Here is a 72,089-nt window from a genome sequence, read left to right as displayed (position 1 = left end):
GGAAGAACCACCTGGCCTTCTTCCCTGGCCTCCTAGAGCCTCGCATGGATGCCCCGGGGATGGTGCAAGCCCGAAAGCATTTTGGTGAGCCTGGACACCCCCTGGCTCACCCTGTGCTGGATTAATAACTGCTCCGGAGACGCGCCTGTTCACACGAGCGCACTGTTCCGTTAGCAGTTTGCACTTGGTGGGAAAAGATGGCTAGGCAGGCGGCTCCGTCCTTGCCAAAATCCCGAATGTGTGACACCGCAAGAAAGATACCGTCAGGAGCAGTTGCTAATTTATTTTAAGTGCCCCCTGAGTTTTTAATTTATCTGGAAAAATAAATAGATAAATCCGAGGCGCTTCCTGCCAACCCAGCCCAGCACCAGCGCTGCCAGTGGCGATGGAGGTTTGCGGGTGACAGGGACCGGAGCCAGCAAGAGGTGTCGGATCGCTCAGCCAACAACGATCAAACGCAGGGCGAGCGTCGACTATTCCTGGTTGCATGAGAATAGGATCTATCACATTTGTATAGGGCTGACCTTTCCTTTTCCTAAATTGGCTGCCGGCACACATGCTAATTTTTTTTTCCCCCTCTTCAGATAGTCTGCAATTCCAAACAGTACCGCAGGCTCCTCCAAGCCCGGATTCAGTGGCAAGTCTGGAATGCAATCAGCCTAGTTTAGAAATTCATTATCCAAAGTGAGGAGCCCGGCGAATATTATAGTTTCATAAATATGCAGATTTTGTTTATTTAAACATTTTTTTATTACACTTTGTGTTTTCCTAAATTGGGTCATCATTTTAATATAATTGGAATCTGATGTGTGTCCTGTTTTCCTTAAAAGCCATCTGGTTCGTTTTCAACGTTCAGAAACCAAATTATTTGCAGTAATATTGGGCCTTGCTCATTGCTCCTTTTGAACCAACTCATGGTTTCGGGGTGTTGGACCAAGGAAGCCCAAGGCCATTTTGAAAGGGACAGCCTCTCCTAAAGGGCTTCCAAGCTGGACCGCTGAGAACCGTGTCATGAAACTGTGGCAGACCCAAGCGAGCAGCATTCACCTGAAGAATAGCAGGGTCCACAGGGCACCATCTTGGATGGAGGGCAAATGACTAACAGTTACCTGTGTGGTTAAGAACGTAAAATGTAGCTTCTAAATTCTGTTCTCACCAGATCACCAGCTCCCTGAGGGCAGGAGTCTTATGCTCTCCACACATCAACTGCTCCACCTTTCCAAGGGCTGAGCACCCACTAGGTGCTGAAGCTGTATTTGTTGATTGTGGGGGATTCCAGAACCTCAAATTGCAATAAACTAGTGTGGTGTATTAGTTATCCACTGCTGCATAACAAATTACTCTAAAATTTAGTGACTGCAACAGACTGCAGAGTTCCTGTGGGACCAGGAATCCAGACATGGCTTAGCTGGGTCTCCCACACACGGTCTCTACAAAAGCAGTCAAGGTGGGGCACCTGGGTGGCTCAGTTGGTGAAGCATCTGCCTTCGGCTCAGGTCATGCTCCCAAGGTTCTGGGATCGAGTCCTGCATTGGGCTCCCTGCTCAGGGAGTCTACTTCTCCCTCTGCCCCTCCCCCTGCTCATGCTCTCTCTCTCTCAAATAAATAAATAAAATCTTAAAACAACAACAAAGGAACAAAGAACAAAAGTCGTCAAGGCATCTGCCAGCTCTGCAGTCATCTCTAGGGTCAACCTGGGCAGGATCTGCTTCTAAGCTCCTGAGTCCTCCCGGACTATTACACTGAGGGTCACCCTCAGTTCCTTGCTCTGTGGGCCTTCCCACACACAATATGGCGGCCAGCTTCATCAGAGCAAGCAAGTGGAGACCAAGGGACAGTGCATGCAAGATGGAAGGCACAGTCATCCGCAACCTAATCTCATCCCATCCCCTTTGCTGTCCTTACTGGTAAGAAGAGAGTCCAGCCCACACTCCAGGCAGGGATCACACAAGAACATGAGTCCCTGAGAGTCTGGCCGGAAGCTGCCAGTCTACCATATGTTGTGCATATGGTAGTGCTTTAGGTCAGGTTTAAAGAACGAATCCAACAACATAGCTGAGCCTCGATTCAAGACAAGAAATTAAAATGAAATGACCAACTACTCAGTCTAAAGAACAGCTGTACCCCCTACTAAAAGCTCACTGGGAGCATTCCCTTATTCATTTATTTAGTTATATACTGAAGAATAAGATCAACATTTCTTCTGAAGTCCACCAGTAAGAAAATCTTTAAAAGTTTCACATATAATCCGTGTATCATTTCTTTGACCAACAAATATTTATTAAACTGATCCTAAAGCAGAGCAGAATTCCGAGTCAGTTAAATGCCATTGGTTCTGGTCCAGGGGACCCCGCTCTGCATGCCCACCAGTCACCTGTCTGTAGACATGTGTGGCTGTGATAAATGAGGATAACAACACACTTCTTTTAAGGGGCAATTGTCAGAATGGTGTGAGCTGAGGGTGTTTTTCAAACCGGAGGTCACAACCCATTTGTGAATCTGAAATCAGTTTAGTGCAAGGCTCAGCAAACTTCTCCCTGGGAAGGGCCAGGCGGTATTTTGTTTAGGCTTCGTGGGGATAAAGGTCTCTGTCACAACTCTACTTTTGTAGTGCAGAAGCCACCATAGGTAATGTGTAAATAAATGAGGGTGGCTGTGTTCCAATAAAATCTTATTAACAAAAACAGGTGGCAGGTTGGATTTGGCCCAAGGGCCACAGTTTGCCAACACCTGGCTCCGTGGATTACAACTAGCATGAAAAAAAAAATTAAGGGGCGCCTGGGTGGCTCAGTTCTTAAACATCTGCCTTCGGCTCGGGTCATGATCCCAGGGTCCTGGGATCGAGTCCCACATCCAGCTCCCTGCTCAGCAAGAAGCCTGCTTCTCCCTCTCCCACTCCCACTCCTGGTGTTCCTGCTCTCGTTATCTCTGTCTCTGTCAAATAAATAAATAAAATCTTAAAAAAAAAAAAAAAAGAACAAGAAACCACTAAGTTGATGCATGCAGCGTCCTTTGTACAGCCCCTGGCCCATAATACAGGCCAAATAAATGTGAGCTGCATAAAATTCCATGTCACCAAGGAGGGCACCATCTGAAAGAAGCCAATAATCATGAGGACACTGGCCCTCCAAGAGGCTAACTTAAGCCTGTCCAGGGAAACTGGTGGGAGGCTGTTCACATCTAGCACAGTTACAGAGAGCCCCCTAGAAGGATGGGGTTTTCCTGACTGAGAAAGAGATGAACTCCAAACTAGCCTTGGAAGTTTGGGAGGATATGGATTTTCTTTTAAAGATTAATTTATTTATTTTAGAGAGAGAGAGAGCAGCAGGGAGGGGCAGAAGGAGAGGGAGACAGAGAATCTCAAGTGGGCTCCACACCCGACGTGGGGCTCAATCTCATGACCCTGAGATCATGACCCTGGGATCGTGACCAGAGCGGAAACCTAGAGTCAGACACTCAACCGACTGAGCCACCCATGCGCCCCGGGAGGATATGGATTTTCAGCCCTAAAAGTGTTGTCATAATTAGCTGGCTGTCATCAGTTTGATTCTTTCTGAGAATTGTGCTTATTAAAGCATTCAGTCATTCATCAACAAACACCTGTGGAGCACTTATCAAGTGGAAGCACTGTTCTCGTACTAGTGATATGGTAGCAACTGTAACAAAATCCCTACCCCAGGGAGTTTATATTCTAGGGAGAGAGGCAGAAAATAAATGAACAAGTTCATATATAGTATCAAGTATTGATATTAGTTGTCAAATAGGGTAAGAATAGAGAGCTGGAGGCCTGGAGGGGGAACATTTGAGAAAGACGTGACAAAGCCGGGAAGTGAAGCTGTGAATTCCTCGGGGGAGGGTTCCAGGCAGGGAACAGCCAGTGCAAAGACTCTGACCTGTAACAGCAGGGCTCCTCCACCTAGTTGTGTGCAAAAACTCAAACAAGGTGAGAAGGGCCTCTGACTTCCAGAAGCAGGCAGCCTACCTCTGCATATGCCCCTGGGGTGCAAGTCAAGGATTTGTGCTCCTTGTCAGGTGTGCTGATCAGCAGTCTCCAGGAAGGGAAGAAATCTGGTCAGAGCAAGAATCCTGCTTTTCATCTGCGTCTACTCTGGCAACTGTAATTGTAAATGATCACATAAATAAACCCGGAAACACTGGTGGTGGATTTCAGACCAACACATTCCTGCGCACGGAAGCCCGGTTGAGGCTATCCCAGAAGTAGCTCTCATTGGAGCCCTGTGAACATTGCAAAATTATGTGATTTTCTTTTTCTTTGTGTTTTAGCAATGCTTTATGGAAGTTTTTTTCCCTCAAAATAAAATAAGTGTGTGTCTTTCTAAGCAGCACTTATACCCTACGTGTTGGTCACATTTTCTCCCTCGTTCATGTCATTAGTATTTGAATATGATTTGCCTTGAATGATGTATTTTGAAAATTTCAGGGAGAAATTAAATTCAATTTGGAATCTCTCCTTCCTGTTAGACTACCTTCCGCCAGCACCATGCTCAAACGTGTACACACACCCATGCACAAACGTTACACAGACACGCACCGAGGTCCCTGTTCACACACGTAAGCACTCCCACAGGTGGGCCTGATCACAAAGCCTTTGTCTGCTGCCATCTTGGTGCAGGTGAGAGTCAAATAATTTTAATGTCCAAAAGGAAGCAAAGTATTTGTCAATGAGCCAGCCGTGACCCAGGTTCTACCATGTGCCATGTAAGCCCTCCCTTTTTCAGGAAGTTCAAATCTAGCAAGGAAGTCCAGACTCAGAGGACCTATTGGGCAGAATATTCCCTGAGCTTCAGCAGTTGACACATCTCTTGGGAGGTGTGTTAGCATGTGGGACACTTGGACAACAGCACGGTTTACCAGGGTGTCAACGTTTTCATCTCCTGTTTATTGAGCATCTACTATACTAATAAGAAGTGCAAGGTCTTGGGCACTTGCTATTCATTATCTCATTTAACCTTGCCATTGCCCTGGCGTGGGGTACTCTGATCCCATCCTGCAGATGGGAGGACGAGGACCTGAGGGTAAATTGTTTGACCACTCATCATCTCAGGCTTATTAAGTGTACATACATGTAGGAGCTGATTTTGAATTCCAACTCCTAAACTTTTTCACTATATGACCTTGGCAAGTGGCTTACCTTCGTTTATTCATCTGTAAAATTAGTATAACAAAAGTACCTCCCTGTGGCAGAGACTATTGGTTACCTATCTAGTATCCACCCTACTCTTCATCCTTACTAAATCAACCCTGGGACTACCAAAGACAGCAATGTGCCCACCTCTCTTGCAGACAGGGATGGCCAAAGAGATTTAGGTGGACATCATCAGATGGGGCTCCCGGGGAAAATTTTTAAAGGGAGCCAACCAGTCTATGAGATTCAGCCTCTTGCCTTTGTCTGAGTTTTTCTTCTGCTGCCTGGAATGTGGGCATGATAGCTGGGGATACAGCAGCCATCTTGCAACCATGAGAAAACCTTGAAGATGGAGGTAAGAGCTAAGGATGGCAGAACAGAAAGTTGGAAAGATTTTGGTCACTATTGCTGGAAATTGGAAAGATTCAATGTAGAGTCACCATAGCAGCTTTGTGGATCCCATGTAACATGAAAGAAAAATAACATCTGAAAGTTTTCAGACACTGTTATTTTAGGTTATTAACACAGCTGAACACAGTTCCTAGCTGGTATAATAACTTATAGATTTCTTGAGAGAATGTAAAATAACGTGCTGCTTTGTTTTCTTTTTAGTACCTGGACAACAAACTCCATAAATTTGAGATATAATTATTGTTGTTACTCAATGCTTATATGTGCATAAAGTCTGTATTTAAAAAGCCTCGGGGCGCCTGGGTGGCTCAGTTGGTTAAGCGACTGCCTTCGGCTCAGGTCATGATCCTGGAGTCCCAGGATCGAGTCCCGCATCGGGCTCCTTGCTCAGCAGGGAGTCTGCTTCTCCCTCTGACCCTCCCCCCTCTCATGCTCTCTCTCTCTCTATCTCATTCTCTCTCAAATAAATAAATAAAATCTTTAAAAATATAAAAAAATAAATAAAAAGCCTCAAGAAACCTCAAGAAAAAACCTCAAGTAATCATCTGCTCCACTTACTTGCATCCCCATTTCACAAAAGAAGCAGGTAAGGTGCAGAGAAGCGGAAGGACCTGTCCCAGGACCCACGCTGGAGAGCTTGCTGGTTGGAGGATGGGTGTGGAGACCAGTTTCTTGTCCTCAGGTCAGTGCCTTTCTCATCACACAGTTCCACCTCTATTTCTCCCCAAACCAATAAAGAAAAAGAAGAAACATGACCATTTGGGGCACTTTTAGCTCAACAGTGGTGAATGGCTTATTATGTTGTGAGCCATGACCTTCACCATGGCCATCAATCATAGCCTTTTCCTTTTTCAGTGTTTCAAGGAACCACAGATGGAACTACAGAAGAGCTCATGGAAAGGGAGTCCAGGATGCTGGCTGCTGTACAGTTATAGCTGGAGGTTATAGGGGCATCAGAGCTTGGCCTCGGGTAAAGAGCTAATGGTTGGGCTTCACAGCTTGTCATTGACATTGGCATGTGGTTGAAGTTGAAAGGCTCAAGGGAAGGTGGAGGGTGATTGCCCAGACATAGCCAAGAGGCTGGCTGATGGAAGGGCAAGGGGAGAGGAAGGATAGGGGAAGAGCACTGGGAACATGTGGGCTTATCAAAAGGAGACAATTAACTTGTCTGAAGTGAAATCCAAAAGCAGAAACTCACAACACCATTTATATCAGTAAACTCCAAGCTTATCATTTAATTCAAACTTTTACACAAAAAAATATTCACCTGTGAACTCCTAGTTTGTGCATGGCACATAACATTTACAAAGTGTTTTATAAGATCTCACTGAGGCAGGATAACAATATTGCTTCCATCTTGCAAATGACACGCAAGTGGCTGTCAGAGACCCTAAATGACTTGCTCCAGGTATCCCAGCTAGTAAGGGAGCCAGAGGGGATGTAATCCTGAGTCTCTTAACTCACTGCTTAGCGTGGCCAGTACCCAGGATTTCCCCAGACAGTGGCTTGACACATGCCAACATCAAATAAGGACAGATGTTCCCAGACAGTGCCACAGCTCTGGCACGGGACAAGGGACAGAATGGCATGGATATATAAGGTCATCTGGGGGAAAGAAATGGAGGGGAGGCAAGGTTTGAGTTCAGAGTTATAGGCTTACTGTTTGGACTAAAATGTCCTGTGGACAACTCTATGAAAATGGAAGAGAGGCCAAAATGTTCCTACATTGGCAGTAAAGTTATGAGGATAAGGCCTTCTCCTTTCTGCCCAGTTAGAGCTGGCCCAACTCAGCCCACCCCTGCCTGATCATCCCAGTACATAATGCTCCCATTCCCTGAAGTATAACTGCATGATGATACAGCATTTCATAACTGTGGGCTTTCTCTTCTTGTGCAAATGAATACTGGATCTGTTGCCGTTCCATAAAGGAAGTACATAAACTTGAGTCTGCCATACTGGAATTCCAACTCTGTCTCCCAACTTTGTGACCGAGATCTTTCACAATGTTCAGTCCGTAAAATGGAGATTTTAAAAGTTTGCCTATGGATTGTTTTGGTCATTAAATTAGAAAAGAGAAAGTCGCTAACACTGCACCTGATATGGAGCCAGCATTTGGAAGTTCCATTTTTTGGACCTCTCTCACTGGATGCTTATGAGAATAGGATATCAATTGCAACTAAAGGGACTTGTTATTGAAGAATACACTTAGAGATATTTATTGCCAATTCTCAAGATCTGACAAGTTATTTGTAATTTAATTCATTCATTTATTCATTCTTCAAAACAAACATGTTTTCCTTTAAAGATGTTAATCAAGTGTCTAAAAATGCTTATAGCATTTGGTTTGGTAATATCACTCCTTGGACTCTAGCCCACTGAACATTTCTAAGTACAAAAATACCTGAATAAAGTCCCTGAAGTGTTATTTATGGTGGTTGAAAACTGTAAACAATGAAAATGGCAAAAGTTTAAGCATATTATGATAACTTTGCACGATGAAATATTAGACTGTTATAAATTTCATGGAGTGTTTATAATGACATGGACAAACATGAAATTTATACATGTGTGTATGTACATATATACATATATATAAATAATCACAAAACATAGAGAAAAAATTTAAGCACTTAAATATAAAATAATTAAGAATTAGTTAAAACAATTATGGTACGGACATAAGATAAAATACTGCACACGGTATACAAGACTATTTAACACTCCAGGGGCGCTGGGGTGGCTCAGTCAGTTGAGCATTGACTCTTGATTTCAGCTCAGGTCGTGACCTGGGGGTCCTGGGACTGAGCTCAGGTCGTGACCTGGGGGTCCATGCTCAGCAGAAAGTTTGCTTGAGATTCTCTCTCTCCCTCCCCCTCTGTCCCTCCCTCCTACCCCCACTCACTCTCTCTCTCTAAAATAAATAAAATCTTTTTAAAAGAGAATATGTAATACACCATAAGACTGTTTAGGCTACATGAAGGAGAAGTAGTGGGTTACAAGGCAGGACATACGATAGGGTCCAAATACTTTTAAAAATATCCTTTTTTTTTGGAAGCGCAGAAATAATAGATAAACCCCTAAACACCCGAAGGGGTGGCAAAGGAATAGTGGGATTAGAAGAGGCTTTTACTTCTTTTGCGCTCGTCGGGGTTCACAAATATTGTACCATGGAATCAAGACAGAATCCCTGGACTCAGGACAGCACCCCTCACCCACTAGTAATAACGCGCAGGTAGGTATGGGTGCTGTTCCCCAGACATTTCCGGTTCCTGTGAGAGGGGCGTGTCCTGGGGCTGGGAGGAACCACGTGACTAGTTCTGGCCAGTGAGGTGCGAGCAGAAGTGAGGCGGGTCACTTCCGGGGCAGGAGCGCTGGATTGTGGGTGTGAGAGCCCCGAGCTTCCGCTCTTTATTAGGAGGTGGGCTTTAGGAAGTGCTGGAGAAATACCGGCGCCGATCGGCACCTCCAGGTCTTTTCTCCTTCCTAAACCCAGAAAGGTGGGGAACGGTTGGCAAAGAAATAGTGCGCCTCCTCCCTAATTTATGGCGTTCACATTCTGATCTCGGACAGGCACGCTTCAGGGAAAAACCAAAATGGGGGATCAGAGTTCTTTTTATTGTTTGAATTTTAATCACGAAGCATTAACATCCATTTATTAAGTATAAATAGAGCCTTAATACCCCCATTGCCTGATTACGGCATGACCCTAAAAGGTAGACCATATACGATCGTGTCCCTGCCACAAGTGAGACACGCGAGTCTGAACACGGATGCCTGATGGCACTTAGCCGCAGGGCGGTCGAGTCAGGATTTGAGCTCGGGTCTGCCTGCGCCCAGGTCTGACCCTCTCCCGGACCCACGGGGCTGTCGGTTTATCATCATGGCCCCCTATTGGGGTAGTCATGTCATTGTTAGGCTCATCGGCTAGATAGACGCTTTTATACTTTCTCCAGATGAAATCAACTTGCCACACAGTAGACATCCCATCACCCTGGAAACATGGAACCCTTCTTTCCTGAAATTTAAAAAAAAAAAAAAAAAAGCCATTTTTCTTTCATTATCCTCCTTATCCCTTCCCCAGATACTCTGCATTGTAATGTTTCTGTGCATCCTCCCCGGTTCCCCATGTGTTTCAGGTAGGTGTTAAAGAGAAAGAGAGAGACCAACAGAGAGGAATCGGGTGGGAAAGGGTTAAACATGTTATTATTCTTGCTGCATCTGTAGTAAATTGTGTAATAGTTTTCATGTCTTAATTACTTAAATTTTATATTGAGCTATAGTGATATTATCTCTCTTTTTGTCTCTATACAATTGTATTTTATAATAGCTTTTATTAGAACCTACATGAATGGAATTTAAAATGAACACATCATTTCTGCTACTTGGGCCGTATAGAAAAGAGAGCACTTCTCTGATATTTGGCATGAAAAGTACTTTCCTTTGTATTTTATGACACATAGCAAGTTATATTAGGTGGGGACATATTTTGAACAGAATGGTAACTAAGGGAGACTACAGAACCTCTTTTTTCTGCTTTTAGTAACTTTCTCAGTGAAGAGGGGTTTGGGGTATTCAGTATATCAAGAAATACACCCCCACAAAAGAGTCACCTAATTATAGTAAAATGCAAATGATATATATATATTTTTTTTTTTTTTAACTGAGGTTTTCTTTTAGAAAAATTGGACGTGGTCTACATATTAGAGAATTGTTAGAAAATTGGGTGTTAAATTGCAATATCCAATTTCATCTGTTAATGTAGTAGCTACATTTAATTTTTTTAATCCAATAGTTAATATTATGTGTAGCAAATTACACAAATTGTGTCCCACTCTGGCTTCTTTTAAAAGACTGTGATCTCTCCAACATAGAGGTTGCAAAATGAACCCAATCACTTGCATTCAAAGAAATGCAGCAAGGGCTTCACTACAGAGCTAAAAACGGGTTTTGTTTATTTTTCCACCTCTCCCCATTTCTTTTTTTTTTTTTTTTATAAAACCAAGTGTAGAGGAATCTGTAAATCAAAAAGTCTCTTGCACATAGAAGCTCAAATACAAAGGGGAAGAAACTCAACAAAGGATTCAGTGGGTACTTGAAAGAGATGGCAATAGAAATAAATGTGAAGAAATATTATAGATGCATATTTAATATTGTTGTATTTATTGCTTCATTTATAAAAGTCAACCAGCTAGAAACTGTGAATGCATAAGCTCCGTGCAGGATAGAAGTTAAAATTGGTGTAGGGCGTACCTCCACTCTTACCATTCCCAAGGCAATTAATTTAGAAAATCATTGCTTCGTTATAATGAATGCAGTTCTTCAGGCTGGAAGGAAAAAAAAGGTGAAAGCAATAGGCATTTGTTCTTGGTCTTTGGTCTTTGGTCTGCCTTTCCAGTTACTATGCTCCCCCAAATAAATCTTCCTCCAGGACCAGCACACATCACCTCCTCTGTGAAGCCCCTTGGGCTTCCTTGAAACATTTGTTCACTCCGTATTTTGGCTTGCACTGTGCTTTAACTCTCAAGCCAGGCTAGCTGTAGATCCATTACAGGCATCCCTGTCCTTCCACTAAATGGGAAGTCCTTTCCGGGGATGGACCTTGTCTGAATAGGTTTCAGTCCTAACACCTTCCCTATTTCCTCTGTCATGCTAGACGCTTAAAAACAATGCTGGTAGCATGCAGCTGAATGATGCCAATGCCATGGTCCCCTCCTTGGTGCAGGGCTGGGTTTTGCAATCCCACCCAAAGCAATTAACACACTACCTCTGCCTTTGAGAGATTTGAAACTCTATTGATTAAATAAGTCATAAAATAATTAGATGAAAGGTGATAAAGGGCAAATTTGGGGCAACAGACTAGACTTTTTAACAATCATCAGAGGAGAAGCTCAAGGGATTGGACTCGGGGCAGGGGTATGGGGGGGCAGTATTCCAAGAGGAGAATATTACTCCATAGGGCCTGGCCCAGCATATATTTCTGAAGATGGTTACACTACCTCATATGACATTCAGACGGTCACCATGTTTTACATAAAACCATATTTCACGTGGAAGGAAGGCAAGGAGAGAGGGAGGGAGGAAGAGAGGGTGGGAGAAAGGAAGGCAGGAAGGACGGCAGGAAGGAAGGAAGGGAGGGAGAGGGGAGGGAGAAAAGGGAAAAGAAGGGGGGAAAATACAAAAGCATCAGACTCTCAAACTCTTGCCTTCTTTACACGTATCTTTCCATGATTTTCCAATTACCAACTCCAGTCCATTTCCAGATGCTGATTCTTTTTAAGCTGTGATGCAGCATCCCTCCCATTACCGGAATAGACCCTCTCTCCAAATCATTGCCAGCCCAGGTCTTCCTCCGTCTGTCCTGCCCAGTCCCACACTTCCTTCCTCGCTCTCCATAAATCGCCAATTCCTGCTCTGAGATCTGGTTCCTCTCACTCACACCCCCACCTTGCCACACTACCCCCACATCAGTCCACTTTTATTTCTCTCTTCTTTTTATTAACATGTCCACACTGTTACTAAACATAAAGGGCTTCTTGAGGAACTAATTTCACCACATTTGTTTGGGTGTTATATGGATGTTCAGAATGGAGATCAAGAGGCACAAAAATAGATTTTGTTGATTTATGAGACCTGGTTGTTTTCAATTCCCCATCAGTATGGGCAGGCATGATGCAGTCAAGAAATGAAGCATCTGCTTCCCCCACGTTTCATTTGTGAACTTTAGCACCAGATGTAAATCATTCATAAAATCCCAGTGTTGGAAGGTATCCGTCCCTCGTTTTCACAAACATATACTCCACATACTGTAACCAATGCTCTCTCTCATTTGTTACAAATGGTAGGAGCAGAATTTTAATGACGACCAGAAATAAATTTCCAGCAGCAGGAAAAAACAAACAAACAAACAAACAAACAGGTAGTTCTGGAAAACCTAACAGGTACTCATTGCTTGTCAGAGTTCTGGAAACAAAGAGTTGTTCCCTTAGGTTATCACAATGCAACATCTCCACCCGTAAGACTTTAAGGGAGACAAGCTATATTGGCTGGTTGCTGTTCTTTTTGATTCTTTTTGGGGGTGTCAGATCTGTGTTAATAAAGCATCTCTCAGAGGCGACTGGAAAGGGCATTTTCTTCTGGTTGAACAGGGACCCCATCTGTCTCCTTGACCATACCTTCTACATTGCCATCCTTTCAAGATGTTGGTAGTCTTGCATGGGGCAGAGGGACTGAGGGAAGACTGTACATCAACAATGACACTATGGAGGGCTGTGGTGGACTTCTCCCAGGTAGCTTGTCCCATGTTCCGGAAATAACAAATCCGTTTCCTTTGCAAGATCTAGATGGGAAAGTCCATTGAGGAGCTCTGCCATCTTCTGGCCAAGGAAAGGGCAGGTGACCCAAGCAAGCTCAGATACTCTATGGAGGAGAGTGAGGGCAAGAAAGACAAGGCTCAATACTGATGCATCCCAACAGGGCTGGTTCCTGCTCCTGTGCCTTTGGGGTGCTCCCAGGCCCCGTCCTTTCAAACCCCAGTGGTTCAGCCTTTGCTCTCTGACTTTGGGCTGTGTCATGCCCTTAAAATCAACCCTTTTCCACAAAAATCATCGAGAGTCACTTTCAGTTGTTTGCCATGAAGTTACTCTTATGGATCTCTCTGGAAAACATTGTGATTATTGAAGAACGTTCAGAATTTAAAGTGAGCACAGAGAATCGGTGGCCCGGACATGGTAGGAAGCTATCAGAGAAAGCTTCATGGAGGAGGAGGAGGTGTTCAAAAGTCATTAGAGGAAGAACAGGAGTATAAGCAATGGACTTCAAGCTCCTTTTGCAAAATAAAGACCAAAGATGTGAGACTAAGGGCTCCAGCTATAATGTCCAGAGGGATACAAACCCACCAGTCAATGTCTACTGAGTACAGTCTTTGTGCGAGGCTTCTATAAAATACATATTCTTTCCTTCGATCCTCCCAACTCTGCAGAGCATCACAACTGGAGGCTCCCAAGTCCCAGCTCCTGGGACTCTGCCCGCTGCCTCCCTTGCTCTCTTTTCAGCAGGAAGCCTCTTTTTGATTCCTCACAAAAAGAAATTCTGTAATTCCCCAAATTCTTCTATAATAATTATGGGGGGTGAGCGGAGGTTCCTGGGTGGCTTATCCTTGATATTCTCCCTCTTACAGAGAACGGAATAAATGGCAAGCATATGTGAAGAATTTGGGATCTCTGCAATAACATTTCCTTCTTGCTTTTAGGTCAGCTAGAAGGAGAGGACCCGCGGGATCCTGCGCTTAATAGCTGAATTGAAATTTTAATGAGAAATACTTATTTTATCTCTCCGAGAATTCATCCATTCATTCATTCGTGCATCCATTTGCTCATTTATCAATCAACTTATTCATTCTTGGTTATCCACTTTAAAGATTCATCATAGGGGAGTAATGTTATAGAAACATAATGAAAAGCGTACTGAATGTTCCCTCTGAAATTCCAAAAAAGTGATATTCTAAGTAGAAAATACATTGGTCTGGGTGTCCTGAGATCTAGATTCAGGTCCCAACGCTGTAACTCACTAGCTATGAGAACTAGCCCCTCTGCTCCTCCCTTCTTTAACCAGGAATGTGTAATCTCTGCTCTGTCTGCACCCGAAGGTTGTCAGAAAGACTGAAAGAATTCATGGAGCCACCAGTCCTTTGCTTTCTAACACAAACTCCCAGGCACGTGAAACTATTGTCTGGGTCCTAACTTCCAGCTATTAAGGAGACGTGTGAGCTTATAAAAGTCATTTCCACTGTCTGCATCCCTTTTCCCACCTCTGGGATATGGCAGCAGGGTTGGAATACCTGATTACAAATATTCTTTCCAGCTCAAAACACTTGTGAGTATATAAAATGATTTTTCACTGTATATTTCAAGAGGTATGATTCAAGACATTGGTCCACCTGGCTAGATTACTTCATCTTTCTTACACTGGTGTTCCCCTCACCGACTGCACTTCTGCCCCACCTGAAATTCCTATGGGACATGCAGGGCGGCAAGAGACCCACCTGTTCTAATGGGCCTTTCACCTTGTGGATGCCCACGTCAGGCTAAAGAGACAATGGCCCCTGACTGAGGGCTCATGATGCCCAGATACTGAATTTGTGCCCACCCCTAGAAACACTTAATTAATCCTCTTGTCCCAAAGACTTCTTCCTGCAAAATAGAACCCTGTGTATGATTTTCCTAGAACTCTTGATGTCTTGCTTGACTTTTTTTTCTTCCCTAAGACAGCCAGGACCACTCACATCTGCCTCCACATCTCAACTCACTCTCTGTTTTAAATTATTAGTAATAGCAGCTAACCCCTTAGGAGAGCTTACTCTGTGTCTGCCACTCTTCTGGGAACTGTGCATGCCTTATCTCAGGGAACTCCCATAAGAACATTAGGACAAAGCTCCTGGTAATTTAGGTCTCAGAGACATGAGGTGACCTGCTCAAGATTACCTGGCTGGTTGGTGGTAGAGCTTGGTGGAACCAAGCCAGGCCTAGAGTCTAACTCTTAACCATGGGGCTTGCTGCCACTCTTGAAAATATTTTCTCCAAGTTTTCCCCTCTTTGACTATTTCTATCCTCTCCTTCCCTTTAGGCACCCACATGCGCATGTGTGCACACACACGTGTGTGTTCACAGGCTTGTGGGCAGGTAAGAAAATGCAAGAGGATACCACTTGATCTATCTTGAAATCTGATAAAGTCACTTGTCCTCTCTTGGTCTTAACCCTCAATATCAAAGTCTTTAAAAGAAGGTCACTGTATCTCCCTGAGACCTGAATTTTTAGCTCATTTTTCTTTCAAGATTTTATCTATTTATTTGAGAGAGAGAGAGTGCAAGTGAGAGGGAGAGAGAATCAAAAGCAGACTCCACACTGAGCACAGAGCCCAATGTGGGACTCGATCCCACAACCATGAGATCATGACCTGAGCCAAAACCAAGAGTCAGATGCTTAACTGACTGAGCCACCCAGGCGCCCCTCATTTTTCAAGTTAAGAAAATTTACTCCAAACATCTGTATTATAACTTCCATTTCTACTGTTCTGGTTTCTTCCTTAGAAGGTGCAATTTTTTTTTTTTTCCTGTTATCAGTACTTACCTTGAACCTCACATTGGTTTACCTTTTTCCTTTGCTTCTTTTTCCTAGAAGAAGTCTTGGGTTTGTCTTCCACATCACTAATTCAAATTTTTTTGCATCAGTTTTCCATTTTCTACCCTACAATTGGTGTAGACTTTATTATCCTACCCCATGTCTATCCCCTTACATCATTTGCTTGCTTTACCTCTCTATTTTTGCATCTCTGCCATCCTGTCAGCCAGCTTCCATTTTTTCTTGAGACTTTTTGCTCCTTTTCTAGAGCCCTTGTTTTCCTTAGGCTATGGAGAATTTTAAATGTGTCTGGTAGCTGAGTTAGGTTTCCAGGTGGCTGCTTCCACCTCCGTCACCGCCCACTCCCCTCAGCGCCCACACTGTCTTCCTCCAGGATGATCCGGCTCTGGATTGAGTCGCTCTGCAGGAAGAGTGAGGACGCTCAGCAGCGGGGACTTCACAGGAAGCTTGGCAGGCTGCCGCCCGAGCCATAGCACAGGGAGTTTAGATGTCAAGGTTTGGGAACTAAAAATATGAAGTGAATACGCAATGGGCAGATGCACGGGGGCTGATTCTCCCAGTGATTTTGCTCTGTAACCCACCAGAACCCGCCAGAGGAAACAGGATGCCCCCCAATGCCAATCACCCATCAAAGCCCTGAGGCAAACATAGAACATGCTTTTCCACATTTGAGTCTTCCTTGTGCTTCTTTTGAAAGGCTGGAGAAAAAGGCAGGTTCTCCTTTGGAAGCTCCAGTCCACTCAGTGAAGGAACCCAATGGTCCCCCTCATTCTGGGGTCCACACATAGCTCAGAGCAAGGGATTTGGCCATCCGCTCTGGGGATGACTCAGGGACCATTCTTCCTGTTTTAGCTGATGCTGTGTGTAATGCAGGGTGACTAGTTTCTCCTTGTGATGAATCACACAATCAACTACAGGAAGCGGGGCCTTCAGAAAAACATGGTTTAAAAGGAGATTATCTGTGTGGCAGGGGCCGGGGGTGGAAGGTTGCTCTTCAGCCCCATTGCAACTATTCCTTTTCCAAAACCCCTCAGCCAGTGTCAGAGTTCCTCTGAGTTGTTTGAGGAAATGTTCTTGGTTCATGTGGCCATGGCCCTTGGTGGCAGGGCACGTTGGGGAGACTGCAGGAAAAAGACAGGAGGGTGTGTTCATGAAGGGAGCCTGGTCTTCCTAGGTGTTGACCCTTTGTCCCTGCTGTTTATAATTTGCAAAGATGTTGACTTCACAAGTAGACTTCAGATGATCAGAATACTGGAGTGGATACTTCAGTCGCCTTTGTAGATCCCAGGGTGGTCAAGGTTGGGACCTGGGGACCAGCTAGTTCAACCCCATCCTTTCCAGTTGGTGAAAGCCTGATCCTCAAGCTCCATGGAGTGCCCCATCTCTGGGCTCCCTCCTTAATCCTTGTCAGTGTACCAGTCTTGTGTCATTGTGATCAACAGAATAATGCCCCCCAAAGATGTTCACATCCCAATCCTCAAAACCCGTGACCATGTCACCTTACATGGCAAAGGGACTTTGCAGATGTGACAAAGTTAAGTAAGATCTTGAGACAGAGAGGTGATCCTAGACTATCCAGGTGAGCCTGATGGTATACAATGGTCCTATAAGAGTGGAGCAGGAGGGTGGGAGAGAGGATGTGACAATAGAGGCAGAGGTTGTGGTGGCCACAAGCCAAGGACTACAGGTGCCTCCAGAAGCAGGAAAAGGCAAGGAAACAGATTGTCCCTGGGAGTGTCCAGAAAGGAACACAGCCCTGCCCACCCACTTTGGACTTGGGACCTCCAGTACAGTGAAATAATAAATCCCTGTTGTTTTAAGCCATTCTGTTTGTGCTGATTTGTTACAGCAGCCACCAGAAGCTCATACCATCCATGTCTCTTTCCCATTGGTCTCTGGCTTGAGACAGAGCACAGTCGACAGCAAGAGCTGTGCCTCATCCATCCCTGTGACCTAGCACCATGCTTGACCCATAGTAGGTGTTCAGTTCACATGCCTGAGATCACACGGAGCCCTCAGAGGGGAGATGGCTGGTCCTGAACCAGGAAGGAGCAAAAGCAGAGCTGAGCCTGGTACCCGGTCTCCCCTACCACTATTTCTCCTGCACTCTCCAGCTGATGGCAAATGCCCTGCATCTTCAGGACACACCTTAGCCTCTCCACTGAGCAGCCTGGCCCATGGCAGGCAAAGGAGCCAAGAACAGAGATGACTGCCACCCCAGTCCTACCTCTTGGTCATGACCCTGGCTTCAGTTCCTCAAATGCTCTCTGTACGCCAGGCACTGAGCTAAGCCCTTTGTCTGACTTGATGTAAGCCTCACAACCACCACGTGGGGCAGGTCTGTTATGATCCCTGTTTTTTAATATGGGAACCAAGGCTCAGGGAGGGAAAATAAGTCCAAGAAAATAAAACACCCCAGGTCTGTCAGACTCCCAAGTCCTGGCTGTTAATCTCTGTTAACAGGTTGTACTCAAATGGATCAAGAAGATGTGGTATATATATACAATGGAATATTATGCAACCATCAGAAAAAAAACACACACAAAATCTTGCCATTTGCAATGACTTGGATGGAACTAGAGGGTATTATGCTGAGCAAAATAAGTCAATCAGAGAAAGACAAGTATCATATGATCTCACTGATATGAGGAATTCTTAATCTCAGGAAACAGAGGGTAGCTGAAGTGGTGAGGGGTGGGAGGGATGGGGGGCTGGGTAATAGACACTGGGGAGGGTATGTGCTATGGTGAGCGCTGTGAATTGTGTAAGACTGATGAATCATAGACTGGTACCTCTGAAACAAATAATACATAATATGTTTTAAAAAAAGAAGAAGAAAAAGAAGAGAAGATAGTAGGAAGGGAAAAATGAAGGGGGGGACATCCGAGGGGAGATGAACCATGAGAGACTATGGACTCTGAGAAACAAACTGAGGGTTCTAGAGGGGAGGGGGGTGGGGGAATGGGTTAGCCTGGTGATGGGTATTCAAGAGGGCACGTATTGCATGGAGCATTGGGTGTTACATGCAAAGAATGAATCATGGAACACTGCATAAATAAATAAATAAACAAATAACAAAACAAACAACAAAAAAAAAACAGGTTGTACTCATCCTCTTTGAAACTCCCTTCCTCATCCAGTCACGTAGACACTAACGCTCATGTCAGAGAGTGTTGGGACCACGCTCATTCACTCACTCGTTCATTCAAGAACTTTTATCAGGTATCAGTTTGGTCCTAGACCCCATTCTGGGCACCGAGAATGCAGCGGTGAACAGACTGTTTCTCTGCCAGAGAGACAGGAGGAAAGACGTCATACACAAGTAAATCAATGTGCAACGTAAAATACCACCAAGTAAAGGTTATGAAGGACGTTTTCAATTAAATGAGACAAAGTTAGAGAAATGAGCATAGTGCCCAGCACATAGTAGGTGCCTGAGAAATGTTTGCTGAATGTCTGTATGACTATAAGGGCACCAAACTGATTCCCTCACTCGGAAACATCCACTGTCCCCAAGTGCCATGCTGGGTGGGCTGGGGACGGGGCAGGGGAGGCACCCAAGGGGACCCTTGTCCTGAGAAGTGGAGGCTGAGGCAACATCGTTGGTCTCCTGAGAATCTGGCCCCAATGACAGTTAACTTGTGGTTGGCACCAACAAGGAAGAAACCACCAGTAATAACCATGCCCTGCACTATAACAACGGCCCTCAGACTCTTCTTCCTGCCTCTCCCTCTCCCTCATCCGCCACTCTATCCCAGCGGGGGAGTCCTAACCCTCAACACAGACCAAGTTCACTTCCTCCAACGTCCAAGGGGGAGCCTCACGCTCCCGAGCCTCACACTCTCCAGCCTACACAGGCAGGAACAGTGAAGCACGTCTGGTGTAGAGGGCATTAGGGAGGTGAGAACGGGGGAAACTAATTTTTTCCCCAAAAGAAATCAGTAGTTTTACTTCCAAAACTCCCCGGAATTTCTTGATGTTAGTAATTTAAAATGTCACCAGCCAGGACAAAATTTGCCCTATCTGAGGTGATGCACTCCCGAGCTTGCCACACAGGTACCACCACAGTGGTAATAATGATGATGAACGTGGTTTGCACACAGCACAGCCCCCGTCTGCAGGGTTTTGAGTGCTTTGCAAGTAGTTAGATGCGTGCTTCTCTAATCTAGTGATCTCCATTTTCAAGATGGGGAAACAGAGGCTCAGAGGAGTGAGCTAGTTTTCTCAAGGCCCTGTAGCTGGTGGGTGCCACCCATGGCAGGTGCCTCGGTGAGGTGCCCTACCTGTCAGCCAGAGGCTGCGCATAGGTGAGCAGGGCTGCACGAGGCAATGCTGAGGGAGCCAACAAACTTCACGTGCTTGCTCCCACCAGCCCTGGGTGTTGGGACGAAGGCCAAAGACGGGGAGCATCCTGCAGAGGCAGAGGGTCCCTGGTCCAGGGCCTGCGAGAGGCAAGCAAGGGCTGATCATTCCCCTGTTGACTTTGCTTAATGCCGCACCCATTCGTTTTATTCAGAGCCCTGTATGTGTTTGAAAATATTCCTCTTCATTATTCATATTGTGCCACAAGAATGATATATTTGAAGAAACCATCATGAATAAAGTGGCCAATTTAGCAGGGAGAATTACTAGGAAAATACTCAGTAAAAAATAGTCAGCCACCACGGTTTCTGAAAGAGAAAAAAAAAATGCTGTTTGGGCCTTAATAGTTACAGGACAACACTCATAGCTGTGGGATCCTATTCAATAACATTTCCTTTGACAATCCTCGGACAAAGAAGGAAAAATTTATTTTTAATAATGATAAAAGAGGAAATAAAGTGGCTTTGATTCTAATTAAACCTAGTTGCAGAAAAAAAAAAACATTCTCTTTTCCCCTATCGCTCTGAAAGAGTTTCAGGGAAGGGCAAACACGTGTGTACATTAAAAATAGAATTGCTAATAATCCTGCAAGTAAGTGTTCTGGGTTTGGGAGGCCAGATGGCAGGGCGGTGAGATCGAGAGTCAGAAGCCCTTCTTGGGGGCTTGACAGTGGCTCATTGGCTCTGCAGTCCAGGGGAGTGGGGACGGAAGCGAGCTAGCATGCCTGCACCCCCATTTCCTCACCCCTGCAACGGGGTTGTTATTATACCCAGCAGAGATGGCCGGCTGCCCTCCAAGGTTCGTGTGCCCCTTCCATCGGGCACCATAGTGATTGACGTTGCACCGGTAAACCACCTCACCAAAAACAGATGGAAGTATTTGCCGAATGCTGTGGTGTAAATACTCCCACTCTGGCCAATTTCCAGCCCCTGACGTGATGTCACTCACTGAACGTGGAGTTGGAAGGGATGCACACAGTCAGTCCAGGATGGCCCAGGAGGGCAGTGACCCCACACCACATCCCCAGCCAGCCTCCTGTGCGGCACCTGGGTGTAGTCCTGTGGCTGCTGGTCTCCAGTCAGTGCCGCTTCCCTTGCAAGCTGTTACGAGGCAGGGCTGCGACCTCCACGTTCACCTTCACGCTCACATTTCGTCCCCCTGCAGGTGGACCATCTGGTCACCATGGGCCTGCAATGTAGAAGAAGCCTGAGTCCCCAAAACACGAAATGGTGGAAGCTGTCCCTGGACAGAAACACCCACCTTCAACTGCATCATGATTCGAAAATATCCTTTTGGGGTCTTTTTACAATTCGGGCATCTAATCTTATTCTAACTAATAAACTGGCTTGTGAGGATGATAATCCTGATCTTAAAGCATTCTGTGGAAAGCACTTAACTGCATGCCAGGCACATGGGGACACCAAATGTCCTCTCTATTACCAGGAGGCAACAGAGAGAGAATAATTAGAGTCATTTATTATTATACAGACAGAAGCCATCCTCTTTTCTCAAATATAAATATGCTGCTGCTAGCAGAAATCTACTAATTAATTAAGCTCATTTATTGAACATCTACTACTTGCAAAGACGAGGAAGTCATCTTTTCCTTCCAGGAGGCACATGAATTCCAGTGGGGAGAGAGAGTCTGTGTCCACCTATGGCCATGTGAGATTGGAAGGGCGAGGACTCCAATGATGACAGTAATTCAGGGAACCACTCGGTAGCCTCTAGGCACTTACATAAGCATTTACCCTAGGGCCAGTTTTGTGGTTATCCCCATTTTATAGATAAAGAAACTGAGACTCGGGAATTGTCAGAACCAGGATTTGAACCCCAGCAGTGCAAGTCTAGAGCCCGAGCTCCAAGGCACTGCATGGCATCACTCCCCGAACAGGACATCAAGGACAGCACAAGGGTTTCCAAGAGATGAGGTGTCTTTGAGATGAACCCTGAGGGAGAGGTGGGCCAGGCCACATGAACATGATGGCCAGCGTGGTCTGGGCCACAGGAATTTGGAAAGGAAGTGGGCTCCTGAGTGTGGAGGGCCCCAGATGTCTGGTTACAGAGTTTGGACTTGACTCCGAAAATCAAGGAACTTGAAAATAAATTCAAGACAACCAGACAGGGCTTGGATTATTCAGCTTCCCTGCAAACGACTCCCAGGCTTTAACTCCAAGTCGGAGCGATTTCTCTGATTAGCTCCGATTCCATACACTTAGCAGTTTCTCTCCAGGACTCAGATTTATTTAAGTTCACCATTAAAATGCAAGCTGGAATCTGCTTTAACATCTCCATAGCAATGAATGTCCTTAGAACCAGTGCCAATTTTAATGATTAAATTATCTTTATTTTATTTTCAGTCCTTATATCTCCACTTTTCCCCCACACTTTATTATACTTTGACTAATTCAATTGTACATTGCCAACACCACTGAGGTGAGACCCTCCCCAAAGAGATCTACCCCAGCTGTGAAATATACATAGTTAGGACATTTCTAAACACCGTAATTTTAGTGGTGGTTATGCAGGGAGATTTACTAGTTTCTTATCACAATAGTTTTAAATCACAATTTATAATCGGGAATTATACAGAAAAAAACTCTTCAGCCCAAGGAAGTTCTATGTTTACAACATGATTGCAGGGAGTGGTAAATAAATGCCATTTCGAAGAAATGCTTTTTCCCCCAGTGTTTTGCAAAATATTTAAGAGGAATTAATGCTGTTTTGATTGTGGTTGTGGATGGGGGCAACCTCAGGGGCTACACATCACTGAGTGAGCCTAATGTTATCATTAACATAATGTAGATTGCAAAATAACAGCCACAGATGGGCCTTTGCCAGGTTATCAATTGATAAAAGCTTTCCCAACACTCAGAGGGTTTTGACCCACTCCCAAGGTCAGATGCCTACCTCCGTGGAATCGCACGGTGGAAGCTCAAATGTTTGGAAGATATTTTTAAACCTTACCTTCTTCACTTGCTGCAAACTTTCTGATCTGACCATGCCAACTCTCATTCATTCCTTTGGGTAGCACAGTATAGACATCACCTCCTCCAGGAAGCCTTCCATGCATCCTACCACTGGGACACACTTGTCTGCTCTGAGTTCCTGGCATTCTTCCCAACCATAGCACTCTCACTGGGAATATTCTAGAGTGTGTATTTTTCACAGTGGGTTGTAGCTATCCACTGAACTACCCATCTTTCTCTCCCACCTCTGGACCAGGGCCTCACTGGGGGTCTGACATCCAGCTCAGTAAGTGCTGGATGGGTGACGCTCCTCCTCAGAACTCTGGTTCTTGAGGGTCCCAGGTCCAGTGGAACTCCAGGCAAGCTGACCGGGAGGGGAGGGTGTTGGAGCCCACCTGGCTCTCTTGTTACTAAACCTCAAGTCATTTCTATGTCCCCTTCATTCTCCCCACAGGCCTCGAGGGAGTCAGCTGCCCTGATGGGGGCCTAGCTCCACTGGAGGTTTCTGATTTGCTAGTTTGAAGGGCAAGTCCCTTGGGACGAGCTAATCAGTTGAATCCAGGCAGGAGTCTTGCACCTTCCCCAAAGGTGGGGAGGGAGGACACAGGAGGGATGAAGATACCCACCCAAAGGTCTGCACGACTCCTTCCTCTCCAAGGAGGCTTCTCCCGAGCCAGGCATGAGATGGGGGCTATGTTTTGCCATTGGAAGGAAAGGATGAAGACCTTTTCCTAAAATAAACTAACCACCCTATGAGAAGAAATAATACTTCTCGTAAACTAATTCTCTCACTCTGTTGTTTACTTCATGATCGTTTACTAGAACTTCACTATGGGTCCTTGGGAAAAAACAAGAGAATCTGACATAAATACAATGGACACCTTATCCTAAAGAGTCAAGGGAAAGACAAGAGGTTAAAAATAGAGCCGATCTTGACAGAGCTTGTATTATGCCAGGTACTGTCCTAGCACGACTTTATCTACTTTTCCTATGGGGGGGATACTTCTCTCATCCCATTTACCAGAAGAGGAAATTAAAGCACAGGGCCACCAAGTATCTTGCCCAAAGTCATGGCTACTAAGTGGCAGTTCTGGGATTCAAGCCCAACAAGCCAGGCTCTTATCTACTCCTTTAGGTAAAACTGTCATCCATTACGATATGATGGGCTCATTGCTTTAATAAGGTATATGTAAATATGGATTCTGCAGGAGCACTTAAAAAAAAAGATCAAATAGATAAGTGTGGGGTGATCAAGAAAAATTTCTTATAAAGATAAGTCATTGTGTTAGGGTTTTGAAGGATGAATGGGAGTTGGCCTGGGCAAGCTGTGGAGGAAAGGGCATCCCATGTTTGAAGACTAGAGAAAATTCTGATATGACTAACTTGTCAGGGGTGGAAGGTGAAAAAAAAGAAAGGCTAGAGAGTTAATCTGTAGTCAGACTGAGAAGGACCTTGTATAAAATGATAAGAAACCAGTTATTCTACCAAAATTAACAAGAAATTATAACAATTGGTGTTTGGGTTTTTACCTTTTTTTCTTTCCTTTCTTACCCACCTCTTGTACGCATTAAAGAAAGAACTCTGGAAAGCTGCAGGGATGTGGCAAGTCCATTCAGATAAACCTGGCTGTGGACGTCAGGGATGAGGAGGTAGAAGGCATGGCACTGCATCAAAGAGCCCCCAGGGTGGACGGGGAGACCTACAAGGACAGAGGCCCTGCTGCACAGTGCGGGCAAGGATGGGGCAAAATCATCTCAGATATAAAGACTTAGTGTCCCCACTGTTGATAATCAGGAAACCCCAGAAGCTCAGATAATCTGTAACCTAGATTATGAGTCTTTAAATAGCACAGTGTCATTCTTCCATGAAGTTATTTTTAAAACGTACTCATCAGATGTATTTATACACTGCATCTTTCATTTAAAAAAAAAAAAAGAGTATTTGAGGCATCTTACACAGCCAAAATGAAATAAGATTAATAAAATAGGAATAGAAATAAGAAAATGTGGCTTTAACAAGCAAGGGTCAGCACAGTTGCTGGGACTGATTTAGAACCAGGCTCTGAGTTTCCTAGTGACCAAAGCAAAGAGGGAAACTCAATGTTATGACTTGGATTGTCCGAAAGCAATGAATGATGCCAGCTCCCTAAGGGAGACAGACTATTTCCTGGTTCTAAACCCTGAATGAAACATCGCAAATTAGATGATTCCCAGGAAATGCAGAAAGAGCATCCTATGGCTCTTCATAACCTTGCACAAAAGTTAAGAGACATGACATTGACAACAAGGTGCAGGAGGAAGGGAGAGTGGTCAGCATATGGGACTTCTCGGGATGACCAATTTTCATCCTGCATTTGTCCATCCCTCCACTAACAGTTAGTAAGGGCTATTAAATGCTGGGTTTTCTTCCAGGCCCTGGAAAGGTGGGGGAACAGACCACAGGAGGAAAAAGAAACTTCAGAGGGGCATCATGTGGCCCAATCGATGCTAAAGAAATGAATAGCTGTTGGTGAGCAAAAGTGAGCACAAAGACACTGAAGTGTGAAAGGGCTTTTCACTCTCAAGGGACAATGTGGGTCCGTCCCAATGTCCGGTTGTGACTGTGGACTTGCAGGACATGTCCAGAAGGCTGACCACAGTCCCGGCTCTGATCCCACTTCATTGTGGGACCTTTGGCATGAGCCTCCCAACCTTCTCTGTGCCAACTTTACTCCTCTACGGAAAGACAGGACTGACCCTAGAAGATTCATCTCTGTCTCTTCCTGCAAGAACATTCTGATTCTGTGTATGTATCCCCCAGCCCCAGGGCAGGACTCCGTGTGCCAGTGATCAACAAATGAACCCTCTGTGTTTAAAAAGGACCCAAGGTGCTGAGCTCAGTCCAGCCCTCCTCCTCAAGCCGTGTAACCACCTCAGTGGGGCGCCTGCCTTCCCGTATCAGATGTCTGTATCCAACAACCAAGTCCTTGGAGATAAATAGTCCAGGAGCCAAAATATACACTTTACATGCTCACAGGGTGACTTAATATTGAATCTAACCCACATATAATTACATTGTTCAACACTGAGGTTGTTTTCCCACCACTAGGATAGCCATCTATCTTCCTAAACGAGATAATTTCATCAATTACCAATTAGGAGTTTGCCGGCTGTCCATTTAGGGGCTAACTGACCTGCAGTGCAATCAGATGAACACAGCTGGGCTCCCTGAGCTCCTGGCTCAGTAAGGACCCCACCAGCCCATCGGGATTTCCGACTTTATAGTGTCAAGAAGGCATCAGTGCATTTTCTGGGCAGGGGCACCATGGTTTTGGTGACATGGAGACAGAGACGAAGTGTCTTTAGGTTGGATGGGACGGAGCCAAGATGGAATTCAATGGGTGCCACGTAGGGCGGTCCTGCCACATAGCAGGCTCTCAGTAAATGATGCGCTCTTCTTATCACTGCCTGACGGTTATGCACCAGCTCAGGTGTGTCTTCAGATCCCCACTTCTTATGCTTCCATGATTTAAAAATTGCAGATTCAGTTCCCAGTGAGAGCCTTCCTTCTGGTTTGTAGATGGCTGTCTTCTCTCTATGTCCTCCTGGGGCAGAGAGAAGCTCTGGTGTCTCTTCCTCTTCTCGTGAGGGCACTAATCCCATCACGGGGCCCCACCCTCATGGCCTCATCTATCCCTAACCACCTCCCAAAGACCCCACCTCCTAATGCCATCACACTGGGGATTAGGACCTCGACATATGAATTTGGAAGGACACAATCAGTCCACAACACGGGGTCAGCACGGGGTTGGGGACAGTGGGGACAGTGCCTTGGGCTGCTGGAAGAGGAAGGATGAGGTTGCCCAGACCCAGCAGGGCCTCCAGGCACATAACTGGACACATAGAAGGTTCCCAGATGAATTAAACACTGACTGGCTGCTTAACCAATTAACCTATGTCTTCCTCTGTGTTCTTGGTTTAAATTAGTAGAAACTTACTCTGGCTGATTTCTGCCCAAAGGCAGAGAGACCTTACTGGCAGAATGTTGGGGTAGACCGATCTGATGGAGGTGGAAGACCAGGCTTGGGGGAGACCTCAGGGGCAAACACAGTATCAGCAGCTATGCACAGCCCCCCAGTAGCCACCACGGGCAAAAACTGCCTCTAGGGGCTGGCCTGAAGGGCTGAGCCAAGGTCATGAGCCTGCCCTCTGGCTACACCACCCAGCTGGTGAGAGAAGGATCTGGACACCTTGCTTTGAGCTTGGGAGGAGAGGAGGCAGAGGGAAGTGGGCACCCAGAGCTGAGTCAGCACAGAATCCAGAATTTCGCCCCAAAGGAAGGGAAGTGTAAGTACGGAGGGCAAGGAGATACAGCAGCCAGAAAATTAAACGATTCTCGTACTCGGCCCCTCCAACACTCCTTTGGCCTTTCTGATTTTGTACACTTGGCATCCACCCTAACTAAAGCAGCTCCCACAGGAAAAGTGTCATGGGCACCACTGAGAACACACAAGACCACCACCATAGGTTATCCCTGTAGCCTTCAGCAGTTGAACCCTACTGGTTCAGTCATCTTGTAAAGGGTCACAGCTGCTGCGTGTCTTTGGCCTCACATGCCTGGAATAGTATGGCTTGTCCTTGCTTTTGCATATGAGCTTCTTCCTTTTACTCAAGAATTTATAATGTATATATTTTTTGGCATAAATGCCATTCTCCTGAATCTTGCACCTAATATTATATCATAACGTTTTTACAGAGTCATGGAAAACCCGCTGTAACTCATTCATACATTGATGCACCCACTGGTTTGCTCATTCACTCAGCAAGTTGCCAGTCATCTGGTAAACCCATCCTGAACACCTGCTCCGGGCCAGTCTCTGCCAGGCACAAGGACACAGCGATGGACAGGCCAGATCTCGGATCTCGTGCCAGAGAGGCTCCTGAATTCCTACATGGGAGGGACTTGGGTGGCCATCTGTGTGGACAAAGGGCCTAAGGGACTTTGAAGTTGAATCACTCTGGGGGGACGGGGTGCTGATAGAGTTCTCGGAGGGAGGGCATGAAAGCCTCCAAGCCATGCCTTCCAATTAAAATTTAAATAAATAATAAATCAATATGCAAGGTGGCCTAGCTCTTTCTTACCTGAATAGAGCCCAGCTAGAATGGAAAACAGTGACACAAAGCATGCCCTAATAGGGCAATGGGAAAAATGCATGAGACCCAGTTAAATTTGAAGTTCAGAGATGTGACAAATAATTTTCTTTTTAGCGCCTGTCCCAAACCGCCTTATCTATGTGTATCTGAACTTCAAATTTAACTGGCGGCCTCTATTTTTATTTGCCAAATCTGGCCATCCTACCTTCTGAGCTGTCTCCAGATGGAACATTTCTGCTTCCCAGTATGCCACCTTATGACTCGAAGGCTTGGCTTTCTACCCACGGGGCATCTTTCCATCTCCAACTCGACAATAACCAACTTGGGACATTTTCTGGCTAAGGTGCCCCCAGGGGAACCATTCGAAAGGTAACACTTCCAGGGAGCTTGGGTCCTTCTGGGGGCTTTCTTGCCCCTTCGCGGCACTGGAGTATGGGGCAAAAGGGCCTCCTCGCTTCGAGGCTCTTTCATTGACAGTGCCAAGAAAAAAGGAAGGGAAAGAATTGACAAAAGAAATCTGAGAAGAGCCATGTCAGGAGGGAAAGGTTTTCCACGGCATCGAGAATGACCCAGAAACCAAGGCAGTCCCGCCCCATCACCAACCTGGAGATGAGCCCAAGAAATAATGTGAGGCATAGGAAATGACCCACCTCCCTGCCTCCGGGGCCCCCAGCTCCTACCCCACCGAGGCCTGGCAGAGCTGCCCCCTCCACCCCCACTCTTGCTGCCTACCTGGTCCCCAAAGGGAGGAACTGGATTCAGATAGCCCGGAATCCACTTTCCACTCCGTCTCTGAGTGCAGAGGGGCAAGGTCATTGTAAGTCCCGGTAGAAGCAACCTACAGGGTTAAGTGGGCAAAGGAAGGCAAGCTGTTCTTCCTGGAGGGCCACGCCTAGCAAGGTCCCTGACTCCTAGTAGGTGCTCAGTAAATCTTTGCTCCATCTGAACCTGAAATGAGGAAGCCCTGGGCTCCGTTGTCTGTGGCGTCCTGATTATAGGGATAAATAAATGGGCTTTTCTGCAATGGCAAACACCATTCACTACTAAATTCACTTTGAGGCACAGGGGGGGGAAAAAAGGCCCTCCGCATCCCATATCACCACGGAGGAAAGAGATAAGGCTTATACTCAGAATGAATTCCGGCTTATATTTATGTAGAGAAGTAATCAGACCATCAAAGCAGAACAAGAAAGTGAAAGGGTGTTAAGACAAATGAATTTAAAAGCACACAATACCCCGTCCCTGATTTGCTTTCCCAGGCAATGAAATATTTCAGGAGATTAAAAATGGTTATGTAACACCCAGAATCCACATTGTCAAAAAGATTTGTAACTCAACGTTTTCCTACCCAGGTACCAAATGAAAGAGCTTCATCTAGGTTTTTGATCATGGCAATTTTTTTAAAGATATAAAATATACTGAAATATTTAAATTGCTTGTCAAATATAAACTCGCCTATGTCCTGACACTTTATAAAATATAACATGGCCTCAAACATCTCTTCTTCTGATAGGATTTTTTAAGTTGTTTTTTAATGCATTAATAGTGGAGATCCGACTCCAAAGACTACTGTATTTGTAATATTCGCTTTTTTTTTTTCCCCTCATCCCCTATAATTTCCAGAATGTAATTCTGCCCCCAGCTGGTTAAAACATCTCTGACATCAGAGAAAAATGGGATTCTTCTAAGCACGTCCCTTCATCAGGCGGTGAGGTGGGGAGGACCAGGGCATTTGCTGTGCAAGAAGTCAGCAGCTGCCCCCCTGAATGAGATTTGCCAACTCTAGAGGGTTTTGCTTATTTGTTTGTTTGTTTGAAGCAAGTGCACGGTATTTCTCTTTGCACAAGCATGGAAACCTAGGAGAAGAAGGACGCCTTTCAGAAAGAGGCAGGTTTGCGAGTCCTGCTCAAGAGCTTGCCATTAATGAGGTATCGATTGCTTGGCTTTGATAATTGTCACTGCAGATCAGGCACAACGGAAAGTTAATAAAGATGGCTATCAACGCCGAGGCCCGCGTCCAGAGGCACCCCGAGAACTCGGATTTGTTTTCTTAATGTGCGCGCTTCTGCCTTTTCCATTAAGTTGGCGAAAATTTATACCAGCTTGGTCATGTCCTGTGTGAGCTGCATGACGGGCCTCCCTCGTGCCACCCAGAGCTCCCCGTCTTAGCAGCGCTGGGGATCGTCCTCCCCCAAGCCTGTGGGGAGCAGCTGGGTCGGGGCCAGATGCCCCAGAGGCCAGGCAAGGCCAAGACCACGTGTGGTCTGGGGTGGGGGCTGGGGGGACTTGTGTTTATACAGGCTACGGCCTTTGACCCTCCTGCTCCCTCAGCCACGTTCATGGTGGAGGGAGGGGGGTGGCATTCCACAGCACCTGTAGAATGAAGGGTCAAGATTAAAAAGATAACAGCGTGCTGAAAGTGCGGACACATTCCCTAGCATGGAGTAGGGGCTTGGAGAATATAAACGTCCATGCTCAGCCCAAGATTTAAGACGGGGATCGGCACATGTCTTTTGCGAAAGGCCAGAGAGTAAAAATGTGAGGCTTCGCAGGCCAAGGGGCAGAGTCAAAGATATCATGTAAGTACTTATCGAACAAGAGAAGGAAAAATTTTCCTCCAATTTTTATTGATGAAATAAAAAGGATAATAATTGAACCTATTTTTTTTTTTGTAATACAGTTCTCCACCTGAGAAGAATCTAATTTTTTTGAGATAACATCTTATTTCACTGGCATTCAAAGTGAGTTTCTCTTAACCTCAAATCAATTGCAAATGTTCATAGTAAAAACCAGTCTTCGCTTGTGAGCCACCGGCTGGATTTGACCCTAAGCTGTGGTTTTGCCAATCCTGGCTTAAGCCAAGCAGGCAAACTCAGACAGCCATCCCCTCTCTCGCCCATCTCTGCCTGGATTCTCTGATGCCTTGCTTTCCTGAATCAGAAGGTTTGCCTTCCCTTCCCTCACCACCGAGACCCTACTCCGAGGTCACCTCCCCTGGGAAGCCTTCCCTGACCCAACCTTGCACGAAGTAGGTGATAGAATGAATGACCATGGCCCCTGCTCTTAATACAGCCTCCTGTGTGGACCAGCAGGGAGCCCCTTGTGGGCAGGCCTGTATTTTCTTATTCAGCTGATTCAGTAGTGGTATCCCCAGCACCTGCGGAGTTAAGTGCACGTCACTGGAGAAGGAAGGGAGAGAGGAAGGAGCTAAGTCTGGAACAAGCCAGGGTGGGAATCTTGCCTCCTCCCAGCAGTAGTGATCAATAACAGTAATAAGAGCTATGACGTTCACTGCTAGGTACGCATTGGTCGTATCACCTCATCTACTCCTGACACATAAATGGGGGACGTACTGTTGTCTCCCCATTTTACAGATGAGAAAAATTGAGGTCAGATAGTGCAAAGTCACATGGCTAGTGTGTGGTGGAGTCAGGACTCAAGCCTCTGGCCACCTCCCCCCAGACCCAACCAAGCTCATCCATTCAACCACCGTGGCCGCTCCTGGTTCAAGGGCAGCTAGCTCCTCACCTGGCGTCTGGTCCTAGTCCTACAGCCTGGTCAGCTTCCCAGAGGTTACCGCCCCGCGGCCCCTGCCCTTTTCATCCTCCACGGTTAAGAGCTTGAAGTTCATCAGGGACCGAAGGTGATCCTGATGCTGCGGGTTGCCCCTTGCTGGGGGCTCGGCCAGAGGAGGTAACACTGTGGGGCAAGTGCTGACCAGCGGTCCTGGGAACGGCCTCAGCAACCAGATGGGGACACTGAGGCCCAGAGATATGGGGCCCGCTCCAGTCTACGATGGTAGAAGCCAGACTGGAAGAGCAACAGAAGGAGCAGACAGAAGACTCACCTTTATTGGGCACAACCCTATGGCAGGCCATCTGCAGGAGAGTTGATCTGGGTTAGCAAAGTCAGGCCCGCAGGAGGCCAAAGCGCCGGGTGCTGTCAGAACATCTTCCAGAAATGAGGCTAGCTAGCTGCAGGTGAGTGGACATGCTTAACCACCTGGGACCCAGCTGGGCTGAGCCACATGCCCCTGGGGAGAGACGGGGGTGCTGCCCTGGGCCACCTCGGGCTGCAGGGTGGGGGCCCCATCTCTGTCGTTCGAAGCAATTTCCACCGAGGTGAACAAGCAGAGTCAGGAGACAGAAACTCCTGTCCTGGCTTCGCCTCTTCCTGTAATTTGGGGCAGGCCACCTTGTCACTTGCAGACCTGGTGTCCTCTGTGAAATGGAATTAATGGCAGCTCCCCGGCTCTTGAGCCGGCCTTCAGACCCAGAGCTATCACTTCCGCCATCACCCTCCCCTGTGTCACCGGTCAGGCCCGCGCGCCCGCACGGTTCCAGATTTGGCCCCAGCCTCTCTTGTCTCCTCCTGGGCGTAACTCACCTGCTGCGTGGGGTGGGTGGGGTGGGTGGGGTGGGTGGGGTGGGTGGGCTCCCTCCCGGGCCCCTCTGGGGCAGGATGCAAGATGGGCTTGCCCGCCACCGAGGGATTGCATGCGTCCCGACATAGGTCTAATTGCGGGACAGTGGCCAGTGACACACAGGGAAGTGTATCTTGCCGTGGAGGAGCAGAGAGGTTCTCCACATGCCTTCCTTCTTGCTGACCTCTCCCAGAGGGACTTCAACGTGTGGATGACGTGAGGTGTGGGAGCTTCACACCTGGGTCTCCAGAGCTCCGCCTAGGCCTTTTGCTTCACTCTTCCTAATCTTTATGCTTTACCTAAGATCCATTTGACTGGGGTGGGTACTAGCAGGGAGGGGCTCCTCACAAGACCGTGAGCCAGAAGAGATTGTGACACCCTCCATCATGCCCGTGGCGGTGTGGTTTTGACCAAGTCACCTGCCCCTCGAGCCCTGTTTCCTCATCTGGAAAATCAGTAACTATCATCTGTCCAAGGGACCCCATCACTGGGTTGTCAAGACCACCTACATGGACAAAAGAGCTCCGGGGAATATAAATTATTAGTTAAAACCTGAGACCTTGTTATTATGGTATCATTAATTATTATTAATGGGTGTGCCCAGCCCCATCTGACGCTGGAGGGCAGGGGCAGGGGGCAGAAGGACGGACGAAAACGGGTGCTCAGCTTGGTGACCCACTGTCTCACTTGGCCCAGAGAGGTGACATGCCCTGCTCAGGGTGACACAGCCTGAAGTAGCAGAGATAGGATTTTGTATTTGGTCTCTCCTCTCACTATGTCATGTGTCCCTGGGGGGCAAGCTCCTAGAACGTGACTTCTCTATGGCCCTTAACGTGTTCACAATGACACTGAAAAGTCAAGATGGACCTCATTCATTCGTTGATTCATTCATTCACTTATTGGTTTGTTCATTCTTTCGTTCACTCATTCATTCATTCATTCATTCATTCATTCATTCACGCACTCAGTAATTGAGCGTATTCTCCGTACAGAACTCTGTGCTAGGTCCTGGGTATGCAGGAAGATACCAGGAAATACATAACAAATGATGTAGTCTTTGATAAGGGCCACAGCTGATGGTGAAACCAGCAAAACACTTGGAGTCTTGAGGGCAGAAATATCACTGTACGCTGTTCCCAACCCAACTGCACTCAAGCTACATCGAATGGACTTGGGATCCTCTTCTTCCCTATTGCACACTCTTTCGCCCCGTGACCTCGTCCAGTGTTGCAACCTTGGATGTCTCCTCTGAATCCCAACAAAGACACGTCCAGTCGTTCAGTCTTAGCAGGTGGCAGCTCTAAAGGCAAAAGCCTTGGTATCATCTTCCTAGTGTCTCATCTTCTCCCCCAGGCTCCATGTCCAATTGCTCAATGAAAACTTTTGCTCTGCTTTCAAGACAGATGCAGAATCTGGCCCCCTCGCACCTTCTCCTCTGCTACGGCTTTGCTTCCAGCCACCATTCTTGGTCCCCACCTTGGGCCCTGCAGCCATGCCCTGCCTCATGGCCCCACCTCCGCCCTCACCCAACACACTAATGTCATTTGGCAACCAGGCGATGCCATTCCTCTCCTACCTACCCTCCCATCGCAGACTCAATGCCAAATCATTACAGAAGCCTCAAGACGGCCACGATCTGGTCCCTCAACCTCACCAACAACCACCCCTCTGCTCTGCCCTTTATCCTCTCAGCCCCAGACACTCTGGCTTCTTGGCTGTGCTTGAACACATTGAGCCAACATCTACCTTGGTCTTTGCACTTGGCGTTCCCTCTGCACTTGTGTTGAATGTCCATCCTCCATACATCTGTGTGGCATGCTCCCTCATGTCCTCTGAGCTCTATTCACATGTCACCACATCAGAGTAGCCCCTGATAAAATACCACCTCCAAAAACATACTCCACACTCATGGTTCTCTTTACCCTACTTACTTTTCCCCTACTGTCTCAGAACCCTTGTCATATGATAAGTATATCTGTTAGTTACCTGTCTTTTTCCACTGCAATGGAATGTCCTTGAGGCAGGGAATTTCTCTGCTTGTTCACTCTCCTGATGCAGTGACTAGAACAGTGGCTGGTACAGGGTGGGAGCTTTTAAATATGCTTTATGAGTATGTGTTGAAAGAAGAAAGGAGGGAAGGAAGGAAAGAAGGAGGGAGGGAGGGAGAGAAGGAAAGAAGGAAGGATGGAGGGAGGGAGGGAGGGAAAAGAGGAAGGGAGGAAGCAAAGAAAAAAGAAAGGAAAGAAGGAAGGAAGGAGGGAGGAAGTGAGTGAGGGAGGGAGCTAGGAAGGAAAGAGGGAGGAAGGAAGGAGAGAGGGAAGAAGGGAAGGGAGGAAAGAAAGAGGGAAAGAACGAAAGAAGGGGGAGGGAGGGAGAGAGGAAAGAAAGAGGGGATGAAGGAGGGAGAGAGGGAAAAGAGGAAGGGAGGGTAGGAGGGAGGGAAGGGGGGAGGGTGAGCAAACAAGGTACTGCAGCAGTCAGGGTCCCAGCAGGACACAGAATTCGCCACTGATGACGCAAATGAAGAGGCTGGTCGCAGAGGCAAGGGTGTTAAGGGAACAAAGGAGGAATGGTGAGGGGCACTCAGAGACAAGCAACTGCAGGGGGCTGTTAGCACCCCTAGGACAGAAGGGACAAGGCCAGAAGAATGGAGGTAGGCTGTGCAGGAGATGCTGTGGAGGAGAGCTCTTACCAGAGATGCAGAAATGGAAAGAAGGGGAAGGAACGTCTAACCTCACCCTCGGCCCACTTATCTTCTTCTGGTGCCTTCTACTCTATGGCCCCTTTGGAAGTTACCTGGCAAGAGAGCTGGGGTGTGAGAGGAGGCAAAAGGCCATGGTTCAGACAGCGGAGGCAGCATGTGCAAAGACCCTGGGACAAAAATGGGCTTGAAGGAGTGGGAGGAACTAAAAAGTCCAGTGGAGTCAGCATGCCAAGCCCAGGGGGGGCAGAACTTGAGAAGAGCCTGGAGAAGAACGCCAGAGCCAGACCATGCCAAGTGGGCCTTATGGGCATGTGAACTTACCTCCTGCTTTACCTGGGACAGTCCTCAATGGCACCTGAGCTGGTTTGGACAGTAACCAGGCTGGTCGGCCTTCTGCAGAGTGTGTGGAAGAGCTAGGTCTCCACTCTAAGAGCAGGGGGGACCATGGAAGGGCGGTAAGCAGTGAGCGGATTCACGGCCCAGATTCACATTTGTAAAGAGCAGTCAGGTTGCTGGGAGGCAGATGAGTTTTAGGGGACCATAGTACAGGATGACTAGAGATGCTACTGAAGCCATCCTGGCCACCCTCCCAAGTAGGTATGATCACGACACCAGTCTTTACACCCCCGTGGGCTCCAGATGAACCCCAGGCCCCTCTCCCTTGTCATCTGGGCCACCCCCTTCCAGCTTCAGTTCCTGCCAGCCCTGGCCGGGCATCTCAGACTGAATGCCTCCCTGCAAATCCTCCCCTGCCCCCAGTGCCCGTGCGTGCCATTCCCACTGGGTGGACTGCCTTTCTCCTCCCTGGCAGCAAAGCCCCTTCTCCGGCAAGACCCAGGCTTCTCTGATGCAACCGGTGTTCTCATTAAGGACCTGCTCACATATCGTTCTGTCCTTATCTGTTTCCATTTCTCCACGATTAGCCATGAACTCCAGGAGCACGGAGGGCTTGTGTTCTTCACCAGGACATATAAGATATTAGCTGTAGTTTGGCGGGGAGGTAAGACTGTAGGAATGAGGGACAGAAGAGAAAGGGCGAGGGAGACAGGAAGGAGGTTAGGAGAAAGAGGAAGTGAGAGAGGAAGGGGGAAGGAAGGAAGAGAGAGAAGGAAGAGGAGGGGAGACAGACAGGGAGGGAAGAAAAAGGAAAGGAAGGAAAGTGGGAAGGGGAGGGGAAGGGAGGGAAAGAGAGAGGAAGGAGAGAGAGGGAAGGAGGGAAGGTAAGGAGGGAGGGGAGGAGGGAGGGGAAGGGGGAGAGGAGAAGGAAGGGGAAAGAGGGAGAGGGGAGGGAGGGGGTAGGAAGGAGGGAGATGGACGATGCTATTTGGGCTTCTCAGCAACTTGCCAGGAATCCTGAAGCTAACTTCTAAGACCTGTAACTTTTCCTTCCACGGAGCTCTCTGTAATACTTTCTCTTTGTTCTGATTTTCCCGGCAAACTTTCCACTCTTTGAGTCAGACAGAAGCACACTCCAGTGCAAAAACTTCCACTTGTTGTCTCAAGCATCCTAAGGTTGTATAATAACCAAATGTCTTTGTTCTCGCAATGGGAGTATGCATCAAGAATCAAAGAAGCAGGAGGAAAAGGAACGTTCCAGGCTATTACTGTAACAATCCAATTACAATGCCTATCAAACTTAACTTCACAGGTTATAGCTCCTAATTGCCTGACAAAAATTGACACTTCAGTCGCAACAGCATAATATAATCAGAGTCCAAATTAAATTTGATCGTGGGCAGAAAACGATGCTATCATTCGAAGGCACAGAAACAGGAGATCAACTAGCATGATACCAGGGATCAGAAATGAAAATTATTCATTAATGGCAATGCGTTTCTGATAATGGAAATGACACAGTTCAGACGGCTTCGTAAAAACACTATTAATTAAAAAGATGATAGACCTAACAAGCCGTATAAACCAGAGGACTTTTTTTTTGGGTGTGCTTGTTAAGGTGAAGGATGACAGTAGGTAAGAACAGAAGTCGATGCACTTTTGCTAGCGCCTGAGCCCAGTTTACTGTCTGTTCCTCTGTGAAGCGACTTCCTCCTGGGACCCATGTTCCAAGACTATAAAGAAGAGAATCTGTGGCCATAATATGGCTTTGCAGTAAGTGCAAATAGTGCTGGCCATAAAACAGAAGGGCCCAATTCATAAAAGAAATGCACCGGGGAGTTTTGCATACAGTAAAAGAAAAGTACAGGAAGAGACTTTGCAGTGCGTGTGTGTGAGTGCATGTGTGTGAGTGTGTGTGAGTGTGTGTGAGAGTGTGCCCACACACACCTGCTGTACTTCCCATCTTGCAAAGTCAGTGTGATTTCCAGTTTAGGGTGTTGAAATACACAGAAGGAAAACCAAACCTAAGAGTATATCAGGGTTTAGGGACAGAAATTTGAATTACCTGATTTGGTTTAAAAAAAAAATTATAGAACAAGCGTACCTGTAAAGAAGAGTTCTCTTTTCACCATCCGATCACGCCATCAAAATTTACTGGATGCTTTCACAGCATTGGGGCTCATACTAGATCGAGGGGTACAGCACCGAGCAGATGGATACTGTGGCCGTTCGTCGGGACTATTCACTCCGGCCAGAATGATGGGCAGTGGCCGAGTTAAATGTGTGATAAGTCCTGGAAGACTTGTAGGATGCTCGTCACTAAATGACAGCAGGACTCTGTCAGGGAAGCCAGGAGGGCTTCTCAAAGGAAGCAATGTTCAAGGTAAGGCCTGACATGGGAGATCGATGATGACGGGGGGAGGATAAGGGAGCGAGTTCCAGCAAAGGACATGACATCTTGGGACCTTTGGTTGCATCTGTGGGGGCAACAGTGATAAGGCTCCCCAGATGCTCACAGGGGTACCAGAACTGGAAAGAAGAAGGAAACAGTTCAACTTCACTCCATGCTGTAAAGACCTTACCTGGAAGGAGGCTCTCAGCTCTGGGTCTCTTGCTATTAAAGATCACACGTTCCCCACCCTGCTGATTTCAGGCATGGCAGGGTGACTTGCTTTGATCAATAAAATGCAGGCAGAATTGGCATCAGCCGCTTCTGAACAGAAGATCCAAGAGGCATCACATCATTCCACAGTGTCCTCTTTTTCCTTCCTTGTTAAGACTTGTGAAGCCTGGACCAGCCTGAGCCCCAGGGTGAAAGCTGCTCCCCCCCACCCCCGAAGTGTAGCATGAGCGAGATGTCAGCCTTGTTCCTGTATAGCACTGAGCTTTTCGGGTTAGCTGCAGCCCGGACAAGCCCATCCTGACTGATGCGGCAGCCACCTGGGATGCCATGGGTGAGGAACCAGGTGGGGATCCAGGCACCTTGGCAAAACAGCTAAAGGAGCAAGGAATTTGGAGCCTAAGTGAAAAAGGACCCAAGTGGGTGATGTTTCAGGGAGAGATTCCAGTTCCAAGTAAAGAAGAATCTTCCAAGCAGACTGACAAGCAGTCTTTGTCAAATGAGCTATTTTAAGGGGTAGTGAGTGCCCCATCCCCAGAGGAGATCAAAAGAAGTTAGGGTGTGCTTATGACTCATCTTTAAGTACCAGGTGTCGTGGAGGAAAATCCTGCATTTGATGGCTTATGAGGTCACTTGAAACCCTGAGATTTGGTAATTGTCTGAGTCTATGTAGGAAGCCAAGTATCACCTGCCCGAGGACCTCCAGTGGACAAAGTATAGAACCCTAGAGACTGAGCTGTTTGATCCAATTAGATTCAACTTGGGCCATGATTCAGTGAATACTCTGCATTGAGCCAGACAAAATGACCTAAAATGCCTGAAAATATCCAAGGGTATATATAAGTGGTTCCAGCCCCAGCCTTCCTACCTAATGTCCCCCCCACGTCCTGCCTCCCTCTCTCCCCCCATATCGCACCCCCCTCCTCGCTATCTCACTTTTTAAAAGGGTAAGTAATCCACCACGAGGAGGCTGGATGAGGCTGTATCCTTCACTGGACAGAGAAAGAACATTGAACTGCTGTGCAGAAGTTTCCAGAGTAAGATAGTCTCCAGGGGGCAGATGGACTGATTCAGGGTAGCCCTACAGCTAGACTGTGACCTGGTTCCCCCAGAACCTCACCCAGCAGGCGTCTGAGTGTCTGGGTCCTTATTAGCCGATTCCCAGTGAGTTGTTTGGAGCCTGGGACCCACCCCGGCAGTGGGCTTGGCAAAGTGCCTAATGGTCAGGCTCACGGCCCTGCACACGGTTCTGACGAGGGGCCAGCAGGCCTGTCAGAAGGAGGCTGATCCTCCTCCGTGTTCTGTAAATGGCCTCCCCTTCATGGCTGTGTGCAAACGGTCTCTGAGCAGAGTCCGGGGCTCTCACAAACAGCTTCCGCAGGCAGCAGACCCCGCCTGCCATGTCCCCAGCACCTCCTGCCAAGGCCGAGGCAGGACCAGGGCTGGGAGCTAACGTGGGTCCTCCTGGGAGTGCCCATGCGGGATACTTGTCCCCGTTTCACAGATGAGAAAACTGACTCTCAGCCAGGGGGAGGAGTTTTCCCAAAGTCAGGCAGCTGAAAGGGCAGAGCCAGGATGCCAAAGAGTCCATGCTTTCCTCGCGGACAAGAGCGAGGTCAGGCAGTCACACCTCCCTCCCTCTCTGTGTCTCCGTCTCTCCTCCTGTTCAACAAACATTTACTGAGCATCCACAACGGGCCATGCATTCCAGTGGTGAACAAGACAGGCACAGCCCCTGCCCACATGGAGCTTCTATGCCTAGTGGGTAAACAGATCATAACCCCATAGAGAAGAACCAGGAGAGAGAACTTGGTAAGGTAAGCTCTCCGGAAATAAGCAGGTGCTGAGCCAGAGAGTGGGTGCACATGGGTGCAGGGAGACGGGAGGGTCTCTAGCAGAATGCACTGTCAGACCCCACTCCGCGTGGAGCCTGGGAAGACTGTCCCAGGCAGAGGCCAGCAAGGAGAGACCTGACTGTGTTTGAGGAGCTCAGTGCCCTTCACTTGCCACTGGACACCAGGTGGGCCAGAGCGGATAAATGAGGGAAGAGGCCTTCCTGGATCCACCACCTGGAGAAGGTTCTCTCCAAGCCCCGGCTTCTCCATCACAACATCCCACTGGAATCCTCCCACACATTTCTCACAAGGCGCCCTTGTTTTCCAGCTTGTTTTTGTTTTGTTTCTTAGGGTCTATGTCCACCTCTAAATTCTTCTAAGTTCCATGAACCCAGAGATCTTTTCCATCTTTCTCTCCATGATATCCCTCTAAAAACTGCACAGAAGGGATGACTGAAGGAGTGAGTGAAGGAGAGAAGCCCGAGGCTTTGACAAAGCATCTTGTCCGGCGGTGGGTGGGAGCACCGGGGGTGGTAGCCCCGGGGTGAGGCGGGGACCTCTCAGTCCATGCAGGGTCAGGGGTGCTGGGCGGCAGCTGGGCCTGCTGTGGTCCCTCCTCCTCCCTTTGTTCCGAGTAACCCAGAAGGAAAGCAGAGCGGCCGCCTCGAATACCAGCAGCAGTGAGCGTGGGAAACGGCATCTCACTGTTGTGCCTGCATTGTTCCTGCCAGGTGGACAGGCTCCTCCAAGGTCACCCAGGGACATGCTCACAAAGAGAAGCCTGGCTCCCCTGACTGTCCCAACGAGGGTGGAAACTGAGGGCAAACAACGGGCAGCTTCCAAAAACAGCCCCCTGGTCCCACAGCAGCCTGCGACCCCACAGCGCTGGAGAAGGGGTATTCATTCCCCTCTCCCGGCCACTGGTGTCTGGGAGGTCTCACTGCATTTCCATTGTGTGGGTTACACTTCTTGGCCTCAGAAGCCAGGAGGGAGGCAACAACTGTGCCTAGCTGGCAAAATGAGCTCTTGGCAGGAGAAACCTCATTTTTGTGGTTTAAAAAAACTACAAGGCTGGGGGCGCCTGGGTGGCTCAGTCGGTTAAGCGACTGCCTTCGGCTCAGGTCATGATCCTGGGGTCCCGGGATCGAGTCCCGCATCGGGCTCCCTGCTCGGCAGGGAGTCTGCTTCTCCCTCTGACCCTCCCCCCTCTCATGCTCTCTCTCTCTCTCTCATTCTCTCTCTCAAATAAATAAATAAAATCTTAAAAAAAAAAAATTACAAGGCTGTATCCCCAAATCATGTGCTGCCCAGGGTAGAATGTCAAGAGGCTCACAACCAGAGTAACTGGAAAAAGGGCAAAGGGGATGGTACTTAACTTTGCACTGTAGCTAAAATAAATTCTAGAACAAGTTTAAAAGAGTTAAACGTACAAATGGAAACTAAAAAAAAAAAAAAAAAAAAAAGACCTTGGTAAATATTTATGTAACCAGGGGCAAGAAAAGTCTTATTTACCATTAATATCTATAAAACTAAGGAAGAAACCATGAGAAAAGAGAGCGAGATAATCTACACAGAAAATCTTTGAGATTCTGGACATCAAATACAAGAATAAGCTGAAAGAGGAAGTCTCTAACCAGGACGAAATCTTGACAGAGATACAAGGAGTTGATAGCTTCAATGTAAAAAGAGCTTTTATAAATAAATATAAAGATGAAAACCCCCCACCCCCATGGCCCATAGGAAAATGGGCAAATGACATGAACAGACAGTTTATGAAAGGAGAAATCGAAACAACAAGTAATCTTGGGGGAGGAAAATCGACACATCATGTAATCAAAGGAGTAAGAGTAACACAATGAGATACCACATTTCAGCTATTCAAACTGGCAACAATTTATTTTTTATGGTAACACTCAAGTTGGTGTAGTGCTGAAATGTAAAGAGTAAATAGAGTGTAAATAGTACACCACTTTGGGAGGCCAGTTTCTACTAAAACCTTAATTTTTGCATTCGTGCTTGTGGGAAACAGAATGATTACCTCCCAAAGATGCTTACATCCAAACCCCGGACAGAATCTGGGAATAGGTTATATGGCCAAAGGGTGCTAAAGCAGCAGATGGAATTAAGGTTGCTGACCAGCTGACGTCAGGATTTTTTGTTTATTTATTTATTTGAAAGAGAGAGAGAGAGCAGAGCAAGAGAGAGCACAAGCGGGGGTAGGGGCAGAGGAAGAGGGAGAAGCAGACTTCCCGCTGGGCAGGGAGCCTGATGCGGGGCTTCATCCCAGGACCCAGGGATCATGACCTGAGCCGAAGGCAGATGCTTAACTGACTGAGCCACCCAGGCACTCTGCTGACCTGCTGACTTGAAAATAAAGAGATTATCCTGAGACGCCCGGATAGTTCAGTCGGTTAAGTGTCCAATACTTGATTTCTGCTCAGGTCTTGATCTCAGGATCCTGGGATCGAGCCCAACGTCGCGCTCCCTGCTCAGTGCAAAGTCTGCTTGAGATTTTCTCTCCCTCTGCCGCTCCCTCCTTCTCTCTCTCTCTAAAATAAATAAATAAGATCTTTAAAAATAATAATAAATAGATTATCCTGGATCAACCTATCTGGTGGGCCCAATGTGATCAGGAAGCAGGAGACAGAGGGTCAGCATCAGAGTACTGTGGTGTGAGGACTGAACCAGCCCCTTCCAGTGTTCAAGGTAAAGGAGGGGCCGTGAGCCAAGAATGCGGGTAGTCTCTAGAAACTGGAAAAGGCAATAGGAATTCTGTCCTAGCACCTTGGGAAGGAACACAGCCCTGCCACACTTTGATTTTAGCCCAATGAGACCCATTTGAGACATCTGACCTCCCAAACTATAACAATAAATTTGTGTTATTTAAGGCACTAAACATATGCTAATTTGTTACAGTAGAAACATAGAAAACTAATACAATCATACTCTTTCCCCAAAAAAAATTTATCTTCAAGGAATTTATCATATTAGAAATATTCAGAAATTTAACCAAAGATGTATATTCAATGATGTCTACAGTGGCTTAATTTATAATAGTGAAATTCTGGAGTCAATTCTGTTGCACATGATGTACGTGGCTAAGAAGTTACACACATCTACAATGTGGAATACTATGCAGCCATTAAAATCATTTTGTGAATGACAATTTATTTTCATGGGAAAATGTCTGTGACATACTCATTTAAACCCTATAAAACAGTATTTACAATAGCATACAATCTTTGAAAAATTATATGTGTCTTTCACATATCTATTTATACCAAAATATTAGCTGTGATCCCTGGATAGTTCTATTTTTCTTTTTGTGTTTGTCCCTGTTTTCCAAGTGTCTAGCAGAAAGCCTGCATGACCTAATGCAACTTTGAAAAAGTACTATTAAAGTGGATTAGAGCATGATGACATCATGAAATAGCATGCTACCATGATAAAAATATCAAATCATAGAAGAATATTTGATGATGCCGGAAAATTTTGGTGACATATTACTAATTGAGAGCATCTCTATGGTGGCAAGCACATTATGATTTATATCTGGGTTAAAAGAAAAATATACATAGGCACAGGGAAAAGATGGACAGGAAGCACACCAAAATGTCAACAGTGTTGGGATGAGAGGTTTTTATTGTCTGTATACATTTTCTGTAATTAGGAGCAAATGGGGCACTTTTGTTGTGGTCAATGTTTGGCAAAACACCCCAGGCAGGTCCTCCTGGATGAAGGTCATCACGGCTGCAAGGTCAGCGGAGTCCTTATTGCATCCCTGGTGGAAGTATTCTGGCCTTGGGAACCAGGGGCATTAACCCATAGGCACGGAGGTGACGAGGACAGAGGGCATAAATTCCCAGAGTGACAATGTCTGACACATCAGTCACTTTCTCAACTGGTGGCTCCCCAGTCAGTTCCTTCCTCCTTCAAGATCCGGAGCTCCATGGCCGTGTGGTCACCCTGAAATCTGCGCTGGAGAGCTGCCGGGACCTGAGCTCCAGGGGAGTGGGGGAGAGGGTGCAGAATCTTCCCTCCTTGGAATCCCCAGCATCAATACCTTCAGGTCTCTCTGGGCTGCTCAGATTCCCCAGAAAAGAGCCGTTCAAACATCCCCTGGGAAGGAGGGTCAGAGTCCTAGGGCTGCTGAGGAGAATGGTGAGAGCTCTGGTGTTTCTGACCTAAAATCTCATTTCCTCTTTTTCACATCTCAGTCCCTGTATTCCCCAATCTCTGGACACTCTGCTCCAGTCTTTCTCGGAGACTCAGAGATCAACCTTCTCTCCTCCAACAGATTTTCCATTCTCTGTCCCTTGTCCCCATCCCGTCCAGAGGAGATGCCCCCCCTGCTTCCTGAGCACCGCCAGGGCTGCTCTTGGCTCTGTCCCCGACCATGGAGCATTACCCTCCCTCAGGTTTGCAAAAGTGTCCCCATCTGCTCCCCAGCTCCGCCAGCGCTGCTGTATCCTCTGCCCCACCTTCTGTGTCCTTGTGAGTTGCGTCTGTTTGTGGGTCCCCTTGCTGTTTCTTGAGTGGATTTGAGGAGAGAGAGGAGCTAACAATGTGTGCTCAGTTGCTATCTTTAAGCAGAAGTCCACCTTCTGGGCTCCCGGAGTATATCCGCCACATTAAACTGGACGACAATGACACGGAGTGTGTGGGCATTATTACGATACCCACCTACTGGTGAGAAAAAGAAAGAATCACAGCAGAGTTATGACATGCACTGACCCCTCAGCTGGTGGCCGGGCCGCTGTGGGAAAGGCCTTGCTGGGGGAGGCATGCACAGTTGCACAATGGAGGTCGGGGAGAGGATCAGGCCCGGGGCCGGCCCACGAAGGCTATGTGAGCAGCGTGGCCGTGGGGGAGAGCCGGGAGGCGCCCACGGTGAGCGGCGCTGGGAGGCCCTCACGTGGCACCAGGAGCAAGTAACACTTAGGGGGCACCTTGGATGTTCTCAACATCCCCCCTCCTTCTGTACCAAAGCCACCACCCTCCCGCGTCTGGGACCGGGGCTTGGAGCTTGGGGCCTTATCTGCTGTGGATGGGCTGTAATTCCCCGGGCCCAGCCCCAGCCCAGGCAGGGCTCCAGCAGACCTCTCCCGGCTGAGGAGACAGATGGGGATCCAACCTGTGGCTGAACTGCGAGAACGTCACGCATGAGGGACACAACTGCAGTAATGAGATTTCCGCAGCCCCATTCTGAGCAATCACACGGAACTCCCAAGCCTGCTTGGACCCACGCTCATCTGGCTGTGATTCGGGAGGTCAGATAAAGGCCCTTTTGTTAGTTCCCGAGGATGCAGGCATGGCGGCAAGTCCAGCGAGCGGGCGATGCCGAGCCAGGCCTCTCGTGCTCATCCTCGGGCTCCGAGAGAGACCGAGGCCATCGGATGCCCAGGGGTTGACGTGATAATCAAGCACCAAAGGGATTTGGCAGTCCTAGTGCAAACACTGAGAGATGCCAAGATCATTTGGCGTGAACGAACTTTCAGGCCAGCCTGGACACCTGCCAAGTAACCAGGGGCAACCAGAGCCTCAACCTCAGGTTTCTAGTTTTTCCAGAAGATGCAGTGTTCCAGTCAAAAGTGGAAATCCACGTGGGGGGCTCAGGCCCATCCTCCCTCCTACCAGTAGCCCCTTCCCTCATCACCTGGGCAGGCGTCTGTAAAACTCTTTCCATGGGCCTTCTGGTGCCTTCCACTCAGTGCTGGGGAAGGATAGAAGCAGGGGCATAGATGCAGGGCAGGCCAGGCCTGGCTGCTGGAATCTACCCCAGAAACTGGATTCAGAATGCTAAGGCTGAGTGGTAGTGACATGAAAGGCCGCTCACAGATGCTGATGGTAAAAGTGGGGCTTCCTCCCCCCAGGCTTAGGGAATGTTCTGGAAAGTTCTGTGGACAAACCTGTTACTAAGCTTACAGGCCGTTGTCCTTCACAACCCTCCCTTCCCATCATGCCCCAGGGAATCCAAGAAGCAGGACCAAGGATCTAAATCCTCTGAAACTCTTGCTAAAGCTGCAGGGCTTCGGGTCAGCTCACCTGCCCAGCAGCCATAGGCATCTGCCTTTGGAACCCAACATGCTTAATATGAAGCTTTGAAGAGTCACATCATGTGGCCTCAATTTGGGGAAAGGCGGTGCTAAAGATGCCCGATTTGTTTAAATTTCTCCATTCCCCATCTGCAGCTGAAAATTTCTAACTTGATTAGATTGGCTTCTTTGTGTTTCTAAAAAGAGACTCTGTTTCAAGGACCACATAGGGAACTAAAGGAAAGAAATATTTTGGATTTCAGTGAGCTTGTCTTAACTTCCGTAGGATGTTTTATAAAAATATTTGATTAAAAAGAAAGGAAAGACCAATATAATGATAGAGAGTCTTAGTTCATTCAAGAGCACATTGCAGCATCAGCTCCGGTCATTCTGCCAACCTGGAGGGCATCCCTCCTAGGCCATTCTCTGCCCGGCAAACTCCTATTCATCCCTTCAAACCCTCACCCCCTGCTTCTTCAAATATTACCTAACCACACTGCCCTTTCTCATCTCTGGAAACAATTGAGTGCTTCTGATCTGATGCCATCACTTAGCTCAGTCTGTAACCTCTGTCCTGTGACCTATATTTATAACCTTAGTCTGTATTTTATCTGCCATGTGTGAAAATTCACATCTAAAAATCTGTCACCCGCTGTTACAAAGGCAGGGACCGAGCCTTCTACAGTTCACCATGGTTGTGGAAAAGGGTCAGGAATTCAAATGCCATCCCTGTGAAGCCTTCCGGATTCCCTGGGGAGCAGGGAGATCTCCAGACCAGTGATCCAGACTCTCCCCTCTACACTCCTTCTCCCATCACAGATAGTGTGCAGGGGCTCTCAGTCTTTCCCTCAGCAAAAGTAACACTCAAAAGGAAATGAAATCAGAATTCCTTATAGTCCACTCGTAAGATGAATGAGGAGCCACACCTATGTTCTTCCCTCTCAGCAAATGGGCTTGGAGAACCACTCCCATCTTATGAAAACTGCTTGGGACACGTGCCCCAACCATGGTCTGGTCCACTGAGCCTGGACCCCAGCCAGAAAAACCCAACTGGGGGTCCTGGGAGAGGTGCAGCCTGCCGGCTCCAGATCCAGAATGCTGGGGTTCAAATCCTGGGTCTACAGCTCCCAAGCTTAAATCACTTAAGCTCTCAGAGTTCCATTCCCTCATTTGTGAAATGGGCACAATGACAAGACCAAGTTTAGAAGACTGTTGTAAGAAATAACTGGGATAAAATGTGAAGGGCTCAGAATACAGTGGCTCAAAGTGGGAGCTTAACAATGCTGCTTATTCTGATTTTTTGTTCCGTATATTATGAAAAATATCAGCATACATCATATCCCCTCTCCTCCTCCAGCTCTTAGAGCAAAGTGAGAAAGTTTTGCAGAGTCCTAAGGGAGACTTGCTTTTTCCTGTGTGTCCCCAGGTTCTCTGCTGTTGCATGCCCATCCCAGGGCCTGTGGGAGGAGATGGTGGCCCCGGTTCGAGAAGGAGGAACCCCATACACACTACAGCCACCACCTCCCCCTCTGTTACTTATATCTTGACTCGCTCTTTTCCCTCTGGGGCTAGAAAAAATGTAGAAACAGCATAGGTAAGAGAGAAAGTGCTTCACATAGGCAAATCGTGTTTTTAAACACACCAGACCTCAGCCTCATAAAAAGGAATGTGTGGTGACAATTTCACAATGTGTGTAAATCAAACACATCACATCAAGCCTTAAACTTACACAGTGATGCCTGTCGATTCTTTCTGGGGTGGGGAGGAGAGGTGTGGCAAATTCTCCACCTTTACCCATGTTCCGAAACAGTTTTTATAGCATTAGGTCTGTTACTTGGGGCTTGAGTGAAAAGGGACTATATAATCATAAAAAAAAACAAAAAGGACTTTGGACTAAGAGAGAAGATGCTCCCCCACCCTAGAGAAGCAAGCTCGGTGCACCTCACGCTGCCATCACCGGGTGGTTGTGGACAGATCAGCTCTTCTCCATCTCCAAGAACCGAAGCCCAGCGAAGCCCAGATCTTTGATAATTAACCACATCCAAATTGCAAGTTTAGTTAGATGAAGGGATATGGACAATGAATCATCTTTAAATAAAAGAAAGAAGGCATTCAGAATACAGTTTTCAGACATTTTCCCATTTTAAAATGGGAAATCGTCCGGGGAGATCATAAGATTAAGATTACCAGCAAAAATAATAGTAGCTGATTTTTATTGCTCATTTACTAGGTGACAACGTCTTGGAGGCTTCACAAATTCCCTACAAATCCCTACAGAAGAGATGCTATTCTCTGGATGGCCAAGTGGAGGTTTATTTAAAGAGGTTAACCTTGTTCATAGGACCCCTGTGTGGTGGAGCCAGGATCTGAGTCAAAATAATCTGCAGGTGGGTATAGAGTTCCTACTACGAACGTTCTCAACCTTCTTGCGCTGGGACATGAGAGTGAAAATCATGGCTCTGTCCCCCAAGAGTTTATAACCTAGTTCTGACACCAGAAAACACCCATTCAATTTTTCAGTAGCCAAATAAGAGTTAAGTTGAAAGGCAAAAAAAAAAAGAGAAGGAAAAGTGGATGTGGTTTATCCCCTGTAGACACGGTGCTGCCCTGGCCCTGTCTCTGTGGGCACCCAGCAGTTCAGATGCTACTGTCCCTCCACCATAACACGCAGTGTGGCCTTGGTCACACGCGTCACCTCTCTGAACCTCAGTCTTCTTAACTGCAACTCAATCTATAAGCTGTTCTCAGGGGTGAGCAGTTTGCCAGGCCCTTTGTTAGGACACAAAGGGAGGCTTTCACACCTAAGACTGGGTCCCCCGGACTCCTGCCCTCAAGATGTCCCCTGCCTGTGAATGGAGAGGGTTAGACCAGCACGCGGAAGGCCTTTAATTGTAGTGGTTGCTGTTTTTTGTGAATAAGGCTTCATGAATCAGAGTCTCAGGATTGCAATAGAAGGCCCCTGAGGGGTGCTGTTAGACTAGCGGTCACGAGTATGAATGTGTAAACCTTCCCAGGGACATCCATGTCTCAAAGACTTCACAGGCTAAAAAAACAATTTGTAAATTCCAGCTGGTGATCTTCAGAAAGCCAGCCTCTGCTTCCATCCCTCTCACTCCTCCTCTGTACTCCCTCGAAGGCCTGCAGCATGGAACCGTGGAGTGCCGGGCTGGAAAGGATATGGTAGACTAGTCATGGAGCCTAACCCATGTGTGCTGATCAAACAAACCAAGAGACCTGAGATCCTTAATCCCTGGTTCTCATGCCACTGATGCCCTTTCTCAACCACATTCTTTTGGGCTCTGTTTCCTAGAGAAGGACCCCAAATCTCTTCCTGGCAGATCCTCCCCCCATCCAACTACCAAATGCAAGGATGCTCAATAAGAGTTAAGCTCTCAAACTAAGGATCAAGCTGTGTGACCTTGGGTTAGTCACTTAACCTCTCTGAGACTGTTTTTTCATCTATAAAATGGGTATAATATTACCTACCTCAAAGGGGCAGTTTGGGAATTAAGGTAGAAATCAGCTCCTGGTCCACTACTAGGAAAGGAAAGCTATCGGTATCATTGTACTTCAGGCTACGGTGGCCTCTTGAAGAACTTGAAACCCAAATACAATGGGGCCAGAGGTCCAGTCTCTGCACAGAACAGCCTTTGAATAAACAATGGATTGACAGCCAAAAACAGATAAAACAAACTTAACTCTTTTCCAAAATATATTTTTTTAAAAATTTCTTTGAATTCAATTTCATTAACATACACTGTATTATTAGTTTCAGAGGTTAGAATTTAGTGATTCATCAGTTTCATACAACACCCAGTGCTCATTACTTCAAAGCCCTCCTTAATGCCCATCACCCAGTTGCCTCCCTTCCAGCAACCCTCAGTTTGTTTCCTATAGTTAACAGTCTCTTACGATTTGCCTCCCTCGGTTTTCATCTTATTTTATTTTTCCTTCCCTTCCCCTATGTTCATCTATTTTGTTTCTTAAATTCTACATATGAGTGAAATCATATGGTATTTGTCTTTCTCTGGCTGACTTATTTGGCTTAGCATAATACCCTCTAGTTCCATCCACATCGTTGAAAATGGCGAGATTTCATTCTTTTTGATGACTGAGTAATGTCCCGTATATATACACCACATCTTCTTTATCCATTCATCTGTTGATGGACATCTGGGCTCTTTCCATAGTTTGGCTATTGTGGACATTGCTGCTATAGACATCGGGATGCAGGTGCCCCTTCAGATCACTATGTTAAATACCAGAAGTGTAATTACTAGGTCGTAGGGTAGCTCTCAACATCACTCGGCATCAGAGAAATCCAAATCAAAACCACAATGAGATACCACCTCACAATGTTCAGAACAGCTAAAATTAACAAGTCGGGAAATGACAGATGTTGGCAAGGATGCAGAGAAATGGGAACCCTCTTACACTGTTGGTGGGAATGCAAACTGGTTCAGCCACACTGGAAGACGGTATAGAGGTTTCTTTTCCAAAATCTCTTAAAGAACACTGAAGGAAATTCAGGTCACAATCTGTAGCAAATCACCTTAAAAGTATCATTTCCTCCTCACCCTGCTCTCAGGCTTCAGCTGATCCTACATCTGCCCTACAAGTCTTTCTCCTCCTCCCATTTCTACTGAAGACCCCACAGCACATGATCTTTCTTCTGCCTTTCCCAGACTTCTGGCTCTACCTTTCTTCCTTCTGGCAATCCACTCCACTCCTAAATAAAGTGACTTTCCTGGCCTGTTAGGATCCTTCCAGCTCTGCTGATCTTCACCCATTCTACTGCCCAGCCTATAGGAGGATTAAGACCAAGCAGGAGGACGTAAGTCTTACAGAGCTGGTCGGGGGGTGCTAAAGCCTGCAGATGGCCCTACATTAATCAGGCTTGTTCCCACTACACACTGGCAATTTGAATCCCTTTTACAGAGATGCACAAGATATAGGACACTCTTTGTTGCTAACAATGACTCCAAGCTTCAAAGGCTTACCTGGAGAATGTCCCGGACCCCATGCACTCCTAAAGGAACTTTCTCAGCCACTGAACATAAAAGGCTAGAAAGAAGCCAGAAAATCCTGTATCAGAGTTCCCTGGCAGGCCTTTTGGACCTTGCAACCTCCACTGGGAGAGAAGAAAGAGAAAGAACCAAATCAACTGCCTGTTTCTTCCCCACAGCCTTGCCCTGTTTGACCTTCCGATGAAGAGGGCATCTCCCTGACAAGCCTGTCATTCTCCAGCCACACAGGAGGGAAGATTACGAGAGATAAATGCACATTGACCCAAAAAGGTGGACACTACCTGTGCTCTTTGCTCTGCTTCCATCGAAAGTTCCATTGCTGCTCAAGTGGCCTTGTGGGGCATTTTCAAGGTTTCTGTTTTGCCCTTGACATCAGAGTGAAGGAACAAAACTTGAACTCCCTCTAGAAGAAAGAAAGAACGTAATCTGACCCAGTCTCCTGCAGACATTTGCTACATAGAGTCTTCGTACTTGGAACTGGCAGAGAGTCCACTAAAATGCCTGAAGCTCAACTCAAGAGTGCAAGAGCATGACCCCCGAATCTGAGCAGAATGCCATTCCCTCTTCCTTCCAAGGAAGGCCCATCACTCAGCAAGCCCCTGCAAGAGTCTGCAGGTCCCGACTAGCATACTACTATTCTCTATGGAAAGTGATGGCTGGTTCAGTGCATGCAGCATGGGGTGGGTTTGGTTTGCCCTTGGAAAGAGGTGCATTAGTGTGATCAAGCAGGGGTCACTGTGCTGGTGTGTGTCATGGCACTGTCACAGACCATAACAACAACAGGAAACGATCTTGTGTGAATGCAGAGTTCAGTTTGTGTCTAGATTTGGTTGCATTGTCTTATAAAGGTGTGCCAGGGGTCACAGCTTTGCACTGTCCACACCAGCCTCCTGACACCCTGCCAGGTCTGGGGTTGCAGTGTCAGACCGTCAGGCTGATGCCCTTGGCTACAGGCAAGCTTTATGTTTGTGTCCTTGATGGAATCACCACTGGAAATCTAAAAGTAAGTTTAAAAATGGCAATAGAGGCACCTGGGTGGTTCAGATGGTTAAGCGTCTGGCTTCGGCTCAGGTCATGATCTCCAAGTCCTGGGATCGAGCTCCTCATCAGGCTCCCAGCTCAGCAGGGAGTCTGCTTCTCCTTCTCCCTCTGCCTCTCCCCCTGCTTGTGCTCTCTCTCTGTCCCTCTCAAATGAATAAATAAAATCTTTAAAAAATAACAATAAGAGGGAAGGGGGACACTTCCTGCTGTGTTCCAGGAATGGAATTACACTGGCTGGTTAATTTATCCATTTCCCCTCTAGGCTGTGGCTCTTCAAGAATGAGAACCACATCTCATTCAATTCTATTCTCCCAATCCTGGTAGATACTGGCACATAGTAGATGCTCAAAGAATGAATGAAGGACCAAACTTAGCTTGAGTCCAAGTTCGGAGGAATGAAACTGAGGCGAATAACATAGCTTTAAGTGGGAAAAAATAAATGGCACAGACTTAGCATGTTACACTACAATAGCATGATGCAATATCACGTACTCACTAGAAATAATGAGGGACTCATCGACAGATGAGCAGATAAAATGTGATATATCCGTACAGTGGAATATGATTCAGCCTTAGAAAGGAAGAAAACTCTGACACCTGCTCCAACATGATGAACCCCGAGGACCTAATGCTAAGCAAAATCAGCCAGACACGAAAAGATAAGTATTGTACAATTTCACGTATATGAGGCACCAAGTGTAGTCAAATTCACAGATGCGGAAAATAGCATGGTGGTTGCCAGAGGAGTGTGGGGAGTCGGGGGAATGGGGAGCTACCATTTGATGGGTACAGAGTTTTGGTTTTACAGGATGAAAAGAGCTCTGGAGATGGGTGGCTCTTATGGCTGCACAACCATACAAACGTACTCAATGCCACCAAACCATACACTCAAAAATGGTGACGATGATAAATTTTATGTTGGACGTATTTTGCCATAATTAAGAACAAACATATAGAAATGGAAAAGTGCAGAAGGTTAAGTGCAAATAACAGAATTCAAGAGGCATAGGCAATGAAAACACACATGCATCTAGAAAGGCACAAGCCAAAGGGAAAGCCACCACATGGTGGGTAGCAGGATTATAACCACGTCGTCACTTTTAAACATATTTAATAGTTTCACATTTCTTTTTCAAAACTCTTAGCAAATGACAACAATAAAAAAAAAAAAAACCAAAGATGCCAGAGGAATATCTAGTGGTTGAAACTTCCAAAAATAGCAATAGATCTGAATGAGATTGACACAAGAGCTGTAGTCAGGGGGGCACTAAGGTTCCTCATGTAGAAGGATTCAGAGCTCTGTTAGTGGTCTCTTAATAAATTCCTTTCAATGAGGATGATCTAGTTGGACTGTCCAACAATGGATTAGATTGGAAAGATCTCCACAGTATAAAGTTGATGCTACAACATGAAGGGAAATGGAGCATCTAGATAGAGACACAAAGATCGGGATTGCTCTTAGCACATGCATTCGGCCATGAACGCTGGGCATGGAGGTGCACACGTGTGTATCAAAGCTGAACTGGAGACCACGAAGCCTGATTCCTGACAGACCATGATAGAACCACTTTTGTTCTTTCTCTGTCTGCAGAATGAAAGTCTGCACTCAGGAGCCTCTAAGCAACCTTCTGGCTCCAAGTCTCCAAATGGATGGAGCATATCAGCCCCTTAGAAGTCATGAAAAAGGGTAGGAATCATCCAACATTGAACGTCTGACAAAACCTCCTGTCGCAAAAGGATTTCCATGAATGTTATTTTTAAATTAATTGGAGGCATATTGCAATGCTCGCCATAAATATATGAATACAAACAAGAGAAATTCATGTAAATATATAATTATATTATGCACATTATATAAATGTCATATGAACTCTGAGAGGGTAGACACAAACCATGACTACAGATAATCATGAATAAATGACTTGTTATGCCTAGCTGTTTTGTGAAGCACAAGGTTTACATTATGAAAAATTACTTCTGTCACCCCTTCTTCTCTGTTGATTTTTATGTGGGTCTTACCCACCACAGAAACCTAACAGTGGCAAAGCAGCAGTCATTGCGATGGGATATTTCAGAAGACGCAAAAATACCAGGTCTTCTGAGTTCCCATGAATGTGTCTGAGTAGCATGCCGCTGTACCTGGATTGTGCCAAGGGGTGAATGGAGAGGGGTCTTAGAGGACCCTGAGAGTACAGTGGACAGAGGCAGGAGAGCAAAACAAAATGGCGACCATTTGCAAAAAATAACTGAGATGGGCTTCCTCAGGTGCCATCAGAGAGGTCCTGGTGACCTTGCATGCCTTAAGGACAGCCTTGAGCTCAGTGAGGTTCCGTGGTAAGCAGGAAGTTGGAGCAGAGGGAGGCTGTGTGAGGACGTAGGTACCTGTGCTGGCTGAAGAGAGAATTCAGAGAAAACCCTCCCAGATATTGCAGGATTCAGTGGATGCCAAGAAAGCCAGGGAACTAGGAAGCTGAACCAGGCAAGTGCATCTCTAGTCTTGCAAGACTCTTTAGGAAAGAGAAAGGCAGCAGTTGCAAGTCGGGGAATGCAAGCTGAGGTCACCCACAAATTCTCAGTGTGCCCATTTGATGTTGGACCTTCGAAAGGGTACTAGAGCCCATACTCTTTATTCAGCATCGTATGACATTGTGGGAAAGTGATGGCCCCATTCTTCAGAGAGGTCCACAGGGGTTGGGAAAGGCCAAGTGCTAACCAAAGAGGGGACAGTCCCTGACTGTGGTTCTGTGTCGGGCTTATTGGTTAAAAACTGATCAACTTACGTGAAAAGTTACCTGGTTTTTTGGACACTCCATGCCAAATAATTCATCTTATCACATTGGCATAACTGGTTCTCTAGGAAGGTAAAGGTAAATCTTTAGAGGAGATTGCTATGGACCAAATATTTGTATCCCCCCAAAATTTATGTGTTGAAGCCTTTATCCCTAATGTGGTATTTGGAAGTGGGACCTTTGGGAGGTAATTATGTTTAGATGAGGTCCTGAGTGTGGAGACCCTCATGATGGGATTAGTATCCTTATAAGAAGAGGAAGAGTGAGCTCCACATATAAGGGTACAGCGAGAATTTCTAATCTTCACAACTATGAGACAATAAGTGTCTGTTGGTTAAGTGGTTAAGCACCCAATTTGTGGCACTTGGTCATGGCAGTCCTGGAAACTAAATCAACGGTGCTGATGACAATGCCTACACCAAAGCCAACGCCAGTGTAGACCATGATGGTGGCACTCGCAGGCTTCAAGGCAGATGAGGACAAACCCAAGACTTCAGGGAAAGACCAGCCATGGTGGTGACTTCACCACCACCATCTACGTCACCTTGAACAGGTGGCTCAGTCTCTCTGGCTTCAATTCTCTCGTCCCTAGCACAGGGATGACATAACAGCTCAGAGGGTTGCCACTTGATACATCAATTATGCGAAATAATGTACACAAGTGCCCAGTCCAGGGCTGGGCCCCTCGTCAACGCTCCACAGCCAGTAGCTGTGATGTTTGCATTCTCGGGCTCCTGCTTTATGAAACCCTTGGCAGAGACACTCCCTAACCCTCCCAACCATCTTGTCTCCAGCTTGCTTCTATTATCATATTCCCCTCACTGCAAAACAGAGACAGAGAGGCCAGGCTGATGCCTCCTAAAATAGGGGCACTCAGCCCAACCTGGAGACCCCCAATTTTTCTCAAAGCGCTTGAGGCTTGGCACAGCCTGGAAAAAAATATGTGCTCCACTTAAATCATTTAATGTGTGGATTTTATACCCTAAACAAAGATAACACTAATGAATTCACAGTCAACCTTTTCAGCCCTGTGATAGCAAAAGATTTTCAGTCACTTTAGTCTGAGCTACATTTGCACCCAGGGTCACCCAAAGAAAAGGACAACACATTAATCTTTGTCCTCCTGGTGTTGAGCGACCTCTCAAATAATCCATCGCACGGCACAGAGTGAAACTCAAAACCTTAAAACGCCATCTATCTGGTCCCCAATTAAAACATAATCTTTTTAAGCTGCCAATACCCACTGACCAGAATCAATAGAGGGGAAGATTATGAATGGCGTTTCTTAGTGATCTGGTCCGGCAGGGGATGGATTACTGCTGTCATATCCGAGGGAGGGGAAAGTGGACCAGCTTGGTAACCGCCAGATCGAGGGAAGGGTGGCAGATAACCTGGATTTTCCCCTTTGGTTTATCTGATGTGGGAATCATGTCTTATGATTATGGCCATGAAGGTGATGTATATTTTTCAGGAGATGAATTAAGCATCCGTCTGGGTATTCAAGGAATTAAGCATCCACCCGGGGAACCAGGTGCTGGGTTGGGGTGGGCCTTAGGGCCGCCCACAGGACAAAGGTGGGTAACCACATCATTGGAGCCCCAGGAGAAGGAAGATGGTTTCACTAAGGACACATTTTGGAAGTGTGTTCTCTGAACCAGGTGCTGGGCAGAAGTGAGAAAAGCTGTGAGGTTGGTGCTCAGTAAGTGATGTTTCAGAAACCATCAGTTTCCTCCCTTGCCACTTTTAACACACGAAAAAGTAAGGCTTAATCATGGTGTGGGATTGCACACAAGTAAAAGGAGTCTGCATGTGGGCTCAGGGCTCCTGCCATGAAGATGGTGGTCCCTCCTTCACCATCCTTCAGGCATGGAGGCTAGTTCAACCAGCTCCTCACCTCATACCTGCTGGGGCCCCTTCACATCACAGACCCAAATGGCCCCTGAATCTAGCAACATCCACAGCCCACGGTAGCCTGGGACTTCGCCTGCCATGTTTGCCATGTGTGAGATGAGACTTAATGGGCACAGCGCAATTCCCAGGAGTGCAGGGAGTGCAAGGCAGGATCTGCTTCTGGAGGATGCGCTCTGGATTCGGTGATGAAGAATCAGGGAGTGAGAAAGGCCCAGAGACACCAAGAAACCCAGGGGATGACCTCAGGAGAGTGCTTTACAAGGAAGAACACTTCAAAGAAAGGATGAAAGGAGAGAGAGAAGGGAGAGAGGGCAGGAGTGGTCAAAGCAAGCCTCCTGGGCTGGGAGCAAAATATCTGTGTCCTCTCTCGCAGAGCTGGCTCTGCAGAAGTGTGGGGCTGGTGGAACTGGGGAGGAGAGAACATGGACCATGAGAGCCATTGGGGGGATGGAATTGGATCATTTTCCATGTTTTCCAAGAGATGCAAGCTCAAGATTAGAGTCATTTTCATTACTTCAGCTATTCAGATTGCTAATGTCTTGATTGTGATACTTTTCATGTGGATTCAGAATCAAATAGGTTCTCTCTGTGGGTGGGGATGGGCCTTAGGGCCGCCCACAGGACAAAGGTGGGTAACCACATCGTTGGAGCCCTAGGAGAAGGAGGATGGTTTCACTAAGGACATACCAGCAGAAGTCTAGGACAGTGACCCACCCAGGGTCACACCGGACAGATGTGGCCAGGCTAGATTCCAACCCCAAGTCTGTTCCTTCTGAGACCTCTGCTGTTGGCCTTGGACAAGCTGCCTGCCCTTTCTGACCACCATGTTTTGTACCAATACCAAGGGGAGTAAAAGGACAACATCCCAGTGGACTAAAGAGAGACCCATGAACTCTGAGAAACAAACTGAGGGTTCTAGAGGAGAGGGAGGTGGGGGGATGGGTTAGCCTGGTGATGGGTATTAAAGAGGGCATGTTCTGCATGGAGCACTGGGTGTTATGCACAAACAATGAATCATGGAACACTACATCAAAAACTAATGATGTAATGTATGGTGACTAACATAACATAATAAAATAAAATTTAAAAAAAAAGAGAGAGACCCTTGAGAGACCCTTTCATACAGAGGGCCATATGCCCCCCATGGCACCTTGTCAATAGGGGAGCACCTATTTTACAGGTGAGGTTTGGGCAGTCAGGAGAACTGAGTTTGACCTTGGCTGGGGAGACAGGATAAGGATGGGGCAGGACCATCCTGATGGGGGCAGGGATCATAGGGAGTGGAGGTAGGATATAACCGGAAAGACAGGTCATGTTCAAGATAGTAGGGCCTTGAGTGCCAAGACAAGGACACATTCCCACAAGGACTCTACCTACGAAGGACAGGCTCAGTTCCTCGTGCTTAAGGAGACATTCAAAGTTGAATGTCCGACATGCCACATCCTGCTGCAATTTGGTCTCTTGTCCTGACTCTCTCGAGACAGAAACTGTCTGATAAAAGTCGGCTTCCAACCTACAGGACATCAGAAATCTTTAAAAGTCAGACTTGAGGATTCAAGGTCAGTGATCTTCTGATGCTTTCAAAGGTTGCTCCTCTGTAGAGGACCTTCCTAATTCATTACATGGGACATCACTGAGATGTTCAAATAGATCTGAATCTAAGAGACTTGTAGCTGGAGGCTGGAGGAAGACTTGCTTTTCCTGGGATACCCTTGGCTACTGGTCCTCCCTCTCCCCTCCTTCCCTCCTCCCTCTGTCTCTCTGTCTCTGTCTCTCTCTCTCTCCATGAAGAAAACGATTTTTCAAATATACATACCCTCAGGACAAGGGTCAATAAATACCAGTGACATTTTAACACCATATTTTAAAACAACTTAATCCTATTTGAATACTCTGTATGGTTTCCATTGAATTTAAGTCCAGTTCAGGGGCAATCAAGAGAATCAGAATAAAATGATAACCATAATAGTATAACGAGACAACCAGTCATGTTTCATCTGCATGAATAAAAATAGCAACATGCCATCCAGGATGTAGGAATGTCTACAGTGAGCCCAGACACCCTTATGCAGACCATTTTATAAAGAATTGCTCCATCTATTGAAAACCAAGCACAGTTGTTCCCTCAAGAGTGAAGGGGAATGTCAGGTGGGAAGAGGTACCCAAGCTCTCCTGCCCACATTGAGCCTTACACCCCCAGAGCCTGTGATGTGGGTACAATGGGCCCATTTTTCCAGGTGGCTTGCCAAGGCCGAGAGAATCAGTGAGGGTGCTTTGGGCTTCAAGGAACAGAAACAGGTCTGTATTTGCTTAACCAGGAAGGAATGTTGTTGGTTGCTGGCTCCCAGCTCTTTTTCTTATCTGTCCCATGGGCTCAGCCTTCCTCCATGTGTCTCAGCATCCCTCAAGGACAGATAGCTGCCAGCCTCCATGGGGATGGCAAGCTGGCTCATTCACGGTCAGAAGGAAAAGAGGAACTAGTTCTCCCTTGCTCTCTCTTAAACACAAGGAAGTTTATTTCCCAAAAGACCTTGGCATGGTCTTCTGGTTGCATTGGTTCCAAGTGACTTAAGCCCATGGGGCTGGTCGGGGGGGATGGACAGGATCTGGTGGCATCCCCAGTGTCCACTTTGGGCACTCTGCTGGAAGGTGTCTGAGGAGGGCCTCAGTGTTGATGAGTCACCAGAAATTAATGATAAAATATGTAACAGATGCAGCAATTGCTATGCACGCTGCTGAAGTATCCGAAAGCATCCAACTCTTTCACTAATAGGATTTTAAATACTGTTTTCCTGCCTCACAAACTGACCCAGGTTAGACATAAAAGAAAGTCTTAGACCTTAAAGAAAATGCCACACACACACACACACACACACACACACACCATTTAAAGCTCAGAAAGAGACCAAATAAAGACCAATTTATATTATAGAATTTTTAAAGGAAAGCAGAAGCAATGGAGGCACTAGTAATTTTAAAAATCATAATTAAAAAACCCCCGCAACCAATATTACACTATATATGACCTAACTAAAATTTAAATAAAAATCTTTAAAAAGCAAAAACATAAATAAAATAAAAATCATCATTTAAATGGCAACACTAAAGAACCCATAACTGTTGAAACGCCAAAGTGTAAAATATGAAAAATTAAACAACATGATCATGAAGAAGTTATTTTGCTTGGCTGCCTTTTCTAATTTTTAAGTGGGCAGATGTCTCTCCTAATAATATATTGATTAAAGGCAACATTTATTGGGAGCTCAGGAAGTGTGGACATGGGCCCAGGTGCATCAGCTGCATCAGCTCCTTTCCTCCTCACACACCTGGGAAGAAGGTGCTAACCCATTTATGAATTTAAAACTACCCTCATTTATGAATGTGCTTAAACATTAAAACTTAAGGAAGTTCCTTCAATTTCCTAAGACACCCAGGTAATGAGATGTCAACTGCAGGGTGGAAAGGTGCAACCATTATGATGGCGTTCTTCAAGGCCCCTTGAGCTAGACTTTATTCAAGGATTCATTCACTTATTCACTGGCTTACACTGAGTGCCTTCCGTGTTCCAGCCAGGCACCGTGTTAGGCTCACCAGGAACCACTTCACTGGGGAAAAGCACAGGCCCAGTGGAAGGCTTTGTTCTGACATTTCGTTTTTCCAAAGGGCCACAACTCAATACGTAGTCCATGGTCTCACCTGTCAGAGGAAGTCACCACTAATGTTGCCAAGGATTTCCTTCTGTCTTTTACATGTCTCTATTGTTGGAACAACTCAATAAGGTTTCCTGGGGTCCTAATCTTATAATAAGTATGTTTTTGAAAAAGTCTTTCTCTTTTTTTTATTATGTTATGTTAATCACCATACATTACATCATTAGTTTTAGATGAAGTGTTCCATGATTCATTGTTTGTGCACAACACCCAGTGCTCCATGCAGAACGTGCCCTCTTTAATACCCATCACCAGGCTAACCCCTCCTCCCACACCCCTCCCCTCTAGAACCCTCAGTTTGTTTTTCAGAGTCCATTGTCTGTCATGGTTCATCTCCCCCTCCGATTCTCCCCCTTCATTCCTCCCCTCCTGCTATCTTCTTCTCCTTCTTCTTCTTCTTCTTCTTCTTCTTCTTTTTTAACATATAATGTATTATTTGTTTCAGAGGTACAGATCTGAGATTCAACAGTCTTGCACAATTCACAGCGCTTACCAGAGCACATACCCTCCCCAGTGTCTATCACCCAGTCACCCCATCCCTCCCACCCCACCCTCCACTCCAGCAACCTTCAATTTGTTTCCTGAGATTAAGAATTCCTCATATCAGGGCGCCTGGGTGGCTCAGTTGGTTAAGCGACTGCCTTTGGCTCAGGTCATGATCCTGGAGTCCCGGGATTGAGTCCCACATCGGGCTCCCTGCTCAGCAGGAGTCTACTTCTCCCTCTCCCGCTCCCCACTCTTGTGCTCTTTCTCTCTCTCACTCTCTCTCTCAAATAAATAAAATCTTAAAAAAAAAAAAAAAGAATTCCTCATATCAGTGAGGTCATATGATACATGTCTTTGTCTGATTGGAAAAAGTCTTTCTATTTAAAAAAATGTTAGTGGGCCACAAAATATGATTATATTATAATTTGCCATATTTGGCCATTTTTAGAAATTTATGTAGCTTTCACAAATTTCATGTTTGAAGTACTATTGCATTAAATATATTTATATATAAGTTTTGACTACAGTTCTCTAAGTAGGAAATATACCTAGGAATTTTTATGCTGAGTTGTCCGAAAGTCACAGATAAGCAGCCCAAATGGGTGAATTCTCAGGACTTAAAGTCTTTGAAATTTGATATCACAGGGTCTCCGTGGGGTTTTATTCCAGGGTTCAGTTCCAGGCATAACCTCTTTTGAGTAATGGCAATTACTGGTATGATGACTAGCACCTTCTTTTTAGCAGGTCACTGACTAATGTCCACTTAAATGAACTCATATTGCCATGCCAGCCAGGTCATTTGTCAAGAGTGAGTTCGAAGAACTTCGAGGTAACCCTTGGCCAGGGTGAACTGAGAATGGCCAAGTCTATGCCCCGGTCTAAAACTTACAGACGTTTCAGGAGCAGTTTCCACTTCTCTTCTAGTGGCCAGGCTATGGAAAGTGACAGATGGTTAAATTAACCAAAAAAAAAAAAAAAAGACATTTACATCACTTTAACATCAGTTACAAAAGGGCTTCAGAATGGGTGCCTGGGTGGCTCAGTCATTAAGCGTCTGCCTTCAGCTCAGGTCATGATCCCAGGGTCCTGGGATCGAGTCCCGCATCGGGCTCCCTGCTCTGCGGGAAGCCTGCTTCTCCCTCTCCCACTCCCCCTGCTTGTGTTCCCTCTCTCGCTGTGTCTCTCTCTGTCAAATAAATAAAAAATCTTTAAAAAAAAGGCGGGGGGGCTTCAGAATGACAAAAATCATTCTGTAGGCCCCACCCCCGCCTTTGACATTTATTAGGATCTCAGGTAATTCCGTGGCACAATGGTCCTCCCCGAGCCAGCGCCAGCCACGGAGCAGATGCTCAGAAGTATGTGACGGATTGACCAGTTCATAGCTGAGTCAGAACACTTTACTAACGTCCAGTCTTCACTTGCAAAAATTCTCCTCTATTTTCACTTTAAACCAGAATTACTGGACAGCTCCCCATGAACCTCACATTTTTAAAGAAAGGCACTCTCTTGAGCTACTGCACAGAGCAGGGGCCAGCCCCGCAACCCCCCAGCCTGTCTCTGTGTGGCTGAGGGCTAAGAACGACATTTACGTTTTTAAGTGGTTGAAAACAAACAAACAAACAAAAAATTTTATGACATCTGAAAGTGATATGAAATTCACATTTCTGTGTCATAAATAAAGACTGACTGGAACGCAGTCCCGCCCCTTCATTCACGCCCTGTGTACCCCAGCTTTTGTGTTACAACAGCAGAGTTAAGTAGTGGCAACAAAGACCGAACAGCTCGCAGAGCCTAAAATATTTATTATCTGGCCGTGTACACGAAGGCTTTGCTGACCCCTCATATAGAGAATTCATCTGGCTTAAACTGTATAATAATTGAATAAAGAAAAGTAAAATATAAACAGAAAAAGTTTGTGCACCACCTCCCAATGAATAGATAGATGATAGGAAGGAAGGAAGGAAGAAAGGGAGGGAGGGAGGAAGGAAGGAAGGAAGGAAGAAAGGGAGGGAGGGAGGAAGGAAGGAAAGAAGGAAGGAAGGAAGGAAGGAAGGAAGAAAGGGAGGGAGGGAGGAAGGAAGGAAGGAAGGAAGAAAGGGAGGGAGGGAGGAAGGAAGGAAAGAAGGAAGGAAGGAAGGAAGGAAGAAAGGGAGGGAGGGAGGGAGGAAGGAAGGGAGGAAGGAAGAAAGGGAGGGAGGGAGGGAGGAAGGAAGGAAGGAAAGAAGGAAGGAAGGAAGAAAGGGAGGGAGGGAGGGAGGGAGGAAGGAAGGAAGGAAGGGAGGAAAGAAGAAAGGGAGGGAGGGAGGAAGGAAGGAAGGAAGGAAGGAAGGAAGGAAGGAAGGAAGGGAGGGAGGGAGAAAGAAAGGAAGGAAGAAAGGGAGGGAGAAAGAAAGGAAGGAAGAAAGAAAGGGAGGGAGGGAGGAAGGAAGGAAGGAAGGAAGGAAGGAAGGAAGAAAGGGAGGGAGAAAGAAAGGAAGGAAGAAAGGGAGGGAGAAAGAAAGGAAGGAAGGGAGGGAGGGAGGGAGGGAGGGAGGAAGGAAGGAAGGAAGAAAGGGAGGGAGAAAGAAAGGAAGGAAGAAAGGGAGGGAGGGAGGGAGGGAGGGAGGAAGGAAGGAAGGAAGGAAGGAAGGAAGGAAGAAAGAAAGTCCTGTGTCATTAAAAATCCATGACATCCCTTTTCTTGATTATTTACTCAATGTTTGACTTTAAAAAATATACATGTGCCAGAGATTGCAGAGGGAGGGAGCAGTTTAAAAAAAAAAAAAAAAGCAAATGCTAACAAATTTCATTTTTTTTTTTTTAGCAAACAAAGCGAAACAAAAACAGAATAATAATTTTAAAAATTATAAAAACTGCTGTAATGATCCCAGACAGCAATTGGGCTAAAGTCAGTTAGGACGCAGGCTCACCTCACTGGGCCGGAACTAATTCTCTAATGAAAGAGGTGGGATTGACCTTCAGGAGAGATTTAAATGGGTTGCAGACACCATCCAGCGGGCCGCCCGCCTCCAAACATGAGCGCGGCCCCTCCCGCCTCCCCCCGTGGTAAAGGTTGCCCCTCAAAGTCAGCGAGTAACTTAACGGTAATGGATTTCAAAGTCAAGAATCTAATGCAAATCTAAGCATTTGCTATACACTCTCGGAAGTCTCGACAGATTAAGTTTGAAAGTATTTTCATAGATCGTATCTACATAATCTAATAGAGGTGATTTCAGGAATACAGAGGATGCTTCCTGCAACGGACTGGCCAGAGTGCTACTCCACCAATAACATCAATAAGGCGTGCGTTTTCATTTGAGTTCTTTTTTTTTTTATTTCATCCAATTTATAGAACCACGTTGCAGGGTTTTGAATAACCTGCCTCTGTAGAGAGGTCTGTGTCGTGGCAAAAGTGTGGGGGAGAAACGGGTAATTCCAAGGGGAAGGGATCCTCATCTCTGCTAAGTTTATGTAACGTCATTGACTTTGTTAAAGGACGCTCGGAAATCGTGTGATTTACGTCCCAGGAGAGCTTAATGCATCACCCACACAAAGTTCCCCTTGTTTAAATATTTCATTTTAAAAGGTGCAGCTGGCGCGTGACTCCATCAGCACCCAGCCTTGCTGGGCTGGGATGGATTCTCCAGCCCACTCGGTACGCCCATGCCTGGAAGCAGATGAACCCCCTTCACCCCCTCCTTTGACAAGGAATAGGTGCTGTCACATTACCCGTCTCCATCAGGTTACACGAGGCCCTGGGCAGATTTTCCCAAGCTAATGTCTTTGGGGGGGCAGGAGATTAGACTCTTAAAACTTCAATTTTCCTAACATGAGTCGCTTTTTCTGATGTAAAGCGTGTCTGCGTAGGCAGGGTCCCGGGGAGGGGACATGACAGCGTCGCACAAACTCGGGCAGGCTGTGGAGACATTGTAGCTCCCTCTCACTCAGTTTCATTGCTTATCCTCTGCGTGGTCTTGGATATGTAGCTTGACCTCTCTGAGTTTCCCTTTCCTTTGGTATAAACGTAAGCCAATATGCCAGATGAGGGACACCGGGCTCTGCTGGGACCTGGGGTCACAAGGACAGCCAGCTCATGTTCTGAAGGGGCTCCAGGGAGTAGAGCTCAGGTTACAGGGACAACCCAGGCCATAAGGCAGCCAGTGGGCAACTGAATCAGACATGGCCAAGGCACGTGAAATGTTATGAAGAAAACCAAATCAGAAGACCCGACAAAGAGGGCTGGTTGAGCAGGGTCGGCCCCACTGACCACAAACCTGAAGGAAGAGAGGAATCCACCAGGCACAGGACTGGGGGACCAGCACTCCAGTTAGAGGGAAGAGCAGAAGGTAGAGAGCTAGGGCAGGTGGAGCCCTGGGACCCAGAGGGAAGGAGAGGAAGAGCCGAGACAGGTGCAAGTGATGATGTTGAGTGCCTTGGGCCTTGGAGAGGGCTTGGATTGTACTCTTAGGACAGTGGGACTCCGCTTGCTGGTTTTAGAACAGAAATGACATGAACGAGTCAATGAATGAGTATGAATAAATGAACGAGACCCATGAAAGAACGTCTTTAAAACATTGTGCAAATACAAGCCCCAATACAAGGGACAGTTACGTCTGGGACAGATGCTGTAGACCAGAATGATCTCAGTCAAGGCTAGTTTCGTGTGGGGTACTGAGAGGTCACCTGAGAACAAGGCAAAGAAAAGACACAGGGATTTCGTCATCCCTTCTGCAAGCATGAGCTCACAAGGCGAAGTGCTGAGTGTCATTCTAAAGAAGCCCTTGAGAGACTATGTCAAAAACGCAGCACAAATCACAAAAATGCACTTCCAGGATAATTTTTATGGGGTTGTAATATTATGTGAATGAACCCCTGTGGCCTGGAATACACCTTCCAGGGGAACCGATCAAAAGGGTGCTGCATCCCCAGCTACTTAGGTGGCCACACCTCCCAGTGTCAAAGGAATGATGTAAGCTTCAAGTAACAAGTAAGTATAATGTGTAAATAATATGCAAACTTTCAAGAAATGCAAGAGAGCCAAAAGAAATGTGTCTAATTACTATTTCTAATTCTTATTCTGTCTTACGTACATGTTAGTAGATTAATAAATCAACTATCCCGAGTTCATTTTCCAACTGGTCAAAACACTTTTGGGGGAATCTTTTCGTTGAGGAAATAAGAGAGGGCCGTATATCTGGGGTCATCTCATTTTTAAGCATGGGCAGCTTATGTAGAAACTCACCAACCCGTTCTCGCTCGACATTCCTTATATGAGAATGCTTGGAAAGATGTCAGGACAGAGTCTGGAGCAGGCAACGTGTACTAGACCGTCTCCTGTCACCGGCTACCCCCCACCCCGCTCCCTCCTGTCCCCATCCCCCACCCCCCACCCCATCCCTGTCTCCAAGCCCCCCATTCTCCACCCCTCCAGCCCCACCCTGCTCCCTCTTTTCCCCATCCCCCCCCACCCCATCCCTGTCTCCAAGTCCCCCATTCTCCACCCCTCAACCCCCACCCCGCTCCCTCCTGTGCCACTTCCTCCAGGGCAGAGGCTGACGACTGGAAGCTGCATTTCCCAGCCGTGTTCTAGAGCACGTCCTCGCAGCTGGAGGCACTTGTGAAGGATCTGGAAGGTGAGAGAAGCAGGAGCTTCAGGTGCCCGGCTTCTGCAGGCAGCTCTTTTCACTGACCTCAGCTGAGTGCTGGCAACCGTGCCCCGATTCAGCTCCTGGGTGCCTAAGCTGGACGGCGCCTCCCTGATCCTCCCGACACCACCTCTTCTGTCTTCCCAAAGCCGCCAGTGCCCTGCGTGCGCTAAGTCCGTTCCCGCCTGACACACTCGGGGCCCGGAGGCTGGTCTGATCCTAGCCTCACTGATAGAGGATGTCGCTAGCTCTCTCTGGGCTCTGCTTGGGCTGCTCTTGATCCTGGGTCTTGGCCTCTGTGGCTCCTCAGCACCCACCTGCTCCGTTTTGGTAAAACACTTAGAGCTGCATGAAATAGATCCGTGAGTGGAAGGAAGAGTTCCCCATCACTGGCGGTGGTGCAAGCAAATACCAGAGGGTCACTAACCAAATATGTGATGCAAGGGAGTCCCAGGCCCATGCGTTGGAGGGCTTGCCCCACCTCAAGACCTTGGAGCCGGAAGCCAGAGCACCCGAGGAGGCTCGGTGCCTAGCCTGGGACCCCTTCTAACTTTCTCCCCTGAATATGCATTTTACTGCAGTTCTGGAAATTAACCTGTGCCTGCTGGCCTGAGATGAGTCCAATCTCTGTGCCGGATCAACTCTGCCCGTGGGCACAAGCAAAACAGGCCTGAAGGCAAAGTAAAAGTCACCCAGGAGAAAGAGAGCTGAAGTCTTTGTAGCTCTGGCTGGGCCAACTCCAGCTTGATCTGGGCACTCACCAGTCTCCCAACCCTCTCTGGCTGGCTAACTTTTTCGGGAAACCTCATCCCCTGGGAAGCCTCTCTCCTCCGCTGCCGAGGCCAAGCGGGGCTGGGCCTCCCTGTTGCAGCGCCAGCTCCTTGGGGAAGTCACTCTCTGTAGAGCAGGTACTGTTCTTCTGCTGTAGAACAAGAAAGACATTGTCCACTTCTCTGTATTTCCAGAACTCACCTGAGTCTCTAGTTTGGGTCTATGTTAGTATAGGTAAGCATAAGCTCAGTGCTAGGACAGAGTCCCCCAAATGCTGTCCCAAATAAGAGGGACATTTATTTCTCACTCACATGATAGCCTAGAGCAGGGATGGAAGCTCTGGGTCTCCACCCAGGGGGCCCCCGCTGGTGGGGTGTCCCGGTCACCCTCAAAGTGTGGTGTCCGTCTCTGGATCTAGGTCAGGTGCCCCACCTAGTCTCAGCCTTGGTTCTGACATCGCAGATTTTGGAGGGTGACAGCAACGTAGAGGGCACGCAGCTACATTTGAAGTATGAGAAGCAGAAGTACACTGCCCTTGACCTCAGATCCATTGTCCTCGGGTGAAGGGTGAGAGAATGCTCCTCCGTGGAAGTCCGTGTCTTCCCCCCAAAGCCTATGACATGTACCTCTCATAACAAAAGGACACTGAGGATGTGAGTTCGGTTAGGGACACTGAGCAGAGGAATATTCTAGATTATCCGGGAGGGCTCACAGCAATCGTTTGAATCCTTAAAGGTGGAGAAGCTTTCGTGGCGGTCAGAGAAATGTGACCGCAGAGAAAGGATCAGAGACGGTGATTTTGAGTGCGGAAGAAGGGAATGTGAGCTGCCTCTGGAAGCTGGAAGGGACAAGAAAACAGATTCTCCCCTGGGGCTTCCAGAAAAAACATAACCTGCTGCCACCTTGATTTCACCCCAGTGAAACCTGTATGAGAATTCTGACCTCCAGAATTGTAGGAAAATAAAATTGTGTTGTTGTAAGCCACGAGTCTGTAGAGTTTGTTATAGCAGCCACAAGAAGCCAATACATCCGGCCACATGGCCCTACCCAGCTGCAAGGGAGGCTGGGAGACGCCATGTCCCACCCTGGGGTGTGAGCAGCTCCCTCCTGTACCGTCTGGGCCACAGGAAACCCAGAGAATGGGCTCAAGGCTTTTCTGCCGTCTGGGGGCAATTCACAAAAACACCACTCTCCAGAAAAGCAGTCTGCAGCTGCAGAGAGATGCAGGACGAAAGCCCACCTTCACTGCAGGGCTCAGAGTAAAAGACCCCCCAGGGGCCACCTCTCAGGCCGCCGGCTGGAAAGGGGGCACCAGCTTCCTCTTGTCTCGGGTCCCCCAGTTGATCTAGAAGGTCCATCAGCTCCCTCCCTCGAGGAAAAGCGCAGGTGTGGGTCCCTTCTCCAAAATGCCCCGCACCAAGCCCCCCTGCGTCCCCTCTCCCTGCTGCCACTCTGAGGATCTCCATCCGGGCTGAATGTACCATCCTTGGGGGTGGCTGTAATTCTGCAGCACCCAGTCTGTTGGGGCCTTGGTGGGCGCTCAAAGGAAGTTTGTGGAACGCACGCACACAGCGAGGGCGGCCAGACAAGGCCCGCAGCCCATCTGGAAGAAGAGGAAATCGAGACTAGACAGGTTACACCGTGAGCAGAGGCGGTCCCTCAGCAGGTGCCCATCCCTCGGCCCTTTGGCTTTAGGGTGGGATTGAGGGCAGCCTTCCCACAGCCAGGCTGGCCACTCTGCATGGGAGCCGCTGATCCTCGAGGATGCACCATGCGGGTCAGAGAGCCTGGACTAGCGACTGGGACCCCGCCCCGGTCTCTCCAAGGTGGGATCATCCCAAGGCTCCAGCACATGGCGGAGCAGGCGGCAACCACACCCCTTTCCTTCCCTCTGTGGCCTCCTCACTGCCCTCCTTGCGCTCCTGACCACCCAAGTCGCTGTCCATGGTCCACCTGGAAGGAAAACCCAAGCTCAGTAAGATTCGTGACTTGCCAAAGGGACAGGGCTGGTGAGTGGCATGGTCAGAACTCAACAAGATGCCTCTGTGGACACACATTCAAAGTATCATCCTCCCAGCTTGGGAGATTCCAGGATCATTGCCTTCTGGCACTTTCCTCTCCACGACAGGAAAATAGCACACCTCCATTCCTCTTGGCCAAGCAGACTCCTCTCTGCCCCTGAGAGCCAGCCCCCATATCTGGCATCTAATTCCAACACTGGACATCTACACAGACCTCCGCTATGCACCAGCCCCAGAAGCTTCCAAGAAAGAGAACAGTCAGCCCCATAGGTGCTCGCATTCTGGGGAGGGGGGCACAGCCTGGGAAGCCAGTAAGATAACAGCTACCACCATCTCACCTAGGGCGACTGACATGAGGAAGGCAAAGGGGATGTCAATAGCCCACACCTCGGAGGGGACTTTTGAGAATTAAATGAGAAGATGGGTATTTTCAGATTCTGGATTCAAGGAGGCAAACTGTTCATTTTAGCTCCCACCGGGATTATTTGCAGACTCACTCATTCCTACATTGATGCAAAAATAATATATCACAACAAACTACAACTCTGTTACATTTCTCCCGTTGTACGGATTGGGGAACTGAGGCCCGGAGAGATTGATGATGTGCCTGAGGTCATGTTGCTGCAGGGTTGGGCTCTCTATGCCAACTCCAGGTTCACATTTATTCATCACCCACTTCTGACATCCCTAACATCATCCTAGGAATGCCAGCTGAGACCACACCTGCAAAACAGCCTCTAGGTTCTCCCAGGTAGATGGGGCAACATGATTTGCAGTTGCCCTCTGCAGCTATTGAGAGAAGACATATCAGGGAACTATGGATGGTGACACGCCCTGGGTCCCCCGTGGTCCCCACTCCACCCAAGCAAGCCAGAAAACACCCTTGTGCTGGTCCCCTTTGCTCCCATCACCTCCTCTGGGAAGCCCTCCGGTTCTATTCCAGCCAGCACCATCCATGCAGCTGGTGCCTTCTAGCTCTCTTGCTGACGTCGTCTGGTACAAACAGTTCCTTTGCCAGGGGCTTCTGTCATCTCCCCCAGGAAGCTCTCTGAGGACAGGAGACAGAGCTCATGCTTCTGGATGTCATCACCCCGCAAATAGGGCTCAGCAAACAACAGGTGCACCCAAAGGTATTTGCCGATTGAGCGGTGAACTCCTATGCATCCTTCAACACTTTGGAGTCACATGCTCCAGGAAGCCTAGTACAGAGAAGATTATGGTGCTGAATGTGCATAGCTCTTGTTGTCAGGCCTTTGACTTTCCCCCCTTTCCTCTGAAGTGTGCGATGGACACACATGGTAGTAAGTCCTTTTAGAGAGGAGCTGTGCGTGTCTCCCTGACACCTCTGGTCACTAACACACAGCAGTGCTCAGTAAATACTTGATTACAGAAGGGCTCAGTGGAGGCGTGAGTCCCCTCTTTCTCCTTCTTGGCTTCCATTTACATATTCAACCAAACTTGAGGAGTCCCTCACGCACCGCAGCATTATACTGGCCCTGAGGACAAAGGGGGCCTCACTCTCTCTGCCTTCAAGGAGGGTAGGCAGAAGGAAAGAAACTAATGGATAGTGAGTCTGCTTTTCTTCTTATTATTACTTAATCCTCACAAGTGCTTCCTATGTTGGGTAATCTCATTCCGTTTTGCCAATGAGAAAAAAGGATTAGACAGGCAAAGTCAGTTGTCCAAGGTCGTAAAACTAGTAAGTGATGGGGCTTCTGTTTGAATCAAGGACAATCTGGCCCCAAAACCCATTCCACTGGGCTTCCTCACGAGGGAAGAGTTAAAACAGTTTTAAAGAGAAAACAAATAAATAATAATAGTAGTAAGTGGATGGGTGTGAAGCTATGGGCAGGAAAACAAATTGCTGTCATTGATCAGGAAAGGAACAGGTCACTGCTGACTGGGCCAGGGGACAGATACCAATGGGCATGAGAAGCCCAGTGACCAGACTGGTCTCAGGGGAGGGCAGAAACACAGCCAGCACCTAGATGGGAAGGACCAAGCCTGAACCTAGGATTGTTCAGGGTGTGCACTGCACAAGGCGGGGGACAGCGCAAAGGGGGCCCAGTTCCCATTCCAGACGATGTCCGCTAAGACAATCTTCCGACAGATGGAATTCAAGTGTTCTGTGGGAAGGAGCATCTTTTCCTCATTCACACAGTGGGGCTGACTGGACTAAGGGCAGCCCTAGCCCTGACTCCAATTTCAGTCCCATCAGGACCACGGGACTGAGGCACAACCAGGAGAGTTCACAGAGAAGGAAGCTCAGCTCCGGGTTCAAGACAGATTGGAGCTGGTGTATGGTGGGAGTCCAGGGTCTTAACAGAGGTACCCGTTGTTCGCTGTTACTGCTTCAGCGATCCCAGAATGTCCAACTGTGGGGAAAGTTCCGATGAATCACCACACATCCCCAAAACGGAATCCTCGACAGCCGCTTTTTTTTTTTTAAATCATAGTTTCAGAGATAACTTAATAGTTTCAAAAAACCGCCCTGCCGTAAAAAAAAAAAGCAGGGGAAATCAGCAAGATGCAAAACTTTTTATACACACCTCCGTGTGTGTGTATGTGTATGTCTGTGCATTTGTACATCTACACACAT

This window comes from Mirounga angustirostris, unplaced genomic scaffold (genome assembly GCF_029215605.1).
Source record: "Mirounga angustirostris isolate CCGP_5_RB_7025 unplaced genomic scaffold, mMirAng1.0.hap1 SCAF_9, whole genome shotgun sequence".
Classification (NCBI taxonomy): domain Eukaryota; kingdom Metazoa; phylum Chordata; class Mammalia; order Carnivora; family Phocidae; genus Mirounga; species Mirounga angustirostris.
The sequence above is the reverse complement of the archived record's forward strand: the minus strand, read 5'-3'. Positions refer to the sequence as shown.